The sequence below is a fragment of the Amphibalanus amphitrite genome, unplaced genomic scaffold (assembly GCF_019059575.1).
Source record: "Amphibalanus amphitrite isolate SeventyFive unplaced genomic scaffold, NRLGWU_Aamphi_draft 000619F_arrow, whole genome shotgun sequence".
NCBI classification, from domain to species: domain Eukaryota; kingdom Metazoa; phylum Arthropoda; class Thecostraca; order Balanomorpha; family Balanidae; genus Amphibalanus; species Amphibalanus amphitrite.
Window position 1 is genome coordinate 360946 of NW_024882113.1, and position 51665 is coordinate 412610.

General features: G+C 47.4%; 5 protein-coding genes and 1 non-coding gene across 6 annotated transcripts; 5 read left to right on the forward strand and 1 right to left on the reverse strand.

Moving 5' to 3' along the window:
• Positions 1-3535: 3535 nt before the first annotated feature.
• On the forward strand, positions 3536-4459 carry LOC122363399 (cuticle protein CP14.6-like). Its single transcript, XM_043332621.1, has 3 exons — positions 3536-3577; positions 3760-3933; positions 4142-4459. The coding sequence occupies exons 1-3, from the start codon at positions 3569-3571 to the stop codon at positions 4400-4402; spliced, it is 444 nt and encodes a 147-aa protein (XP_043188556.1). The 5' UTR covers positions 3536-3568; the 3' UTR covers positions 4403-4459.
• Positions 4460-11135: 6676 nt separating this feature from the next.
• On the forward strand, positions 11136-13045 carry LOC122363401 (cuticle protein CP14.6-like). Its single transcript, XM_043332623.1, has 3 exons — positions 11136-11177; positions 11350-11523; positions 12714-13045. The coding sequence occupies exons 1-3, from the start codon at positions 11169-11171 to the stop codon at positions 12972-12974; spliced, it is 444 nt and encodes a 147-aa protein (XP_043188558.1). The 5' UTR covers positions 11136-11168; the 3' UTR covers positions 12975-13045.
• Positions 13046-17554: 4509 nt separating this feature from the next.
• On the forward strand, positions 17555-18566 carry LOC122363402 (cuticle protein CP14.6-like). The gene is made up of 3 exons (XM_043332625.1): positions 17555-17658; positions 17776-17949; positions 18248-18566. Exons 1-3 carry the CDS (start codon positions 17650-17652, stop codon positions 18506-18508), a joined length of 444 nt encoding a protein of 147 aa, XP_043188560.1. The 5' UTR covers positions 17555-17649; the 3' UTR covers positions 18509-18566.
• A 4623-nt stretch (positions 18567-23189) lies between these two features.
• Positions 23190-24600, forward strand: LOC122363403 (cuticle protein CP14.6-like). Its single transcript, XM_043332626.1, has 3 exons — positions 23190-23234; positions 23889-24062; positions 24280-24600. The coding sequence occupies exons 1-3, from the start codon at positions 23226-23228 to the stop codon at positions 24538-24540; spliced, it is 444 nt and encodes a 147-aa protein (XP_043188561.1). The 5' UTR covers positions 23190-23225; the 3' UTR covers positions 24541-24600.
• Positions 24601-31270: 6670 nt separating this feature from the next.
• Positions 31271-32358, forward strand: LOC122363404 (larval cuticle protein 65Ag1-like). The gene is made up of 3 exons (XM_043332627.1): positions 31271-31446; positions 31564-31737; positions 32040-32358. The coding sequence occupies exons 1-3, from the start codon at positions 31438-31440 to the stop codon at positions 32298-32300; spliced, it is 444 nt and encodes a 147-aa protein (XP_043188562.1). The 5' UTR covers positions 31271-31437; the 3' UTR covers positions 32301-32358.
• Positions 32359-47234: 14876 nt separating this feature from the next.
• On the reverse strand, positions 47235-47306 carry Trnae-uuc. The gene has a single exon. It is a non-coding gene; the product is annotated as a tRNA-Glu (tRNA).
• Between the last annotated feature and the right edge of the window lie 4359 nt (positions 47307-51665).

Consider the following 51665-nt stretch of genomic DNA (forward strand, 5'->3'; position numbering starts at 1 on the left):
AAGATGTTGAGAATTGGCCATTTGGGTCATGACATGACCTGAAAAACAAGGTCATATCTCCGAAACCAAAAATCACAGAAACTTGAAATTTTCAGTGGACATCAAGAAAGGATAGAGGAGCAGCTATACGAAAAATCAGCCTTCTAGCTCTAAAAATGTTGAGTGCAGAGCAGAAAGACTGCCTGGGGGGGTGGCAACCCCCCCCCCCCCCATGTGCGGGCGAGGGTTAACCCGCGCCCCAGTGGCGGTCTCAGCTAACTTCGCCCTAGTGGGGGGGGGGGGCATATGTTACCACCCACCTCTAACTCAAAAACTAAGAGGGCTAGAAAGACGTGGTAAAAAGCAGTCGATAGCTCTTAATGCGTACGTTTGAAACTAGTTCAGTCATTTTTCATCTTAGAGCAATATTGGGGTCACCAGAGGTCATCAAAGGTCAAAATTTGCCAATTGTCATTATATTTTTCAGAAAACATACCGTCATCTCAGGAACTATGATAGCTAGAAAAACGCAAAGAAAAGCAATCGATAGCTTTTGAGCTCTTCTTTTGATAAGGTCATTATCAAAATTGACCTCAGGTCAACGGTTTAGCCTCCAGAGGGCAAAAACTCCAAAAATAGCTGTTTTTACGAAAAGTGTTTTTTGACAATAACTTTCGAATTAAAAAACGCCACGACATTTCCAATGCCAGAATCGTGTTCCTCATGCCAAGACGCGTCGAATTAACTGTAAATTGACCTTGAAAGGTCAACTTGAAAATTTGACCTCAGGTCAAGGTCATGACCTGACCGGAAAAGGTCATGTTACATATCAGTCAATGTATCTCAACAAGACAAACACTATGAGACCATCCCCAGCGTTCTATCTCTTTCCAATCGCGAGTTATTGGCAAAAAGCTGTTTGTAGCCTCAAATGACCTCGGATGACCTTTCTAGAGGCTATCAGCAAAAATGACACCTTGGTCATCACGGGTGGTCCAAATCATTGTGATTCTGAAATAGTTGGACTGTTCCTATGCGTAAGTACACACGGATCTAGAGACATTTTCATTTTCTCCATTGACTTGTAATGGAAAGGTCACGCCGCTGGCCTGACCTTAGGTCATGGATATAAAAAATCCGAGATATAAAAATTGTAGGCGCCAATAACATCATGAAATCCACCAGGTTTAAAACCTCTCTGACAAACACTGCAGGCTGGACATGATTGCAAACTTTTTTAGGCTTGGTCAGCTAACTTGACCTGGTCAGGTCATGACCTGACATGACCTGGGGTAAAAAATTTCACACATTGTCCAAAATTGATGAACAAAAAGCTACCCCAAGCGGCGCGGCGTTATTCACAAGCAAAAAACATGACAGGGTGGTAACATATGCCCCCCCCCCCACTGGGGCGAAGGTTAACATGCATTCCGGGTTTTCAATAAACTCAAAATGTTGCATTTTATTATTTCCTCCACCAAAAAAAAAAAAACAACAACATCAGTTCGTTGGATTACAAAATATGAGACAAAATCGCAAATTAAACGAGATAGCCATTTGCAAGAATATGAAGAAACACGCCCATGATTTTTGTTACGTCCTGTTTCTAAAAATCTCAACCAGAGCTCTGTTCGCACCCCGTTTATTTATCAGCAGGCTGCGAGCATGCTGCTACTTCTTGGCTCCTCATTGGTAGAAATTCAAGTGGTCTATTCGTTACACCAATGAGAGGCTAAGAAGCGCCAGCAATAACTTCCTTATATGGGGAAACCCGTCAGCACGCTGATATAAAAACAGCGACCGAACAGGGCCCTGGTACCTACAGGATTTTGAAATTTGCAGTTCTGAAAGCGAAAATGGCGTGACATGACGCCAATAAAACATCATTTTCTCATTTGTTTTAGCGATACCAGGGGCAACCAAGGGCACAACAGTTATGTGGGTTCAACGACCTCCATTATATGTTTGACGCTGTAAGAAGGATCATACGACCCGTATGGACCTCAATACCGACCTATGATACAGGCAAATAGGCAAGTGGGTTGAGGGAGCGATGTATAGTCGACTACAGAATGATGTTCCACTCCTCAGAAGCTGCAGTTGACCGGAGCGCTAAGTTGTGCCGTTTATCACGCAATTAACCCTCGCCGGCACGGCACAGTTGATGCAACCCCCCCCCCCCTAAGGTTTTTCGCGAATAACTCGCGTAAAAAGCGGCCGATCGCGACAAAACTTTCAGTACCCTCGCATTGATCAATTTTACACCTACCCTGAAAATTTCGTGACCCTGACACCAATGACCTTTGACCTGTGACCTCTTTTCTGTGACCATGTTTGGCCGAAATCGCGGTTCGACGCATGTCGGCTCGCATTGGCCGCGCGTTTGCAAGCTTTTCGTGGTTTCAAACGTTCAAACATGTGATTTAATGTTGCTCCCATGCATTAGGGTGGGTGTCAAGGTCACCTGAAGGTCAGGTCAGGTCATTGACCTTTGGTGACCTCGGGTGACCTCGGTTCACTTTTTCGAGTTTTACATGTTTCTAGGCTAGTTTTTGGAGCTGAATTCGAATTTAGCAACCATTTGAACATTTACGAAGTAGTTTTGGTGCCTTCGTAGCATTTTACGAAGCTGTCCGAGGCGGTTGACACGTATTACGAATACCCGTCACAACCCCTACCGGTTGACCTGACCTGACCTGACCCGAACTGGTCTAAATGCTTAAAGACATCATCTCTGATCAAAACTAACACGATATTCGTGATCAGCACCCCAGAAAACCACATAGCAGCCACACTTAACGACTTTCTAACAGGTCCCGATTTTCCCGGTTTTCGGGTCATTGACCTGACCTGGAAGGTCACCCGATGACCTAAGACCTTAAAATTGGGTATCATTGGCTTCCTCTCGTGACGGGCAACACGCTCGTTTTTTCCGCGAAGCTCTAGCTCGATCAGGGGCCAAACGCGAGGGGGGGGTCGTACCAACCCCCCCCCCCCCCCTTGTGCCGTCGAAGGACTCAAAATGGCCTGTGCCGGCGAGGGTTAAGCGTGTCGATTGTGGGCATGAGGACAAACCTATAATTTGCAGTGGCGGATCCGGGGGGGGGCAAAATGGGCATTTGCCCCTCCCAAACGGCATAATTTTAACATTTCGCCTATGGACGAGGCATGGAAAGAATCGATAAATTGCTATGGTTTGCCCCCCCCCAAAAAAAAACTCTGAGCTGGATCCGCCTCTGATAATTTGTGAACTCAGCTCGTGTGATGCGGTACAGCCTACAACTCCAGGCTAATAATTGCTGTGAAAAGTGGAACATCATTCTGTAGTCGTCTATACGTTGTCATAAATTATGTAAGCGCTGCTAAATTCACATAAGGACACGCAGCACATTACCGAATCTTGCGCTGCATGCCAATTTTCCCCCACGCAGGCGACATTGACAATGACTGAGACCGGTCGGACGTCCATTCAGCGAGTCTGTGACCCTGGTCGATAGATGGCACTGCTGCAGTCTCAGCCGTATAAAGCCGGTGTGGTGGTTCACTCGACACTCACAACACGGTCAGCCACCTCAAACAATCACCAGACATGAACACCGTGAGTAAAAACGAGAAGTAGTCTATTTTGTAGGAAATCATATTGGTCTTTGTTCTGACCACTCAAAACACCTCTTAAACTGACAGGTTTTTAAACTACTTCCGGTCATTACGAAAGGAGCGATATCCCAAAAGAATTCACAAAGTGTTACACACGCACTAACACGCTCTTTTCTTTTCCAGATCATCGTTGCCTGCCTTGTGGCTGTGGCCGCGGCCGCTCCCCAAATAAGCTACCAGCCCAACCAGTACTCGGGCAACCCCCAGCCGCTGATCAACATTCTTAGCCAGAGCCTCGAGCAGGACCCCAACACCGGCAACTACAAATACAGCTATCAGCAGGACAACGGACAGGCCGTAAGTAGCACAGCCAGTGTAGTGTACTTGCCATTTAGCAAAATACAAAGTGAATGATGCATGCTGTGAATTATATCATTTTCGAGCATACTTTCCATTTTGAGACATCAAGAAATGTGGAACATGCAGATATAGTAGCTAAAAAGGTTTCAACGGTGGAGAAAACTACTATCAAAGTCTTCTACTAACTTCGCATGTCTGTTTTCAGGTCGCCGAGGAGGGCAGCGTGTACCCGGGCCCGCAGCCGGAGACGGGCAGCATCACCCAGCAGGGCAACTTCCAGTTTGTCGGTGACGACGGCAACACCTACCAGATCTCGTACGTGGCCAGCGAGGGTGGTTTCCAGCCGCGAGGTGCCCACCTGCCCGTGGCGCCGGCTCAGATTCCCGAGTATGCCCAGCTGCGTCAGGAGCACCCGGAGCTCTTCTGGGCCGAGGGACAGCAGCCGCAGCAGCCCACCTACGTCTAGTGGCGCAAAATGTGTTTAAATAAATGTTTTTGACGTAAAATATATGGGGACGTAAAACATCTGTATTTACGCAATAAGGTTCTAGACTCACACGAGTCGTCGATGAAGTAAATGAACAGAACCACAACTAATCCAGAATCGCTGGAACACAATTCAAAAGAGTATCCTAAGCGGGAACTTTTCATCTTGATTTTATTTCTTTTATTTGTTTAATTGAAAAATGATTTATTTGTACATCCGGATGTCAAGACAGATTATGCCAGGCAAAACATCGGACGAGATTGGGATCCATCCTAGCTATTTTCATAGCCAATCGCCGGAATCCCTCACCGTTCCGATCCTAACTGGGCTGGAGTCTCAAGAAAAACGAATGCGTGTTTGGCTGCAGTGACTGGTATCCAATTTTAGCGTGGAGTCCAGCAGTAATTTGTCAGATGAGATATTACTTGATGAGCCAGGTCGAGTGACAAACTTTTGTTTGCAAAAAGTCAACATATGACGTTGACATCTGGTAAATGTTAAGTTCACAGTCCTTCAAGTCACGAAGTTGGTCACAGAAGTCATAGAATTTAAGCTGCAGGTCTTCCTGAGTACCTTGGAGACTTTTCTGAATCGTTAGAGTAGTTTGATCGGAATTTACTGACGACAAACTCCAAGGCACCTAGTGAAGTCATATATTGCGTCAAGCAAGGCCAGCAATGCAAAAGTAAGGCATCGGACCTTCCAAAGACTGTATAAAATCACTTTTCATTTGCTTCAGATAATCCAAAATAATATCCGGCGCTAAACATACAGCGTATATATTTCCGCCATTGACTTTTAATGGTAAGGTCATACACTGGTGGATCCAGAAAGGCAGTCATGGACGCTGCAGGGGGATGGGGGGGGGGGGGGTGCATAGCCCAAAACAAAGTTTCCCAAAATTCCCAGAACTCATCGGATTTCGATTTCTTATGCACTACTGTGCAGTTTAAAACAAACTTTGCACAATTACACTAGTTTGGTTTTCGTTTTGATCTCGAAATTTCGGGCGCTGCGTGGGGGGGGGGAGACGCCCGCATTTGCCGTAAATGATCCCCCCTGGATCCGCCAGGGAAGTCACATGACCGACCTGACCTCAGATAGCCCGAATCCGAACCAAAAGGCGAAATGTGCAATTAATTTTGTTTTTTTGTTTTGTTTTGTTGGGTTAGGCCCTTTCGGTCGACAAGACCATTGCAGAGCCGGAAGGATGATAGGAATTAGGGGGAGACATTGGTCTGGGCAGGCACCCTAGTGAGTCGCCGGGGCTGAGCCCATCCAGAGGACAGGCCACCCAGCCCTAAGGCACTCACTGCACCCGGCTACAGGGTGCGCTCCCTCAGGAGCAGCGGTGCCGCTCCAAGGGAGCAGCCCGCATGAGATAAAGTTGCCTGTCCAGCCCGGAGGGGGGTTGCGGCGTGGAGGAGAAGGATTTCAGTATCCTGAGGATAGAAGCATGGATAGGTGCAATTAATTAAGCCACAGGAGGTTACATTGTAGCCCTGTCAGTTTATCTTCCCCTTGAAAGATCACTGGCAGCGAGTGATATAAGAAACTGCAACCTTTATAGGGCGTTGCAGACTGCAGAGGCTTAGGTACTTATGTGTTAGGTGTGCCACGCCATCAAGATCCGTGACCTGACAATCGAAATATGTGGTCGGCGTCATACGATCTGGCTTCGATCAAAGGTCCGGTGTGTCATTTACATGAGCTCTCTTGGCCTGCGCATTGCAACGCAATCGTGAAAACCCCGTCAGGGGGCGGCACCCACCTCTCTCGGCCGGGGAAGATCAACCCGCGCCCCGCTGGGCTATTCAGCCATACGCGCCCTGCTGCAGCTGTGGAGATGGGAGGGCAGATTCTTCTCCCCCCCTTATCTGTTTAAAAAATCTGTTTAAGCGTGGGGTCTTACTTCCGAAGCGATAGTCGTAAAAAAAAACAAAAAAAAAACGGGGAAAACAACGGACGAAAGCTCTCTAACAACACAGATATACAGATATTTGGAGGCAACAAAAAATCCCTTAACAATTCAGAGGGCAGGTCAAGGTCAAGTCAAGGGTACAACATGCGATTTTCCACATAATCGGCTTTGGAGCGCCATTGGCAAAGAATGGACTGAGATTGATAACCCCGAAGGTGTTCTTAGGCTACCACGACAAAATACATTGCAAAGATGCCATGCAAAGGTCCAGGTCCAGGTCAGGTCAGGTCTACTAATACGAAATATAGAATAGGACATGTTCGACATATGCTTTACCTGCAGCAATTTTATTCACAGATTTCAATGGGCATACTCCATTCGTGATATGGACCATACGTGAATTAATTTTAGGTCGAGGGCAGGTTAGGGTCAGGTCAAGTGAGGTCAAGTTTTAAAGCTAAATGATAATGCCCAAAAGTGTCTATCTGATGCAGTTTTGACGAAACGCAAATCGTGCTTTTTTTGTTTCAGTACGATATCTAAAACAGAAAACTTTATAAAAAAAAATGCAATTTTGTGCGTATAGTGACGTCATAAGATTTCACTACTACATTTTTTAACCGATGCTTCTAAAAATTGGATTGTAGGTGCACAGAAACAACTTCTTTACCATGCATTCCGGGTTTTCAATAAACTCAAAATGTTGCATTTTATGATTTCCTCCACCAAAAAAAAAATCAATTCGTTGGATTACAAAATATGAGATAAAATGGCAAATTAAACGAGGTAGCCATTTGCAAGAATATGAAGAAACACGCCCATGATTTTTGTTACGTCTTGTTTCTTAAAATCTGAACCAGAGCTCTAATCGCACCCCGTTTATTTATCACCAAGCTGCGAGCATGCTGCTACTTCTTGGCTCCTCATTGGTCGAATTCAAATGGTCTATTCGTTAGACCAATGAGAGGCCAAGAAGCGCCAGCAATAACTTCCTTATATGAGGAAACCCGACAGCACGCTGATATAAAAACAGCGACCGAACAGGGCCCTGTTACATACAGGAATTTGAAGTTTGCAGTTCTTAAAGCGAAAATGGCGTGACATAACGTCACTAAAACATCATTTTCTCATTTGTTTTAGGGATACCAGGGGCAACCAAGGGCACAACAATTATGTGGGTTCAGCGACCTCCCTTATATGTTTGATGCTGTAAGAAGGATCATACGACCCGTATGGACCTCAATACCGACCTATGATACAGGCAAATAAGCAAGTGGGTTGAGGGAGCGATGTATAGTCGACTACAGAATGATGTTCCACACCTCAGAAGCTATCAGTTGACCGGAGCGCTAAGTTGTGCCGTTTATCACGCAATTAACCCGCGCCCCGTTGGGCTCTGCCGAGCAACGCGCCCGGTTGGGGGGGGGGGCCATTTTGCCCCCCCCCCCTAAGATCTCGAGAACCACGCAACATAGCGACAAGCGGTAAACGGCGTTGGATAGCCCCAACGGGGAACTACCTTGTGACCCAATTTTATTGACCTAGGTCAAACCGATGACGTCACAGGTCAGGTCAAAGGTCCAATTTTCACCGTTTACAGGCACTTCAAGAAATGCGTTGTAAAATCGAGTAAAATGCATTTCATTGAAAATCATCGATGGGGAAATGTTCTTCAAACACATATTTTGCTATTTGAGGTCACTGATACCAGGTCAGGTCACAGAGGTCAGGTCACGGGGGGTCACAATATGAAAGTGTCGTGTGATACATGTTTTATGGTCCATTTTACATGACAAATGCGATTATATGGGTCAGGCAGCCTTTGGGGTCAGCTTAGATCACGTTTTGGTCAAGGTCAGGTCAAGGTCAGGTCAAGGTCAGGTCAAATTAGGTCAAATTTCAAAGTTAATATTTTTGCATAAAATGGGTATCGAATCGATGCAGCTCGTCACGGAGAGTTCAATGGTGGTCTTTGTTTTGCCGTACGTGGTCTAGAATTGCTAAAAATTGAGTTCAAAAATTTGACGTCATCATTTTTGAACAGTTTTTTCGCTATAACTTGGCCAAAAAACAAGATATCGATCTGAAATTTGGTATGTATATAGAAGAGCGCTAGGACTATCACATATATTCCGGTTTTTTTCGAAATTCGGAAAATTTTTGGATTTTTTCAAAGTTTTTCTAAAAAAATCAATTTTTTGAATTTTTTCGGTCAAACACCAAAAATTTTGAAAATCCGAGATAGCAGTTTTGTAGCGCCGCTTTTTGTCTACTAGACCATATAAAGAACTTTGAAATTGCTTGATAACTGTAGATTTGGTGAGCGTTTCAAGATTGCATGTTTTTTGCTCATTTTTGCTCGAACATGACCTCAGTTTGACCTCAATAACTCCTGACCTAAGGTGACCTAAGACTTGAAATTTGGTGTGAAGGTGTCAAATTGATGCCCGGGAAGGTACTGAAAATTTGGCGGCGCTGCGCGCCGCTGTTTTCCTGCTATTCAGGAAAAACCACAGGGGGGGCCAAAATGGCCCCCCCCCAACGGGGCGAGGGTTAAAGGGACCCTCCCACCTTCAAAAAAGTCAATGAATTGGCATGAAAGTGATGTCGCTCGGTTCAGAAAGAGCGAAAACCAATATCTACCAAATTTCATCGAAAAATATTCACCGGTTTTCAAGATATTAGACTTTTACTTTTGTTTACTTTTTTGGGATCTCCGCTGTTTCTAGCGACTTTATTTTAGAAGTGCGGCGTTTGCGGCAGATGTTGCGCGCAAATAGCATATACCACCGCGTGCTACAAAACGTTTTAGTCAAACATTTAAAAATCGTTAGATATTTGCGCTGACGTCACACATTCAGAGGGGTATTCCTAAGCATTAGCCCCTCTGAATCAAAATGCTGCAATTTTGAAATTCAATATTTCCGATTTAAGGCATTTCTCGATGTTGTGAGTGCCGAAACCGGTAATTGTGAGCCAGGGACCCCATTTTGGCTATCTCAACTCAAATCTAATGTTAAGGTGGGAGGGTCCCTTTAAGCGTGTCGATTGTGAGCATTGGGACAAAGCTATAATTTGGTATTGAGTGCTCTCACGAGGAGCATATTGTTATAATAACTCAAAATGAATGACCTTTTCCTCGAATATAGAAAGTTTAAATGTCGAAAATGATGTATTTAGGTGAATTTTAGCCCACAGGGCATCATCAGACAAGCAGTTGGCACAAATTTGTGATATATTTAGGTGTGATATATTATGATGTATTTCGGTTAATTTTCGCCCACAGGGCATCATCAAACAAGCATTTGGCACAAATTTGTGCCAACTGCTTGTCTGATGATGCCCTGTGGGCGAAAATTCACCTTAATACATCATTTTCGACATTCAACCCTCGCCCTGGCAGGGGGTCGATGCACCCCCCCCCCCCTAAGGTTTTTCGAAGATAGCGTAACAACGGCGGAGTGCAGCGCCGACAAATTTGGCACAGCCTATAGGGCAACCTTTTTACATATGACCTGAAAATTTCAGGTCCGGGTGACCTTAGGTCAGGTCACCAGGTAAAAAAAAACGGTACAAGGTCATGGTCAAATTTCAATTTTCTTTTTACACCTGTCCAACTTACAGTTTTGGACTGATTTCCTTCAAACTTTCAGGATGTGCTTAGTTCACCGAGTTGTATAACATATAGTTCGGGTTTTTTAGGTCACTGACCTAAGGTCAGTTAGAGGTCATTACGTCGTTATGTTAAGCCTATGGGAAAATACTAAATTCGGAAAATACTGGAGATATCCGCCTTGTTCCATCACTTTTCTGCTTTGAAACCACAGTAATTAACAGCAGGTCACTTGGTGCTTCTTTGTTTGGTGTACTTATCCATGAGTCAGGTCAAATGAGGTCAACTGAGGTCAGATGACATTTTTGCCAATAACCTGGGACATAATCACGCTAGAGCTTAAAAATTGTGTCATTGTGTTTCTGGTGATCAGCCGAATCGAATGATATGGGATATGATGCAATTTGGTTAAATTGAACTTGATTAATTAATTAAAGTTTACTTAAAAATTATGAAAAATTTAAGTACACTTAGGCAAGCTAAAAAGTATATCAATCGACGCGCCTCGACGAGCTGAGTTCACTGGTACTTTTTTTGCCCTATCTTGATTAGACCAAAAGTTATAAGCGAAAAACTATTGACCTGTTTTAGCGAAATTTTTACATTTATAACCCCCCAAAACCCCCTAAATATTGACCTAGAGCACCCAAATTTGCACAGGGGCGAGAACTCCCGGGGGCCCACCAACCTACCAAATTTGGTGTTTCTAGGTGCCATAGGAGCCAATCGCGAGGGGGGTCGCATCGACCCCTCCCCCCACCCTGCCAGGCCGTGTTATGAAAAATGTCCTGCCAGGGCGAGAGATAAACTTTCTATATTCGAGGAAAAGGTCATTCATTTTGAGTTATTAAAGCTATAATTTGTAAACTCAGCCTGTGTGATGCGGTACAGCCTACCACTCCAGGCAAAAAAATTGCCTGTGAAAAATGGAACATCATTCTGTAGTCGTGTATACGTTGTCATAAATTATGTCAGCGCTGCTAAATTCACATAAGGACACGCAGCACATTACCGAATCTTACGTAATATACGAATTTTTCCCTCCATGCAGGCGGCATTGGCAATGACTGAGACCGGTCGGACGTCCATTCAGCGAGTCTATGACCCTGGCCGATAGATGGCACTGCTGCAGCCTCAGCCGTATAAAGCCGATGTGCGGTGATCCACTCGACACTCACAGCACAGTCTGCCACCTAAAACAATCACCAGACATGAACACCGTGAGTAAAAACGAGAAGTAGTCTATTTTGGTCTTTGTTCTGACCACTCAAAACGCCTCTTAAACTGACAGGTTTTTAAACTACTTCCGGTCATTTCGAAAGGAGCGATATCATATCCCAAAAGAATTCACAAAGTGTTACACACGCACTAACACGCTCTTTTCTTTTCCAGATCATCGTTGCTTGCCTTGTGGCTGTGGCCGCGGCCGCTCCCCAAATAAGCTACCAGCCCAACCAGTACTCGGGCAACCCCCAGCCGCTGATCAACATTCTTAGCCAGAGCTTCGAGCAGGACCCCAACACCGGCAACTACAAGCACAGCTATCAGCAGGACAACGGACAGGCCGTAAGTAAAAGTGCCAGTGCTCTGGATATGCATTGTAGCAATATGCAAAAAAAAAAGGGAATGCAGCAGAACCATGTCCTTTCTCGAGCAGAGCTTTACATTAGCTTTAAGTGTTGAGAAAGCAGTGCCCTTGCATATGGAAATTCCACAAATAATTAACTAAAAAAGGAATGTCATGATTAACATAAGACCGAACAGAACAAAAGATAATTCTAAATGAACAAAGCGCAACCTGCTGCAGATAAAATGGTTACGAGCGAGCGAGCGCAGCGAGCGAAGTGAGTCTTTTCAATATAACGGAAAAATCTCAGTATGAGCGGCCCGGCCCGGCCCGGCCCGGCCTGTAACGCTTTTGAGAGGCTTATATCTCAGCAGCCGCTGGACCGATTGGCCTGCGGTCTTTTTTGTTGGGTAGCCCCATCCCTTGTACCTCGTAATTGACTACTTTTGATACATCTCAGTGACGGTCGTGGCACGTGCCACGTGAAAAGTCAAGGGTGTTCAAGCTGTTTTGCAAAAGTAGTGATTTTGAGAGGCTCATATCTCAGCAGCCGCTTGGGCGATTGACTTGCGGTAATTTTTGTAGGGTAGCAGCATCCCTTCTACCCAAAATAGGATACTCTCGATGCATGTGGGTCACCCCCAGTGCACGTGCAAAATACAACAATAAGAGGTGCCAAATTTGTTCCCATTTCAGTAACTCGGTAATTACTGGGGCGATTTCGCTGAAACTTGGCATACAGGTAGGCACCCACCAGGCAATGCATTCCCATGTGTTGCGGTTAGGGTGCTACTGCACGTGCGCACGTGCAGGGGGCGTTTCCAGATCTCGAGAACGGCTGGGCCGATTGCGCTCAAATTTGGTACACGGTTGGGGACCAGTTAGTAGGGTGCCGTGCAAAAGTCATTTTGGACCCCGTTTGCACGTGCGCACGTGCAGAATGCCGCTTCTAGATCTCAGGAACGGCTGGGCCGATTGCGTTCAAATTTGGCACACCGCTAGCGACCGGTTAGAAGGGTGTTTTGCGGAAGCCCGTTGGAAGCACCCTCTCGCCCTTCCGCACGTGCAGGGCTCACTATCTCGCTCGCTCGTTCTTCGCCCAAAAGGCGTTTTACTGGTAAGTAAAGAGTGGAGGAGCCCATGTACCTATTAGCGAACTCTTTTACTAACTTCGCATGTCTGTTTTCAGGTCGCCGAGGAGGGCAGCGTGTACCCGGGCTCGCAGCCGGAGACGGGCAGCATCACCCAGCAGGGCAACTTCCAGTTTGTCGGTGACGACGGCAACACCTACCAGATCTCGTACGTGGCCAGCGAGGGTGGTTTCCAGCCGCGAGGTGCCCACCTGCCCGTGGCGCCGGCTCAGATTCCCGAGTATGCCCAGCTGCGTCAGGAGCACCCGGAGCTCTTCTGGGCCGAGGGACAGCAGCCGCAGCAGCAAACCTATGTCTAATGGCGCACAATGTGCTTAAACAATGTGCTTAAATAATTGTTTTGTGATGCGAAATATATGAAGGAGTAAAATATTTGTTTTATGCATTCAGGTTGTTAAAGACTCACACGAGTCAGAAAAAAATGATATATGTATTGTTAACTAATGAATAACGCCGAAGATAACTAAATAGCTTAATTCTTAAAGCTTAATTCATTCATAGATAGCTAAATTCATGCCCAGGTACCGCCTTCTACAGTTTTTAACTTATAAAAGGGGCCAACTAGACTCCCTAGCAGCAAAGTATACGGGCATGCTAGTTAAGATAAGACAAAGCCGTTTGTACATACGAGTAGGTACGAATATTTAGCCCTATTGCCATTAGTCGACCTGAGGTCAGGTCAATGAACAGAATAGCATATAATCAAGAACTACTGCTGGATTTCTTCAATGCGAGAGTATTCTGCGCGATAACATGTATTCTTTATTTCACAGCTCTTTTGTTTAATTGACAAATGATTCATTTGTGCATCCGGACTTACTTGACTTAGAACAGGGCCGAAGTAAAGCATCCTACCTTTCAATGAGTGTATCAAATCATTTTTTCCTATTCCTCGAGATAATCCAGAATCATTTGAGATGAGATGATTTCCCATGCAAAATAACAGTTTCCACATTTCCACCATAACTTTTAAGGTGACATCACATGGCAGACCTGACCTCAGGTGGCCCTAAGGAAAAATCCGAGATATGCATGTAATAAACCCGTGGAAGATTACAGAATCTTGTAAGTTTATTCTCCCCTTGAAACACCTGGGAGATATGCGAAGATACTGAGAGATATTCAAAACTGCGACATTTATATGGCGGAGCAGAGATTCACTCATGTATTAGGTGTAACGTCATATATCCGTGACCTGACTTACCCGGAAATTCGGTCGGCGTCATACGATATGGCTTGAATCAAAGGTCTGGCGTGTCAGCTTACAGAGCTCCCTTTCGGCCGGGAGGGTTACCCGCTCCCCTCCCGCCCCCCCCCCCCCCTGGGCTATTGAGTTCAGTAATATGCGCCCTACTAGGGGGCAGATTCTGCCCTCCCCCCCCCTCTAACTCCCGAACCGATGGTCAGGGGCGGAGAATTGTCATAATCCCAGGGAATGCTTTTTCAGCACCTGGCGAATGGAAGCGTCAAATTCTTGCGTAGAAAACCACATATACATAGGTACGCTTTCCCAACAGCACCACTCTCCTCGCGGCTACGCAAAACAGTTTGTGTATCAGACATAATTTAAGCAGCCACTGGAGCACTATTATATTGCGACCATCCAATTTCAGGGGGTGCTCGAGCACCCCAAAACCCCTGATTCTCCACCCCTGCCGATGGTTGTAGTAAGACTGGAAAAATGGCACTCGAAAGTTCAACAAGACGGACCTTCGGAGCCAAAACGATTTTCCCTAAGTAGGTCAGAAGTCATATCAAGGTCAGGTCAAGGAAACATAATGTAAGTTTCTACATCATCGGCTTTGAAGCGCAGTTGGCGAAGAATAGTTTACCGAAAACGTGTTTTAAGGCTACCAGGACAAGATAAGCTGCATGCAATGTAATGCACAGGTCAATGTCAAGGTCAGGTCAGGTAACCAAAAACCAAATATTATAGAATAGAGCATACGAGCATGTTCACATGTTTTATGGCCTGGGTTATGTTATCCACAGAATTCAATTGACATACCAAATTAGTGATAAAGACCATACCTGGATGCATTTTAGATCGAGGTCAAGTCAAGTGAGGTCAAATTCTAAAAATGACTGTTAAGACCTCAAAACTGTCTATAGACAGTTGAGACAAAACTGTCTATAGACAGTTTTAGGTCTTAACTTTATTTTTCGTATTGCATAAGATCTATAGATCTTATGCAATATGATGCAATATGCAATCTTATGCAATCTTATGCAATCGTATTGCACAAGATCTATAGATCTTATGCAATACGAAAAATTGAAGGGTGCAATTTTTGTTCCCGTGCGATGTCTAAAACTTCTGTATGTCGTGACGTGATAGATTTTTGAATAACTTCTAAAAAAAAAGTTGGAATGAAGGTGCACAGACACTACTTCTATAACATGTATTTCGGATTTTTCCATTAGCTCTAATTTTGGATTTATAATGATTTTCAACCAAAAACAGTTCTTTGGAACAAAAACGAACAAAAATCCAACAATTTCAAACATTCGTGGTAACCATTTGAAAGACATTGTTAAATCATGTACTTGATTTTTGGTACAACTTCTTTCTAAAATTGAAGCTATTAAAGGCGTTTGAAATTTTGCATTTTTGTAGCGAAAATGGCGGGACATGATGTCACTAAAACGTCATTGTCTCAAAAGTTTGCTAGAGGATTTCTCTCAAATTTTCAGGGAACATGTCACATCAATGTATAACAATATACCAAAAGGTTGATGTCGCTGGCTTAACATGTTTAGAAGCTACTGGCGAAAAAGGAGAAGCAACAGATATCGCCCCCCCCCCCCCAACGGGGCGTGGGTTGACCCTGCACCAAGAAGGGGCTCGACGAAACTCTGCCGGTTATCATTGGCGAACTTGGAACTTAAAGGTAGTGTGCCACCTTTGAAAGATTTCCCATTTTATTTTTCCTAGGATAAGAAGCTTCTGTTTTTACCTAATATCGCAAAAAAAAATCAAAAATGGGCCTGAAATAGTGCCTTTTTCGCCTAAAAGTTTATCGGTTTTTCGATATGTATAACAATTGTAGTGGGCTGACCTGTAAACAGGCGTCGGCAACAATCGCGAATGCGGCGCACATGTGACAATAAGCAAAGGTCATTGTAGAGTTACGACGTACGGGAATGAGTTATCAGCTGTCTAATCGTAGACAACACAATGTCGAGCCTTAAACTGTAAGCCTGTATTGGTATTGTTTCTTTTATTTGGCTGTCGAACATTATTTATGGTTTGAAATATGATTTTATGTAAAAAAATTGATATGAAAAAGCCGTCTCTTAAGTTATGACCCCATTTCACCACACGCAAGTGGCAGAAATGACAATGATCAGCTGACGCATTTTTCTTGGCCGAAGTCAGAGCGCGCGGCCCGACGCACCACCACCGCACCACGAAGTATGAGCAGAAGCCGCGCCCAAAGCCAGGGCCCTGGTAACGTGAGGTAGCCGAGTCGGGGCAGCGTGCGCTGACCCAAGCCGGGGCCGCAGCTTTGGGCGCGGTCTACCGCATCCCCGCGGGCAGCCCCGGGCTATCACATGACACCGGGAGGACGCGCGGCCCCGGCTTGGGTCAGCGCACGCTGTCCCGACTCGGCTACCTCACATTACCGGGGCCCTGGCTTTGGGCGCGGTATACCGCACCATCTAACAGGCGTGTTCGAAACCGCAGGAGATGATGATGAACGGGTTTATCGAAACTTGATTGGATGAGCATATCGGTAATAGCGATTTCAGTGTGTGCATTTATTGTTCATAGTGGTGTGAAATGTGTTTGGGGTACGACCGACAACCCGTCGGGGCGAATTTCGCACTGGGGTACTCAAAATTTGAAGAATTTAAGACGTTTCCATGAGTTTTGAGGGTATGGATAAGTTCTAAAAATCCGGTTCTCCTTATCTGGGCCATTAACTCCATACGGTCCAGGAAAGCTGGTACACTACCTTTAAAATTGGATATCATCAGATTCCTCTTGTAACGGGCTTTGTTTGCAAAGCTCTAGCCAAACTAGGGGCAAAACAGCTGTGTGGGTTCTACGACCTCCCCTATACGCTAGACGCTGTGATAGGGATCATACGGCCGATACGAACCTCGAACCCGCCCTATGATACAGGCAAGTAGGCAAATGGGTGGAGGGAGCGATAGGCCCTCTCATAGATTATTGAAGCCAACCAGTCTGTAGCCAACGGTCTGGCGTCAAAATGGCCATCAAAAAGGTCAAAATGTTTAGAAGTTGATAAGCTGGCTTTTCAGGATGAATTATCAGCTGTCTAAGAATATTTTTGGCGTACATAACCCAAGGTGACTTAAGCTTAAGACTTACCGGAGGACTCAAAATAGTCGAAAATTTCGAGAAAAAAAATGGTCATGCATGTGTTTCGTTATGCCTGACGCTAAAAAATCTGGAGGGCCAATGATATCAATGTGGTCATCTGGACTACCTGATTTGAACTGGAATGTTAGTCATTGGCCCAGGACCTTAAAATTGGGTATCACCAGATTCTTTTTATCACGGGTAACTTTTTCTGCAAAACTCTAGCTCAATCAGCGGCCAAAGGGCTGGGAGAAGGATCCTACGACCTGACATCTTGCGTTGTACGTTGTAAAAAGCCCATACAAATTTGAGGCCAGCATGGAGCAAGTAGGTATGTATGGTACGGGCAAATTGGTGAATGGGGGCGAGCGCGATAGGCACAAGTGGCACAAATTATGTCAGAACCACCATATTCACATAGAAGGCAAAGAGCATTACCGAATCTTGCGTAATATACGAATTTTCCCCTCCACGCAGGCGACACTGACAATGACTGAGACCGGTCGGACGTCCATTCAGCGAGTCTGTGACCCTGGCCGATAGATGGCACTGCTGCAGCCTCAGCCGTATAAAGCCGGCGTGTGGTGATCCACTCTGCACTCACTGAACACTGCACAGTCAGCCACTTCAAACAATCACCAGACATGAACACTGTAAGTCGAAACGAGAAGTGGACTTTTCTAAACGAATTCACATCGTTCTTTGTTCTGACCAATCAAAAGCCGCAAACTGACAGGTTCTTTAACTACTGCTGCTCTTGTCTTTTCCAGATCATCGTTGCCTGCCTTGTGGCTGTGGCCGCGGCCGCTCCCCAAACAAACTACCAGCCCAACCAGTACTCGGGCAACCCCCAGCCGCTGATCAACATTCTTAGCCAGAGCTTCGAGCAGGACCCCAACACCGGCAACTACAAGCACAGCTATCAGCAGGACAACGGACAGGCCGTAAGTAGCACAGCCAGTGCGTAGCACAGCCAGTGCTCTGGATATGCATTGTAGCAACTAGCAATGCGCAAAATAAGGAAAAGGTATTTGCTGCAACTTTTATCCTTTTTCGAGCAGATCTTTGTACGTTGAGAGAAGTTTATTACTAAATTCGACATTTATGTTCTCAACAAAATATCATTACAAGACCATCATGTCAATGAAAAATTTTAAAATGTGGGTAGCTGAAAAGGTTTAAACGGTGGAAAGGCATATGAACAAACTCTTTTACTAACTTTTTACCTACCTCTGTTTTCAGGCTGCCGAGGAGGGTAGCGTGTACCCGGGCCCGCAGCCGGAGACGGGCAGCATCACCCAGCAGGGCAACTTCCAGTTTGTCGGTGACGACGGCAACACCTACCAGATCTCGTACGTGGCCAGCGAGGGTGGTTTCCAGCCGCGAGGTGCCCACCTGCCCGTGGCGCCGGCTCAGATTCCCGAGTATGCCCAGCTGCGTCAGGAGCACCCGGAGCTCTTCTGGGCCGAGGGACAGCAGCCGCAGCAGCCCACCTACGTCTAATGACGCAAAATGTGCTTAAATTATTGCTTTGTGATGTGAAATATATGGAGAAGTAAAATATCTGTATTCATGCAATAAGGCCTATCTACAGACTCACACGAGTCGTCGATGAAGTCAAGGAACGGAACAACAACTATTCCAGAATTGCTGGATCACTTCAAAATAAGAGCATCCCGCATAGGAACTCGTCATCTTGATTTTATTCCTCTTTTGTTTAACTTAAAAATGATTTATTTGTACATCCGGAGGTCAAGACAGATTATGCCAGATAAAACATCGGACGAGATTAGGATCCATCCTAGCTATTTTCATAGCTAATCGCCGGAATCCCTCACCGTTTCGACCCTAACTGGGCTGGAGTCTCAAGAGAAACGAACGTGTGTTTGCCCTTATACAAGCTGCAGTGATTGGTATCCCATTTAAGCGTGGGGTCCAACAGTAATTCGTCAGATGAGAAATTAGGTACTTGATGAGGCATGTCGAATTGTATACTTTTGTTTGTAAAAAGTCAACATACAACGTTGACATGGTCAATGTCAGGTTCACAGAGTAGGTCAATGTCCTTGAAAGATTCCTGGCACTGAGAGCTATGCACAACTGCAACATTTATAGGGCGATGCAGAGGCTCACTTATGTCACACACTGATGGATCCAGAAAAACAGTCATGGACGCTGCACGGGGATGGGGGGCATACCCCAAAGCAATGTTTCTCAAAATTCCAAAAACTCATCGGATTTCGATTCCTTATGCACTACTGTGCAGTTTAAAGCAAGGTTTGAATCATCAAACTTGTTTGGTTTTCGTTTTAACCTCGAACAACCGCATTGAACTTTTCGTCGATTTCGGGCGCTGCGGGGGGGTTGCATTTGCCGCAAATGATCCCCCCTGGATCCGTCAGGGAGGTCACATGACCGACCTGACCTTAGGTAGCCCAAATTCGAAATGTGCACTTAATTAAGCCACAGGAGGTTACATTTTAGTACTGTTAGTTTATTCATCCCCTGAAAGATCACTGGCAGTGAGAGATATGCGAAACTGCAACATTTATAGGGCGGTGCAGAGGCTTACTAATGTGTTAGGTATGCCACGCCATCAAGATCCGTGACCTGACGATCGAAATATGTGGTCGGCGTCATACGATCTGGCTTCAATCAAAGGTCCGGTGTGTCATTTACATGAGCTCTCTTGGCCTGCACATTGCAATCGTGAAAACCCCGTCAGGGCGCGGCACCCACCTCTCTCGGCCGGTGAAGATCAACCCGCGCCCCGCTGGGCTACTCAGCCATACGCGTCCTGCTGCAGCTGTGGAGATGGGAGGGCAGATTCTTCCCCCCCCCCCCCCTCTTACTTCCGAACAGATAGAATGTCGTAAAAAAAAACGGGGAAAACAACAGACGAAAGCTCTCTAACAACACAGATATTTGGAAGCAAAAAAAAAAACTTAAATAATTTAGAGGTCAGGTCAGGGTCAAGTCAAGGGTACAACATGCGATTTTCCACATAATCGGCTTTGGAGCGCCATTGGCAAAGAATGGACTGAGATTGGTAACCCCGAAGGTGTTCTTAGGCTACCGCGACAAAATACATTGCAAAGATGCCATGAAAAGGTCCAGGTCAAGGTCAGGTCAGGTCTACTAATTCGAACTATAGAATAGGACATGTTCGACATATGCTTTACCAGCAATTTTATTCACAGATTTCAATGGGCATACTCCATTCGTGATATGGACCATACGTGAATTAATTTTAGGTCGAGGGCAGGTCAGGGTCAGGTCAAGTGAAGTCAAGTTTTAAAGCTGATTAATAATGCCCTGAAGTGTCTATCTGATGCAGTTTTGACGAAAATCAAATCGTGCTATTTTTGTTTCCGTACGATATCTAAAACAGAAAACTTTTATAAAAAAAATGCAATTTTGTGCGTAGTGACGTCATACGATTTCACTAATACATTTTTAACCGATGCTTCTAAAAATTGGATTGTAGGTGCACAGAAACAACTTCTTTGACATGCATTCCGGGTTTTCAATAAACTCAAAATGTTGCATTTTATGACTTCCTCTACCAAAAAAAAATCAGTTCGTTGGATTACAAAATATGAGACAAAATCACAAATTAAACGAGACAGCCATTTGCAAGAATATGAAGAAACACGCCCATGCTTTTGTTACGTCTTGTTCCTTAAAATCTGAACCTGGTACCTACAGGAGTTTGAAGTTTGCAGTTCTTAAAGAGAAAATGGCGTGGCATGACGCCACTGAAACATCATTTTCTCATTTGTTTTAGGGATACCAGGGGCAACAAAGGGCACAACAGTTATCAGGGTTCTGCTCGACTCAAAAAAATTTGCCGACTCGACTCATCATTCAACTTCAGAAAGCCCTGACTCAACTCTGACTCAAACAAGGAGCTGATATTTTCCCTTGACTCGACTCATGACTCAAGCGGCTCAATGAAAATACAAGTCGATTCAAACTTGACTCAAATTTTTTTTGGAGTCAAGTGAGTTGACTCAACATTGACTCAGATAAAAAAAGTTGTTGAGCGGGGGGGGGAAATCCGGCAGCATGGCCAGGGCTAAGTTGTTAAGCGGGGGGGGGGGGAGAATGAAAAGGTCTGGAGGAATAGGTATATACCTATATTGTTTCTAGAAAGTTGAGTCAGCTGACTCATGTTCCTAAATGTGTTTGACTCAACTCAATGACAAGTTATTTTATGTACTGACTCAAATCTGACTCAACTCAACGCCTTAATATTTTTGTCCGACTCAACTCTGACTCAACTCAACAGCTCAACATTTTATCCGACTCGACTCAAATCTGACTCATTTGAGTCAGAGTTGAGTCAAATTTCTGACTCGACTCAATGTCAGAAAAGTCAAGCACAACCCTGACAGTTATGTGGGTTCAACGACCTCCATTATATGTTTGATGCTGTAAGAAGGATCATACGACCCGTATGGGCCTCAATACCGACCTATGATACAGGCAAATAGGCGATGTATAGTCGACTAAAGAATGATGTTCCACTCCTCAGACGCTATCAGTTGACCGGAGCGCTAAGTTGTGCCGTTTATCACGCAATTAAGCTTGTCGATTGTGAGCATTGGGACAAAGCTATAATTTGGTATTGAGTGCTCTCGCAAGGAGCATATTTTTATAATAACTCAAAATGAATGACCTTTTCCTCGAATATAGATGATTTAAATGTCGAAAATGATGTATTTAGGTGAATTTTCGCCTACACGGCATCATCAGACAAGCATTTGGCACAAATTTGTGCCAATTGCTTGTGTGATGATGCCCTGTGGGCGAAAATTCACCTAAATACATCATTTTCGACATTTAACCCTCGCCTTGGCAGGGGGTCGATGCACCCCCCCCCCCCTAAGGTTTTTCAAAGATAGCGTAAAAACGGCGGCGCGCAGCGCCGACAAATTTGGCACAGCCTATAAGGCAACCTTTTTACATATGACCTGAAAATTTCAGGTCCGGGTGACCTTGGGTCAGGTCACCAGGTAAAAAAACGGTATAAGGTCATGGTCAAATTTCAATTTTCTTTTTACACCTGTCCAACTCACAGTTTTGGACTGATTTCCTTCAAACTTTCAGGATGTGCTTAGTTCACCGAGTTGTATAACATATAGTTCGGGTTTTTTAGGTCACTGACCTAAGGTCAGTTAGAGGTCATTACGTCGTAATGTCTATGGGAAAATACTAAATTCGGAAAATACTGGAGATATCCGCTTTGTTCCATCACTTTTGTGCTTTGAAACCACAGTAATTAACAGCAGGTCACTTGGTGATTCTTTGTTTGGTGTACTTATCCATGGGTCAGGTGAAATGAGGTCAACTGAGGTCAGATGACGTTTTTGCCGATAACCTGGGACATAATGACGCTAGAGCTTAAGAAATTGTCATGTTTCTGGTGATCAGCCGAATCGAATGATATGGGATATGATGCAATTTGGTTAAATTGAACTTGATTAATTAAATAAAGGTTACTTAAAAATTATGAAAACTTTAAGTACACTTAGGCAAGCTAAAAAGTATATCAATCGACGCGCCTTGACGTGCTGAGTTCACTGGTACTTTTTTGCCCTATCTTGATTAGATAAAAAAAACCCTAAATATTGACCTAGAGCACCCAAATTTGCACAGGGGCGAGAACTCCCGGGGGCCCACCTACCTACCAAATTTGGTGTTTCTAGGTGCCATATAGGAGCCAATCGCGATGGGGGTCGCATCGACCACCCCCCCCCCCCCCTGCCAGGCCGTGTTATGAAAAATGCCCTGCCAGGGCGAGAGTTAAACTTTCTATATTCGAGGAAAAGGTCATTTTATTTTGAGTTATTAAAGCTATAATTTGTAAACTCAGCCTGTGTGATGCGGTACAGCCTACCACTCAAGGCAAAAAATTGCCTGTGAAAAGTGGAACATCATTCTGTAGTCGTGTAGGTATACGTTGTCATAAATTATGTCAGCGCTGCTAAATTCACATAAGGACACGCAGCACATTACCGAATCTTGCGCTGTATGCCAATTTTCCCCTCCACGCAGGCGGCATTGGCAATGACTGAGACCGGTCGGACGTCCATTCAGCGAGTCTGTGACCCTGGCCGATAGATGGCACTGCTGCAGCCTCAGCCGTATAAAGCCGATGTGCGGTGATCCACTCGACACTCACAGCACAGTCAGCCACCTAAAACAATCACCAGACATGAACACTGTGAGTAAAATCACCTTTCCATGCTTCTATCCTCGCTATCCTAAAAATAAGAGCACGGACAGCATAGTCCATTGTGTGATTGATAACTTAATAATTCCGTCCGAAAGGAGCCAAGCTTGTAGCGTCGAGGAGTTGACCACGCTATGCATTGTTATCACCGTTCCGTGCTTCTATCCTCAGGATACTGAAATCCTTCTCCTCCACGCCGCAACCCCCCCTCCGGGCTGGACAGGCAACTTTATCTCATGCGGGCTGCTCCCTTGGAGCGGCACCGCTGCTCCTGAGGGAGCGCACCCCGTAGCCGGGTGCAGTGAGTGCCTTGGGGCTGGGTGGCCTGTCCTCTGGACGGGCTCAGCCCCGGCGACTCACTAGGGTGCCTGCCCAGACCAATGTCTCCCCCTAATTCCTATTATCCTTCCGGCTCTGCAATGGTCTTGTCGACCGAAAGGGCCTAACCCAAAAGAAAAAAAAAGTGAGTAAAAACGAGAAGTAGTCTATTTTGGAGGAAATCATATTGGTCTTTGTTCTGACCACTCAAAACGCCTCTTAAACTGACAGGTTTTTAAACTACTTCCCGTCATTTCGAAAGGAGCGATATCCCAAAAGAATTCACAAAGTGTTACACACGCACTAACACGCTCTTTTCTTTTCCAGATTATCGTTGCTTGCCTTGTGGCTGTGGCCGCGGCCGCTCCCCAAATAAGCTACCAGCCCAACCAGTACTCGGGCAACCCCCAGCCGCTGATCAACATTCTTAGCCAGAGCTTCGAGCAGGACCCCAACACCGGCAACTACAAGCACAGCTATCAGCAGGACAACGGACAGGCCGTAAGTAAAACTGCCAGTGTAGTGCACTTGCCATTTAGCAAAATGCAAAGTGAATGATGCATGCTGTGAATTATATCATTTTCGAGCATAGCTTTCCATTTTGAGACATCTTAATAAGAAATGTGGAACATGCAGATATAGTAGCTAAAAAGGTTTCAACGGTGGAGAAAACTACTATCAATTAAGTCTTCTACTAACTTCGCATGTCTGTTTTCAGGTCGCCGAGGAGGGCAGCGTGTACCCGGGCCCGCAGCCGGAGACGGGCAGCATCACCCAGCAGGGCAACTTCCAGTTTGTCGGTGACGACGGCAACACCTACCAGATCTCGTACGTGGCCAGCGAGGGTGGTTTCCAGCCGCGAGGTGCCCACCTGCCCGTGGCGCCGGCTCAGATTCCCGAGTATGCCCAGCTGCGTCAGGAGCACCCGGAGCTCTTCTGGGCCGAGGGACAGCAGCCGCAGCAGCCCACCTACGTCTAGTGGCGCAAAATGTGTTTAAACAATTGTTTTTTGATGTAAAATATATGGAAGAGTAAAATATCGGAATTTTTCAATAAGGTTCTAAAGACATACACGAGTCAGCGAAATGATCGGTTCATTAACCCGCGCTTGACTGGGGGGGGGATCTACAGAGCCCCCCTCCGGTTTTTCGGCAATATCTTCTAAACCGTTTCACGGATCAACACGAAAGTTGTAGTAGCCTAAGCAGCATAAATTTGACACCTTGTGTTACACTTTAAACTTTCTAGCTACCATAGTTTAGCCGGAAATGACGTCAGAGTGACGTTTGCCGTAAGAGCCGACATGCCGTAAGAGCCGACATCAAAATCGGCCGACATGACGTCAGTGTGACGTCATGTCGGCCGATTTTGATGCAAAATATTGAATTACGGCAAACGCTCTCAAGGGCTTAGTTTTCACACTAGATCCAATTTCGTTGCATCAGTGGACTAACTACAAATACACGTAGCTATCAAACTACTATCTCGAAGTTTCAAAATTGTGAAAATTTTAAAAATATGTTTTTACAATTACAAAAAATATATTTTCCTGATTTTTTCAAAAAGTTTTTGATTTTTCGCAAAAACCGGAATATATGTGATAGAGCAAACACAGATGACTACCCTAGCAAATTTTAGCCCAATATCTTCAAAAATAGCCAAGTTATTTGCATTATTGTCAAAATTTTACAATTATATACTTTTTAAAACCATTTTCAGTACGTTTTTGACATCGTACAACAATATAAATGGCACCATCGTGTTCTTGACCTCAAACTGCATCTGATAGGCACCTTTTTTGTTGAAAACTTTCATTTTCAAAATTTGACCTTTTCTAACCTGAAATTGACCTGACCTCCGGTAAATTCAGCTGAAAATGACCTCAAATGACACAGTCGACATTATTTTCGAAATCTACGTGTAAAATGGACCATAAAACATGCGTCACGTGACCGATACATGATATACAATTTTCGTGACCTAGGATGACCTGGCCTTGACCTGAAAAAAAATCAAAGGAAAGGTTCGGTACCCTCAGAGTATCTCAGGCATATTTCAAGGAGTGCGTAAACCAAAAATAAGCCTGATCGGACTTGTCAGCCGGCGGCCAGAGCCTAAATTGTAAACAAGCAAAAATGCCGATTTTTTTTTCATTTATGTGACGTCATCGGTGACCTCGAGATCAATGAAAATAGGTTTCGCTCGACAGCAGTTTTTCAAGGGCTATCAGACGCCGTTTGAATTTTGACGATCGGCCCAGAAGTTTCGGAGACAGGAGGGGGGGGGGGGGCTCTGGAGAACTTCCCCCCTCCCCCTCAGTCACTTGCGTTATGAAAAATACCTCAGTCATGCGCGGGTTAAATACCTTGTCATGAATAATGGCTAATGCCTAACAGAACTGAATAGAATGATAATTATAGTGATTACTCCCGCTCAAATGTGGCCTCCTAAAGCTTCTAATTTATGTAAAGGCCAAGTGGTCAGGTCGAATTGCATGTGGTAAAAAGAGCATGCTAGTCGATATTAAGCAAAGTCGAAGGTAGGAAATATTTAGGCCGTAGTTGGCCAACCTTTGATAAGATCAAAAAAGAATAACAAATTAACCCTCGCCCTGGCAGGGGGGTTGATGCAAACCCCCCCCCCCCAAGGTTTTTCGAAGATAGCGTAAAAACGGCGGCGCGAAGGGCCGCCAAATTTGGCACAGCCTATGGGGCAACCTTTTTACATTTGGCCTGAAAATTGCATGTCCGATTGACCTTGGGTCAGGTCACCAGGTCAGAAAAACCGGTACAAGGTCATGGTCAAATTTCAATTTTCTTTTTGCACCTGTCCAACTCACAGTTTTGGACTGATTTCCTTCAAACTTTGAGGATGTGCTAAGTTCACCGAGTTGTATAACATATAGTTCGGGTTTTTTATGTCACTGACCTGAGGTCAGTCAGAGGTCATAACGTCGTAATGTTAAGCCTATGGGAAAATACTAAATTCGGAAAATACTGGAGATATCCGCTTTGTTCCATCACTTTTGTGCTTTGAAAGTATACAGTAATTAACAGCAGGTCACTTGGTGCTTCTTTGTTTGGTGTACTTATCCATGGGTCCGGTCAAATGAGGTCAACTGAGGTCAAATGACGTTTTTGCCAATAACTTGGCACATAATGACGCTAGAGCTTAAAAATGGTGTCATTGTGTTCCTGGTGATCAGTCGAATCGAATGATATGCAATATGATGCAATTTGGTTAACCCGCGCCCCGTAGGGCTACCGGCGGACCCTACCACCCGTAGGGGGGGGGGGGCGTTTCGGTCCCCCCTAAGACCTCAGAAATTTACCGGCCGATTTTCAAACGGCGTTCGATAGCCCCACCAGGGAACTACCTTGTGACCAAATTTCATTGACCTAGGTCAAACCGATGACGTCACAGGTCAGCTCAAAGGTCAGATTTTCAACGTTCACAGGCATTTCAAGAAAAGTGTTGTGAAATCAAGCAAATTGGTAAGTTATTGAAAACCATCGATGGTACATTGTTCGTCAAACACACACTTCGCTATCTGAGGTCACTGATACCAGGTCAGGTCACAGAAGTTAGGTCACTGGGGGTCACAATATGAAAGTGTCGTGTGATACATGTTTTATGGTCCATTTCACATGACAAATGCGATTATGTTGGTTAGGCAGCCTTTGGGGCCAGCTTAGGTCACGTTTTGGTGAAGGTCAGGTCAAGGTCAGGTCAAATTAGGTCAAATTTCAAAGTTGATATTTTGCATAAAATGGGTATCCATTCAATGCAGCTCGTCACGGGGAGTCCAATGGTGGTCTTTGTTTTGCCCTACGTGGTCTAGAATTGCCAAAAATTGAGTTTGAAAATGTGACGTCATCATTTTTGAACAGTTTTTTTCGCTATAATTTGGCCAAAAAAAAACAGATATCGATCTGAAATTTGGTATGTAGATAGAAGACGGTAGGTACTATTACATATATTCCGGTTTTTTTCATAACTAAAAAAACTGTTTGGATTTTTCGGCTAATATATAAAAAAAAATGCATTTCTGATTTTTGGGGGTCAAAACTCAAAAATTTCAAAAATCCGAGAGAGCAGTTTTGTAGCCCTATTAATTCTACACTTTTTATGTCTGATAATTTTTCTGTATCTTCAAAGCTGTAGGCCTGAGAGCTGTTCTTGCGAAGGTCTTTTTTCGGTCGAAAATGGCAGAACATGACGTCATTCTGACGTCATTTTTGGCCAACCTATCATGACCTCTGGAAAAAATTGTCACAATATGTAAAATTGATGCCCGGAGGGGTCCTAAAAGTTTGGTAGCGATATCTCCAGCCCTTTAGGAGATATCGACGGAAAAGGACCGGGGGGCCGTTTCGGCCCCTCCCCCCCCCCTACGAGGCGCGGGTTAACTTGAACAACTTAATTAATTAATTAAAGTTTTAACCCTCGCATGTGTGCGGCGTTTTCCAGCTTCTAATGTGTAGGGGGGGGGGTCGGTTGGACCCCCCCCCCTTGCCGTTTGGCCCCTGATCGAGCTAGAGCTTCGCGGAAAAAACGAGCGTGTTGCCCGTGACGAGAGGAAGCCGATGATACCCAATTTTAAGGTCCTAGGTCATTGGTTGACCTTCCAGGTCAGGTCAATGACCCCAAAGTCGGGAAAATCGGGACCTATTAGAAAGTCGTAAAGTGTGGCTGCTAAGGGGTTTTCCGGGGTGCTGATCACGAATATCGTGTTAGTTTTGATCACAGATGATGTCTTTGAGCATTTAGACCAGGTCGGGTCAGGTCAGGTCAGGTCAACCAGTAGGCGTCGTGACGGGTATTCGTAGTACGTGACAACCGCCTCTGACAGCTTCGTAACATGTTACGAAGGCACCAAAACTACTTCGTAAATGTTCAAATGGTTGCTAAATTCGAATTCAGCTCCAAAAACTAGCCTAGAAACATGTAAAACTCGAAAAAGTGAACCGAGGTCACCCGAGGTCACCAAAGGTCAATGACCTGACCTGACCTTCAGGTGACCTTGGCACCCACCCTAATGCATGGGAGCAACATCATATCACATGTTTGAACGTTTGAAACCACGAAAAGCTTGCAAACGCGCGGCTAATGCGAGCCGACGTACGCCGAATCGCGATTCCGGCCAAACATGGTCTCGGAAAAGAGGTCACAGGTCAAAGGTCATTTGGGTCAGGGTCATGAAATTTTCAGGGTAGGTGTAAAATTGATCAATGTGAGGGTACTGAAAGTTTCGTCGCGATCGGCCGCTTTTTACGCGAGTTATTCGCGAAAAACCATGGGGGGGGGTCCATCCGACCCCCCCCCCCCTACACATGCGAGGGTTAAAGTTTTTCAATCGCGGAACCAACCTTTGATAAGGTTGGAAAATAGAGCGAGTTGAAGAAGGAGTAAGCCGAAAGCTCCTCGAGATTATCTGGCCTTTTTTAAGATTTTTGATTTTAATTATGAGAGTACGGTTACTTTTTTATTATATTTTCAAGTATCTTCCTTGTTTTATCGAAAAAATGTGTTATGTTCTGTACATCCGCGGTAACGGCTCACGTTAGGTAAAGGTCAGCTCACGTTAAATAAAACATTGGGCGCGATTGCAATCCATTTTAGCTCACGGAAGACTCACGGAAAAACGAGTGTGTGCGACCTTAAAAGCTGCAGCGATTGATGTCCGATTTCATGCATCAGGTCCACCAGTAATTTCTCAGGTTTTTTTTTTATAAATTTAGTCCGAACCTTTTGATGGGAAGGATTCACAAGGACAGAGCCACCGCTAAGCGAAGCTTGTTGCGATGACCCTGCCCTCTACCCTCCGATCGCGCAATTCCGATTCTATGGCAGAATTTAGAGTCCAAAGTTTAACGTGCGCACAAAGCCGCGCACGGCCGGTCGCCTCCCTGACTTCGCCTGGCTACGGCCTGCCACCAACCGCAACCATACCTGTCAGGAGGCCCATTAATGTCGAGCGCCCGTCGCGTTTCGAACCCGGACTGTCATAACCGGGAACGCGTGCTCTCACCACGCGGAGTCCAACGCTCTAACCAACTGAGCTACGGGACCGGCACACCGAATGTCTTCAGGAAGGGGTTCAGATTTTGGTGAAAAGCTTCGCCACCAACGATCGCAGAAGCGCAATTTTGGCACCGTCACTCAGACAACCATCAGGCACGTCGAATAATATGCTTTTGTCAACTAACGGTGCTGACTTCAGGTCAAGGTCAGGGCAGCTGGTCTCTAGATTCACGAAGCTGATTAAAAAATATGATATCGACAATCATTCGCTTTGCTGGTCTTCCTTAGTCCCTTGGTGGCTTTCCCGTTTCGCTACCTTAATTTTATCGGAAATTACTGACGAAAAACTCCGATGAACTAAGTAACGTGATATATTCCGTCACGAAAGGATAACAATGCAAAAAAACATCTCATGTTGGAAAACAGTGTAAAAATAACTTTTTCATATGCTTCAGGTAGTTTACATCATTCGCAGCGCTAAAATAACAGTTTCAACAATTCCGCTATTGACTTTTAATCGTAAGGTCACTTGACGGACCTGACCTCAAGTGACCCTTTATAGGGAAAATTCGAAGTTATTAGGTCTTTAGAGGTTACTCAGCCTTCTTAGCATAATCTCCATGTTAAAGGCTCCCTAGCACTGCGGAAGATGCAAAATTGCGACATTTAGGGCGTCGCAGAGTAGACATGAGGTAGATACCCGTACTTGTGAGGGGGCGAACGGACCCCCATCGGTTTTCACGTGTGACTTGCTTATGTAAAGAGCGTTGAATCGCGACGGAAATTTTAGTACTCTAATCAGTTCTGCACCTTCCATGAAGTTCAATAACCCCTAGGAATTGTGACCTCTTTCTCTAGATCATGTCAGGTCAGTAAGGTGAATCGAAGTAGGTATGTCATCACACATTGTCTATGCTTTCCAGACCTTTTGTGATGAGACACGAACAGATATCTGATATGTTTGTCCAACGCATTATCGTAAAGGTAACGTGAAGGTCAGGTCAACGTCATTGATCTTTGATGCACTGAGGTGATTTTTATGACTACATGCACAAAGTATTTTTTGGAATGATTTTCTTGAGCGTTTAAAAGCCAAATTAGTGCTCGTGCAACATGTTACGAGGCTGGCGATGGTGGAAACCACCTATTACGGATAGCCGGTGGGACGCATGCTGGTTGAACTGACCTGACGTGACCCGATTTACCTCAAATGCATAAAGTCATCATGTTTAAACAAAACAAATGCGACATCGAAATCAGGAGCTCGTAAAAGATATCGTCCGCCCCATTTTAGAAAATGCAAGCAGACCCTGATTTCCTGGACGCTTGGATCGTTGATTTGAACTGGAATATTAGTCAATCGCCCACGGCCCAGGACCTTAAAATTGGGTACCACCAGATTATTTCCATCACGGAAAACTCTTTTCTGCAAAACTCTAGCACAATCAGCGGCCAAAGGGCTGGGAGAAGGATCCTACGACCTGACATCTTGCGTTATACGTTGTAAAAAGCCCAATACAAATTTGAGGCCAGCATGGAGCAAGTATGGTACGGGCAAATTGGCAAATGGGGGCGAGCGCGATAGGCACAAGTGGCATAAATTATGTCAGAACCACCATATTCACATAGAAGGCAAAGAGCATTACCGAATCTTGCGTAATATACGAATTGTTCCCTCCACGCAGGCGACGTTGGCAACGACTGAGACCGGTCGGACGTCCATTCAGCGAGTCTGTGACCCTGGCCGATAGATGGCACTGCTGCAGCCTCAGCCGTATAAAGCCGGCGTGTGGTGATCCACTCTGCACTCACTGAACACTGCACAGTCAGCCACTTCAAACAATCACCAGACATGAACACTGTAAGTCGAAACGAGAAGTGGACTTTTCTAGACGAATTCACATCGTTCTTTGTTCTGACCATTCAAAAGCCGCAAACTGACAGGTTCTTTAACTACTGCTGCTCTTGTCTTTTCCAGATCATCGTTGCCTGCCTTGTGGCTGTGGCCGCGGCCGCTCCCCAAACAAACTACCAGCCCAACCAGTACTCGGGCAACCCCCAGCCGCTGATCAACATTCTTAGCCAGAGCTTCGAGCAGGACCCCAACACCGGCAACTACAAGCACAGCTATCAGCAGGACAACGGACAGGCCGTAAGTAGCACAGCCAGTGCGTAGCGCAGCCAGTGCTCTGGATATGCATTGTAGCAACTAGCAATGCGCAAAATAAGGAATAGGTATTTGCTGCAACTTTTATCCTTTTTCGAGCAGATCTTTGTAGGTACGTTGAGAGAAGTTTATTACTAAATTCGACATTTATGTTCTCAACAAAATATCATTACAAGACCATCATGTCAATGAAAATTTTTAAAATACGGGTAGCTGAAAAGGTTTAAACAGTGGAAAGGCCTATTAACAAACTCTTTTACTAACTTTGTACCTACCTCTGTTTTCAGGCTGCCGAGGAGGGTAGCGTGTACCCGGACTCGCAGCCGGAGACGGGCAGCATCACCCAGCAGGGCAACTTCCAGTTTGTCGGTGACGACGGCAACACCTACCAGATCTCGTACGTGGCCAGCGAGGGTGGTTTCCAGCCGCGAGGTGCCCACCTGCCCGTGGCGCCGGCTCAGATTCCCGAGTATGCCCAGCTGCGTCAGGAGCACCCGGAGCTCTTCTGGGCCGAGGGACAGCAGCCGCAGCAGCCCACCTACGTCTAATGACGCAAAATGTGTCTAGATAATTGTTTTGTGATGTGAAATATATGAAGGGGTAAGGTATCTGCATTTGTTCTTCACAAAGACTCACACGAGCCAGAAAAAATAAATGATAGGTGTGTTGGATAATGAATAATGCCGAACAAAACTAAATAGAGTGCCTATCTCATACTCAAAGGCGCCATAGTGTCCAGCCCGGAGTGGGGGTTGCGGCGTGGAGGAGAATTCGACCTCAGTATCCTGAGGATGGAAACGACGAAACGGAGGACTTTATCCATTACCTACTATTCGGGTGTCGTATATAAAACATGGTTAAAAGATCGTAGCTGAAAATAACTTAAATGCATAAATAGATACCTAAAGATTATGCATATTGCAAGACTAATAGCATGCAATATAATTGACTTCCCCGTTCACTGGAGCCGTGGTCAGTCCCAGATTTTTATACTAGTGAGGGATAGCGGTGCCGACATCAGCTCTGTCTCCACTATTCGTGGCACCCACGAAGTTACGTGATACGTCAATGTGTAGGTGTGCATGCACTGAGCACTGCGTAACTTCTAGATGCGTGGCACGTATGGTACCTAAGTAGGTAGTATATACCAAGCGCGGATCGGCCCAATCTTACCAATGCCGTAAATAGGATTTGGGAGCACTGGGCGGACTTTACGGCACCGATATCAAAGACATCCTTTTTATTTACATCCAGCTAATCTTGTCTAGTGATTTTGTTAGTTTGAATGATTATAAATGTTACCTGAACGAATAAATAAGTGAATGTGGAATAGTTCTGAATGTTACCAAATGCCGTGAATGCGCATTCACGGCATTTGGTAAGATTGGGCCCAGGGGACCTCTGGGGGCCGAAGCCTAGCCTAGCCAATCAAAAAATGCCGCCCTCATGCCGCCGGCGGCTGAGGGCGGCATTTTTTCGATATGCGGTGGAGGGCTTTTCACGGAAATGACTGAAATGATCATTTCTTCAATGTTCATTCATTGTCATAATAATATCTGGCTGGTAGTAACACTGAATTTATATTTAACCCTCCGATTATGTCGGTTCTCTCCCTGAAGCATAGGCACGGGAGCCAGGGGGCAGTGGGGGCAGCTTGTCCGCCCCCCCCCCCCCCCCCCAACTCTGGGGCCGTGGGGGTGGTGCCCCCACAACTTTGAGACGGAATACCGCATTTTTTGCAAATGTTTTCTTTTTTGTTGAAAAAGTCAAGGTATTAAAAATAAGTGGCCTAAAACCGGTGAGAAAATTAGATTAGAGGTTGCCTTAGGTTGATCTCTATTATGGTGTGCCCCCCCCCCCCCCTCCCGTCTGAAAGTAGTTCCCGCGCCCCTGCTTTGGAGTCGTCGAAGTGCCACCCCCGTAGTGAAGTGAATGCCGCCCCCGTAGGCGGAAAATGTGCCGCCCCGCCCCTGTGCAGACCGCCCCCCACCCATGGAAATTTTAATTTTTTATTGGGTTAGGCCCTTTCGGTCTGACAAGATCATTTCAGAGCCGGAAGGATGATAGGAATTAGGGGGATACATTGGTCTGGGCAGGCACGCTAGAGAGTCGCCGGGACTGAGCCTGTCCGAATGGACAGACCGACCAGCCCCTCCCCCCCCCCCCCCAGCACTCTGCACCCGGCTACGGGGTTCGCTCCCTCGGGAGCAGCGGTGCCGCTCCAAGGGAGCAGCCCGATAAGATAAAGGTGTCTGTCCAGCCCGGAGTGGGGGTTGCGGCGTGGAGGAGAAGCCGACTTCAGTATCCTGAGGATGGAACCGACCGAACGGAGGACCATGGAAATCCTGGATCCGCCCCTGGTAGGAACTGGTATACGGTAGTCGTCTGGTACTCACCGTCTATGCCGTCACCATCGCCTCTGGCCTCTGGGTATCACGCCGTGTCCTCTGTCGGCAGTGTGTCACTGCCAGTCAGGCCTCAAAATCCAGAAGAAGAAAAAGTTATCTTGAGTACCTACAACGTGCCCCGCGGCAAGCGTGATTGACCACAACACTGGTGGGCAAACTCGTGGTCCCTGGGCGCGCCTTTTCGCTAGCAGCTTCTGCCATCTAGTGAGCGTTGCGGACACTTGAATATTGCCGTCCTGCTATGAGACTGGGGACTCTCCTCGCTCCTCGGCTTAGTTTCCATCAGTGTCTTATAGATGGCGTTAGTAGTCGAGAACTCAAATCGATCCTCTGGCGGCGTACTGCTGCATGAATCTGTAGTCATGTAGGATTTCTCAAGCATCTGATGCAGTGAGGACTAAGTCGGACTTATGGTGTTGGTGCGGAGTGAGTGTGATGTGAGCTTGAAGCTGTTGTGGAAAACGCGTCGCAAGTTGTCACTGGGATGCCGGAGCCGACCGTGACGCGATGCCCAGCACGATCCGAGGTGAGTGCCCCCGTGGCCGGCGCGGGGTCGTTGAACCCTGAATCAGCTGTTCTCGGAGAGGCGCGGAGCCCGCCGGCTGGGCCTGAGGGAGGGGGCGGGGAGCGCTTGGGTCCCGCGGGCTCCGTAATTCCTCAGGGTCACAAGGGTTGGACGATGATTTGCTTTGTGAAAGTGGACTGATGAGATCATCTGCGAGTCACATATTTGGAAACGGGGCATGTGCGGCAATTGAACGGATTGACGATCAAGATAAACAGCTCCGAAACGGGCAACCAAACCAATGCGTCGACTTCCGACCATGCCGTTAGTCATTTTTAAATTCTCGATAGAAATATATTCCTAAATTAAAATATTTTTTAGTGGCTCATATTTCATGCCGTGGAATGAAACGTTATTCTCACTGCCCTGGGTTAGTGGAGTTGGGGAATGGCCTGGCCTGTGGGAGGGGACTGGGAAGAGACTCTTGTCGCCCAAATTACGTCGTCTGTTGTGGGAGCCGGTTAGTGTCATGTTTTGCTTATTGTTTTGTCATCTGCTTCATACACTGATGGAAACGACCTATCCGAAAACCTACCCCAACTTTTGTGATTATTTCGCCTTGAATTTAGCTACAGCTCCGCGAAATATGAAGCATGTGCTTGTACACGAAATATAATTATCTTGTCAAAAATTTCGGTCGAATAAGTAGGTAACTTCCAAGTTCCATAGACACTAGCATCAAGTTACATCTTACTTTACTTGTTGGCAATAACCTGTTAGGGTAAAACAGTTAATTAGTTGATTTAACTCCTCATGTAATATAATATACATGTAATATGATATGATATGTAATATGATAAAATATAATATGATAGAGATCGTCGGATGATCATCATTTCTTATCAAACCAGCACATTTACTTTGCCTAACCGGGCCCCTATCTTGATCTCCCAAGATTCCTTCACACAGTTTGGCATTCCATCTTGGGCATTCCGTTCATCTCAGACTGCACTGAGTTGCGGCATTATGTGCGATGAGTCCGGTCCAGTGGCGGATCCAGGGGGGGGGGGGGGCTGCGGGGGCTGGCAGCCCCCACCCAAGGAAAACTGGCGCCACTGCGCCGAAGGCGCAGTGGCGCCAATTTTCAATTCGCAACTCATCGGAGTGCCGCATACTAGGACTAGGATGCAAAAATCAGTCGAATAACGTCGTTTCAGTACGCTCCGCACCGATATTTCCAATCGTGTGGTGTCACTGTACATACTGATCCTGGGCGCCTCTTGTCAGGGCCACTGGGCGCCAATATTTCAGCGCCAATACGATGCGACTATGGCGCCCATCCGGGGCGTGGCGCCCAATTATGACCTGCAGCCCCTCCCCAGTGAAAATCCTGGATCCGCCACTGGTCCGGTCGTTGTGCCGATTTTTTTTTCGGCCTCGTGTCTGAGTCGTGAGTCGGACTCGACTCGTGAGCTGGGCATTGACAGGCTCCCGACATGGCTCTTCTGTTGCGACTCTTCGGAGCGACTGAATTACCGGGAACCACAACGGACAGTCGGGAAGGGGAGCGGGACAGTCTGGAAGGGGAGTGGGAGCCACCGTGGCGCTGCGGGCCTCCTCTGGCCTCTGGGTAGTGGTATAGGGGAGAGGAATGATGCGTCACTGTCCAGTAGAGCACTTCACGGATAGGCTTTTTAGGATCCGGCCCGGCCCATATCCGGCAAGTCATATCCAGATCCGCCCATTATCCGCCTTTCTTTGAATATCAGAATCCGGCCCACCCATGGCCCGTATTGCAGCCAAACTTCCAAAAAATATCCGTAATAATCCGTTTCACCAATAACTGGTTTCACCCAAAACTGGACTAACAAATTCAATCTAAGGGACCAGACAGCCATACATCTCATAGACCATCATGGTTCCAAAAACCATGCATACATTGCATACATTATCCACTTGAAGACAAGTCTTGTGACAAGTGAGTGTCATAAAATGATGCCTATTACTTTAATCAAACCTCTGCTGCCGCTTAACACATTAGGTTAATTTTTAACTTCAATGTTGAATGTTAAAATTTTGATCCGTTTTGACCCGGGTTCAACCTTCAATTCCCAAATCCGGCCCGCCCATATCCGTTCTTTTTTAACAAATTTAGAATCCAATCCTATCCGGTCCGCGGATTTATCCGTGGATAACGGATTTATCCGGCCCATGAAGTGCTCTACTGTCCAGTGACTATCCCGAGCAAGGCTATATATCCCGAGGTCCTTCCTTCCTCGCCCGCGGGTCCGGGATGGCACCGTACATACATACCATTTACGTGTAGCCGACGGAATTTAGAGGCGGGGGCAGGAGCGGGGCGGCGATGGGGCGGGGGCGGCAATCGTCGCTGACACGTGCCCATGACCGTGACCGTCGCGTCGGTCACATAGCTCGGTAGGGTGAAGTCGTATAAGAGTACGCACTTAGTGAATTTTTTGCTCTCATTTGTTAAATATTTGAAAGAAAGAAATCGCAAATATAGAATATCAAAGTTCATTGAATTCACCATCAACCCATGAGGCAACGATCCTTCAGCGTAAATGGAAGTGGTCTAAAACTGACGTTTTCTGAACCGCTGCTGTTGCGTACTCTTACCACATGGGGTGTGTAAGAGTACGCACACCATGCGGGTGGAGTACGCAAGCATATAAACACACACCTATAGGCAGCTTTTACTGTCCAAATGCCTAAAATCAAACTCAGAAGACAGTTAATGTAATTCTAGTATCAAAAAAGAAAACAAAAACAAAATAAATCTTGCATATTTATAAATCAAGAAATAATGAAGTCATGTGACTCTAAAAATGTACAATCAAAAGGGAAAATAAATCGTATTTAGAAGAATTTCGAGTACGCATCTGCCTCACAGTGCTCCATTGATGATATACCTACAAAACAAACGTCATTGAGCGATATATCAATAATTTGATATTTCTGTATATTCGATGTAATGTATAATTCTGCGTACTCTTACCCTCATGAACAGTGCGTACTCCTACCCTCCATGCAATTCGCGCACAAAACAACCCCGAAACATTGTGCAAAACTTCACAAACAGAATATTGCACTGCACAGTATTTCCCCAGAAAACCTCTCAAGTTTCCCACAGTAATCACAAAAATGTACCCTATCTCAACTGCCAAATATCAAAATTATTGTACCATACCATAATAATATCATAACGCTCCAAAATAATATTCATCGCCTTAAACTCAACAGCGTCGCCGCACAACGCCCACGTTCCGTTGGTGACAAACACGCACTGGCGGCTTCATGTCACTTCATGAACTCGACAAACCCGCGTTGCTAGGCAACCGAAACAGCTGATGCGTACTCTTATCGCCCGCGTCCTCTTACCCGCCCTTACCCTAATTGACGGCGGACCTCACTTTAGCCGCAGTTGGCGGCCAGCCGACGGTCGTGCAGCACAACGCGTAGTCATCAATTTATAGCGTCATTGCTGATGGTGGACGAGCAGACTCGATCGCCGTTATCAGAGGCCGGAGGCGATGGTTCGAAGCGCACACACTCGTCACGAGGCCGGTCATTGACCCCCCGTGACGTCATTGCTAGCTGCCGGCTGTAGTGTGTGGAGTACCCGCTAGGGGCAGCACCTGCACCTGGAGATTACCTGCCGGCGTCTATTGGAACTGTAATTGGGGTGTTCTGACGCCAGATGTCAGGAGCATACACCTGGTATCTCCCGTGGGTGCCGACTGCGGCACTGCCGCTTTTCAAGTAAAGAAAAAAATAAGAGCATGGACAGCATTAGCCCATTGTATGATAATTGATAACTTAACCCGCGCCGCGCCGGTGCTCAGAGATTCCGTGCCGGGCCGGGGGGGGGGGTGTCTGAACACCCCCCTTCTAACTCGGCTCCTGGGCCACGTAGCGACACGCAGTAAGCGGCAATCGAAAGAACGTCCAAAAAAAAACACCGTTCCGTGCTTCTATCCTCAGGATACTGAAATCCTTCTCCTCCACCCCCTTCCGGGCTGGACAGGCAACTTTATCTCATGCGGGCTGCTCCCTTGGAGCGGCACCGCTGCTCCCGAGGGAGCGCACCCCGTAGCCGGGTGCAGTGAGTACCTTGGGGCTGGGTGGCCTGTCCTTTGGACGGGCTTAGCCCCGGTGACTCACTAGGGTGCCTGCCCAGACCAATGGCTCTCCCTATATCCTATCATCCTCCCGGCTCTGAAATGGTCCCATTGGACCGAAAGGGCCTAACCCAACAAAGCAAAACAAACAAACGTCCAAAATAAGGACGGAAATACTTGGTCATTTTTTGGGTCAGGTTAAAGGTCAGGTCACCAGAGGTCACCAAAGGTAAAATGTTGACTATTTCAACATTTTGGAAACTGCCGACGGCTATCTCGGGAACCGATAGAGCTACAGCGCCGCGGAAAAGCGCATTCGATAGCCCTTTTACAGACCTTTCTGGGTAATGTTCTCAGATTTGACCTCAGGTCAACGGTTTAGTCTCCAGAGGGCAAAAACTCCAAAAATAACCGTTTTTACGAAAAGCGTTTTTTTCAGCAATAACTTGACTCAAAAGAGCCATGACATTACTTTTGCCAGAATCGTGTTCCTCTCGTCGAGACGCGTCGATTGAACTATAATTTGACCTTCAAAGGTCAACTTGAAAATTTGACCTCAGGCTTGCAATGCGAATGCCCCCTTTCAACATGCTCTGGCTACTTAGCGACAGGCGGCTTTGAAAAGTCTTTAAAAATATTAAAAGAACATCTATAACTAATGGAATTCTTAGCTCAAGTCAAGGGTCAGGTCACTCGAGGTCACAAAAGGTCGATTTCCCGCTTTTGTCGCTTCTTGGCTCAATCTTATAAACGCCGTGGAATGGATATGGCAGCACCGGTGCTGGAGTGCTGCAGAAAACGGCTATGAAATCCAAGATGTTTTTTACGAATTTCAGTCCATCGTATATTGACGGTCCAAAGAATCATTTCGTTGACTCGGATAACCGTTTGTCGGCACTGGTATCACTGTAAATGTTATCAAATGCCGTGAATAGAATAGCACGGCATTTTATAAGATTGGACTCTGGGGAAGTTCTCGACCTGTTACTCGAGATTTTTTAAGTTGAATGTCGCGGAAAATCGGTAGCTAGAGCTTTGAAAGCTGTTTCGCTAATCTGTTTCAGGTCTGACCTTAGCGCGATGATTTTCACTCATCATCGGAACAAATCGTTCAAAGTTCAAACTGTTTTTTTTAGAAAAAATGCAGTAACTTATAACACTAAATTTTTGATGCATTTGGTTTACCAGCATGTTGTTTTTCTCGTCGAGACGTGTCCAATAACCTATGATTTGACCTGAAAAGCTCAACATGAAAATCTGACATAAGATTGCTGTAATGATTCGACACAAAAGGTCATAATGTTTTTCAGCAGATCTCCTTTGCTGAGCTTAACATATTTAAAGGTGTCTGCGTCGCTAAAGCATGACTTAAACTTGCTGTTGAAAAAAAAACTTGGTTTTGTCGAAAAAAAAAACTGCTGGCAACATTTATGCTTTTAGATGACTTCAAAAGAGAGTGATGAGTCTAAGTTCCAAACTCATTATTAAATAGTTAACGTTAACGAGTTTCGAGTGTCTGGTTTGGCATGACTTGTGCAAAAGATGCGCAATTCATTTTCCTTCTAAGTCCTATTGGCTGAAAAATGAAAATGGAATGGCCACATAATTGGAATGGCCCTGGGCACGGAGATAAAAACAGAAACACGATGTGAATTTCTCATGCATCCTGTCAGTCTTATCAATCGCTGAATATTGACAAAGCAATCGTATAGTTCGTGTAGCTAGGGCAAGCATTTACTTTTTCCTAGGGTGAGCTCACTTGACGTCACCTAGTGACATGATTTTGACTGACCCGGGTCCGAGATGTTATTTACATGTTTGTAAATATGTAGTTATAGGTATATTTATAACAACGGTGGCGTTTGAGATACACGCAAAAAAAAATAAGATGGCGTAACTGCTGACGATAAAGTAATTGTTACCTACTTACTAATGAGTTTCTTAATAAGCACATATGTTTTACATGCCAAGCTTAATTTTAAATTAAACCGGAGGGAGGGCAGCTCCAAAGGAGCTTGTTTCTACGAGTAGTCGTTTGAGTGGCTGGGTGACCCGTCACGGCAGGGACAAAATATAGACGAAACGGGTGTGAAAGACGTCTCTAAATATTCGTTAAGTGCTTATCCCAACTCAGCCTTTTTCATAAAATTTAACAGATTCTGGTGGAATGATTCGGGATCGAAATCAACCCACTCCTTTTTATCGATAATTAGAATCACTTTTAATTGAGCTCGAACCGTTTTCAACCGAGCCGAGCGGAAGCGGGCCCAAATTTAGCGCCTGGACGGCGGTGCAGCAGCGATGCGGTGCGTTCTGAGCCGGGATCAGCGTCTGCCGGTGTTCCGATCCCGGCGGATCATGGTATCACCCCTCTGCCGATCCCGGAGCGGCGGCTGCCGCCCGGCTCATCAGCGAGCCGCGCCTGATGCGGCCACATTCCGGGCAGCTGAAGTGTGATGACTCGGCCGGCAGACGGTCGGCTCTGAGCAGGCCCCGATGCCGCCCCACCCGCGCCTCCCACGCGACCCACACGACTTGGGGCGGTGACCCCGGGCCGGGTCGACGACCTCTGACCGGTGCGGCGACATGCCGCCGGCTGATGACGCCCCGCTGACGGTATGTCTCCTGCATGTTGCAGGTGAGACAACTGCGTACCTATACCGGCCGTCACCACTGCCGGGCGCGGTCACTGCAGGGGTGAGTGACCCCACCGCCACTGCCGCTGCCGCTCAGAAACTACCACAGCTAACCGCTCTCCTTCGCTGACTTTTGCTTGTTTCATTGCCGCCGCACTGCAACACTTTCCTGGAACAGTGAGATTGTGATTGTGAGACAGCTGTATCCATGTAAGCCGGCTGTTACCACCTCACTTCGCAGAACTATCGTCCACTAATATTTCCGCTTCAACGACATTGCCCAAAACAACATGCCGTTTTAGAAGGTGCCGATATGTGTCTAGATAGTATACTATGTAAGATATGGTCCATTATCCACTTGGATTAGCTTTTCGGGTGCCTTATTTTGTCTGAGATTGTGAGTTCACCTGATAGGTACGCATGGCTGGCGACATCTCAGCAAATATCACTTGGGAACGGGTTCGGATGGTTGATAATCTCACCCGCCGTGGTATCCCACTGGAAGGACCGGATATTTGTACGCGGTTTGAACCGTGGAACAGGTCGTTGACCACGCTAATCCAACGGCAAAAATGAACATTTCAAACGTTACTGGCCGTTGAGTGGAACAATCCTGCTCTCCAACGCGAGAATATTATCTGAGCCCTGCCAATCCACCGAGTGGTATTAGCTTCATGTAGGTATTATTGCGCTCTCTAGTGCTTTACAGCTTTGCAGGCTTACGTCATAGCTCATAATAATATACCTTGTGCTTTTCTGCACACATTGATTTTACGGTAAGGCATACCTCCCAGTTTAATTGCGTTATGCCTGGGCGCCTGGTCTTGCATGCATCGATCGCGCCGGTACAATGCGTCATATGTTGGAGCATTGCCTGGCGCTGTACTCGGCTCGCTACATGTTTGGGCGCCGGGGTGACTGAGCTGCCAGCACCGGTCAGTGACCCGACGAGCTGCCACATCGCCTCCAAAGGTGTGACGCCTTGTCGGAACCTGCACCGCCGAGCGAGGCCGCGCCTGGCATTCCTGGTGTGTGTGGGGGGGGGGGGCGGAGGGGGAGGGCGCCGTCACATTCTGAGAACCACTTGTGGGTGTCATCCGCTGCGTCAGCCTCGAGTTTGATTATCTATTCATGACATCTTTGTGGGGTATATGGAGTGACCTATCCTTAGCCTACATCAATGCGCTGCTCAACGGCACAACCCAAACAGAAGTGCAGCTAACTGATCAATATATCAGCTCATGACCTGGGCTATATCGGCTGAATCGTCCCCCGTGGTGGTCTACGGCCGGCCGCTGCGCCATTGAGTCATTCGCTGCTGTTCGGCCAATGTCAGACCCTGACCGATTGTGGATGCAGTTCTGGCGGCCGTCAGAACAGGGTCACAGACTCCTGTCCGTCTTATCCGTCCGTCTGTCCGTCTGTCACCATTCTCTGATAAACAGAACTGGGACTGGCATCACTCGCGGCACTCGGTACATGTGAGTGGCGTCTCGCGGCACTCAGTGCATGTGACTGGCGTCTCTCGCAGCGCTCACTCCCTGTGGCTGGCCTCTCTCTGTGTGTCCCGGAGCTTTGTCCGGACAGTTGAGAAGCAGAAGGCGTCGACGCAAACACTGTCTCCGGATGTTAGGACAGCGCGCTGACAAAGCGTCGCTGGGTACCGTTATGACCTACATTACACTGGCTGGATGAGGCTTAACCGGATGTGTTCCTGGCTCATGTCGTGTACGGTTACATGCGTTTGGCAGAATGTACTCTCGTTTTCGTTGTTGCCGGGGTGCTGGGTGAAAATACGAGAAGATGGCGGCGTGGAAGCATAGCAACAATAATTAGGAATGTTTGGTCCATGTGGATGTCCCTCGTCGTCAGGACACTTTTAATTAAGTATTTCAACGGTGAACGTACCGGAATTGTTACGGCGATGCTACGCCCCCAATCTTTTTTTCCCTATTTCTTCTTCTTCTTCTTTTTTGTTGGTCGTGCATCGTGAAAAGTAACTTTTATGGCATCTTCATTTTTGCTTTCTGTTTCGTGAATCGTGGGGCCCCGCATCTATTTTGCCCGGTGAGCTTATGCTTATTTAGAAGTGCTAAAGACGAGATAACTTACTTTCTGGCTACAAGCTACAACCGGACGCGTCCTGTACGCTACTGGTTTTGTGGAGACGCATCAATGCACTGTTTTTGCGGCTCGCTTTTCCAAGCGCCCCTGAGCGGAACTGCAGTTTTTCACCTGCCCGTCAGATGTCTCTGCCATAGGTGTAACTATACCACGGCGGTGCTGACACCTGACAGTGTTCGTTGTTGAATTCATTTGGCCTGCACGGACTCGTGCCGCAGGACAAGGGTCAAGGACCCTTTCAATGTTTGACGCATTTTTGCCACTTGCTGGTGTAAAATGTTTGGTCCTTTGTATCCACTCTGGATTCTTATGGAGTGTTCCCGCTTGCTCGATGGGTATCAGATTTCAGATCTGCAATCGGCTTAGTTGAGTCGTCGGTGAGGTAGATAAAGTTGCGGTAAATGTTGATAGATATCAATCAATGAATGGTATCAGGGACCTCCTCAGTAACGATCTAGCCTCATGGATGACCGCCACCCTAGTGACCACCTAACCTACCTGAGGGCTTACTGACCAGCTGACCTCAGAAGCGGTATGACCTCGGTGACCTTAGTGACCGTGACCTCAGTATTGGTGACCTCAGCAACTGTGACATCCGCGGTCGTGCCTCAATGACTGCAACTTCAGTGATTTTTATATTGGTGCTTTTTTATCTCGATGACTGATTTCAATGGCTGTGGTTTCTATAAGAATCTGACCTCAGCGCGCGAGAGACGTCAAAGGTCAACTGCCTAGCCGGAGGTTCTGGCGCTACCTCGCAGTGAGGCGACTTCTGAGGGTAACGGCCGCGTAGTCGGTGGTGCCTCGGGTCGTCGACCTCGCTGGGCTGCACGCTGCAACATATCGAAAAATTAAATATACCTACTGCAATGAAACTGTGCTCTCTGCGCAGTAAATATTACAGATGATATGTGGTGGCAGTTTACTCCAAATACTCTCCTGAACATGTGCTGAAAAGTGAGAACCGAGCATTCCTTTAATGGCTTACTGAAAACGTCACTTTAGCATTGCGAGCTACATACTTGAGCTACCTACATAATACAACACATGTGGTTCTTGTTCCATATGTCTTAGATGGTATTAAACCAAGTATTTTACACATGTTCAAACATACCTTACATGCCGGTCCGCCGGTGCGACCTGTGCCTGTGTGTGTTTGTGTGTGTGTCTGTGTGTGTGTCCAGTGGTCGTTACCGGTCGGCACGATGACGTGTTGCCGCTGGCGTGTCACCGTCCAGAGGTCAGTGACCTCGACCGGCGCGGCGATTGGTAACACTGGAGCGGCATGACACACCGGTCCGACGCCTACACTGTTTACCATTACCGTATCTAAAGACAGCTTGGAGGGAGGGAGGGGGAGAGAGAGAGAGATGGAGAGAGAGAGAGAGAGGGAGAGAGAGAGAGAGAGAGAGAGAGAGAGAGAGAGAGAGAGAGAGAGAGAGAGAGAGAGAGAGAGAGAGAGAGAGAGAGAGAGAGAGAGAGAGAGAGAGAGAGAGAGAGAGAGAGAGAGAGAGAGAGAGAGAGAGAGAGAGAGAGAGAGAGATCTACAATTGAAGAAAGCTGCACTATCGGGGATTACTGCGGTCTGCCGTCTGTTTGCACAGTGCACACCTCAGATTAGGGATTGGTGACATGCAGCAATGTCTATTACGAGATTGATGAGATTGTGGCATTTTTGCTCACGACTATCTTGCGAGGGATAGTCAAAGGCAAACGCCAGGCGTCTTGATCGCAGTGCTACAAAAATGTCAAATGACGCCCAAATAACTCGCGAATTGCATGGAACCGCGCTCGGGGCTGATAGAGATATAAATTCTGCTCATAGATGGCGTCAGTAGCGAGCGCCTGAAGATATGCTGTGCCGCAGGGCTTGAACCGGGAACAATTACATCTTTTTTTCAGAAGATGGCGGTGGTAATAAATCAGAATGCATGCTGTGCTGTGTGGCAGGAATCTATCATCAAGGAAGGTTCGTGCTAGTAGGTGTCCCTTGATGCTGGTGGAATTAACTGGTTGATGAGCCGTACCGTATGAACTAAGATTTGTAGGTAATCACATGTCGCGGAACGACTGTCCGGGTGAATGGGCCCACCCGGCAGTCAACATGTGTTGTACCTACTGACTAGAACAGCCAAGTGTATTTTGCTTACTGTAATTAGACCGATTGAGTCTAAAAAGAAATGTTTGAACCTTTTAACTGGTTTGATAAGATTTGATAAGGTACCGTCTTATTGATTCTGACCATATTCTTGTAAGTCATAATGGATGCAATAATTAATGAGAATCTAGTCTTATTGACTCAGCTGCTTCTTGTAAGTGATCTGTAAACTCCAAATATTAGCATTCGTCTGTTACCTGATGGTCATAATGTTGTAATCCATGCATGCCGCAAAATTACTTATACTCCATCCAATGACAACTGGCTCTACATAGTCATTCTAGTGTTATTTCCAGTGAGTTCTGCGAATCCCCGATAGGTCACCTACATAATACACGTGTGAAACAGGAAATGCGTGTAGGGACACGTGAGCTGCCCATTTTGTTGTGCTCTGTTTGGTGTGGTATCAGCTTTTGCCAACAATGCTGGAGCACCTAACTGCAAATCATCGCGCACACATGCGTATGCGCACTTGAAACGCTCAGTCCTTGCGCTCAGTATGGTTCCGTGATATGTAAGTAGTACCTCTCAGAGCTCAGCATCCGCTTTTCGCATCAAGGTGGAGGGTCTACGATTTACGAACTCCACGGTTCCGCTACTCATCGGAGATGGGCTCGAAGTCATGAACTGGTACAGGGTTCGTACCTACTTGTAACTCATGGTAACAATAGGCCAGCATTTACCAGCATAATATGCAACAAACTACAAGTACCTAAATATTTGTTGGTGCTGAGTCTCGATGTAACGCAATGCTTTTTCAGTTTTCATCCTATCCAGGACAAACTGCCTCTCTGGTAAGGCAATTTGTCGGTTTATGCACAAAAACCGGCTTATTTGAACAGCAGGAGGGCGATCAACTCAACAGTCGAGGACTGTTTCCATTATCAGTGTAAGCCGGACGTTCCCCATCAAGTGTTGCAATCAAAGCCGATTTCTGCGGTGGGGGAGGAATGTGCGTGCGGGTGCGTGAGGGTTAACGCGTTTGTGACCCCTGACGCACGTGTGAAACGGTGGGTGTTGGCTGTGACTGTCCGGCTCAACGTAAAAAAAGCATGTTTGAAATGGGGTTTAACCCTTGCAGCATTTGATTTACCCTCTCCTATGCGTGGAGGCGATGGGAGTCACTGCCAGCGCCCCTGGCCTGGACAGAGAGCCGACTCCTGTCCGTCCAGTCGATCGGAGGCGAACTGCGGCGGCTCATCGCCCTGTACCGTGGCTCTCGAGTCTCCGTCGGCTCATAGCTACTGTGGCGTTCACGCGGTGCGACGTACCGCCGTACGCGAGACTCGTTTACATGGTCTCAGGCACCGCTTCACGACGGCTGCCGCCTTCTCGGAGCCAAGAGCCGCCACGTCTCAGGCTCCTTCGAGTCGTACTGCGATTGGCGCCCGAAGTGAGACGCTCTTGACTGTCAAGAATACAGTCTGTTGCGAACATCTATTTATCGACCGTCTTCAGGATCAGCCGCCATTCCATTCCCCAATTTTTCCTGTTCTGCTAAAATGAAAAGGACTCCCGCGCCGGGAATCGAACCCGGGCCTTCTGGGTGAAAGCCAGATATCCTAGCCACTAGACCACGCGGGAAGCTGTGCATGGGGCCTCCAAAACACTGTATGTATCGTGATAAAACTACAGGCTTACCTTGTGACGTCACTGTAACTTTCACTTTTGCTGCGCAGGTTGCAGTCCGATAGGGCGCGCAATACAGCGTAAATCTCCCGCATCGCCGCCCAGTGAACGAGACAGCCCGCTGCCCGTCTGTCCCTGTCCTAAAAAAGAGTCGATGACTGCGGGTGCGCCGCACCGGGCTATTACAGCGGCTGCAAGGGCGGCGCCCGCCGCCGACTGTTGGCTGTGCTGCGTCACTCGCCATCATGTACGACCGGGTCCCAGAACTGCGGAAACTTATCTTGAAACTTATCTTGCTGCTAAATTTGTTCCCCGGTATTGAATCCGCAGAGCCTTTTGAATTCCGACATGAAAAATATATCTGGAGACTGCATGACGAAGTGTTAGACGGTTCTCGTTGACATGCTGTTCCGCAATGCATGCAGTGCGTGCGGTACAGTCTACCTTATGTCGGAAACAGTTTGGCCGGATCTGACCGAACCCATAGTAGCGAGTGTGGTAGTTATCAGAATGTAACCGCTTCTAATGGCTAAATGAAGCCGTGGGGTGAGTAAAATGAACTTTTGTTTAAAACGGTTTGAAATATTGTTTACCTGTTTTGTGCCGTTCATTATCTTTCCTCGATAAATTTAATGTTTTATGTAGCACTTCTTATTTTGCATACTTCCCCTTCAATGCATAGCCTATTCTAAGCGCCGTACTCAGTATACCTATATTTTGGGCTGCTTTATTTTATTTTCAGCAATTTGAAACATATTTGACAGTTCGCATTTGCGTCTTTATGCATATACCGGGGTCACTCTGTATCATGCGCTGCGCCTTTGTCCTTTTTCAGTTTCCAAGGGTCGTGTCTGCCCTTAATGCGATGCTGAAGCGACTCTATCTCTTACATCTCTGTGCTACAGCCTGCACTTTTTGTGCGTGTTCTACATTATTCATTCCAGTGGCTGATTATATTTGGGTCAGTGGCGGCTCTGGGCTGGTAATGTCCGTACCTCATGCGAGTGTCGTGCCCGGTCGGGCTGCCCCCAGCTGCGCCGCCCGCGGCTCTGTTTACTGAGACACCTGACCTCTGTGACCCCTGACCTGCCCCCGGGCCTCAGGGCACGCTCCCCGCACCCGTCCGCCCTCCGCCGGCACGGGCCGCCGCGTGCAGCTACCGTGAACTTCTGCAAACCGCTCCGCCGTTTCTGGGAAATGTTTGACGGTTGTTTGTAGTAAAGCTGGACAACCTACAAAGCTTGTCCGTGTATGTCAATGTGCTGAGTGGATGATATTCAGGACGTTGACCGGGCAGCTTTCATGTGCCGTTCATGGTATCGCGCTATGGCCTATGGGTGCGTGCAGGCCGTTGCGCCTAGGCTACTTCTGTGTTTGCTGCTTTTTACCTCCGTATAGTATGTAGAGACGGGCAGGGGAGTGGGGAGGCCAAAAGTCGCGCACGTGGGTGTGTCATGCGGGCCGTGTCGAGCTTTTGGATCACACCATCAGAGGCAGATTACTGACAAACCGCCGAGTTCATTGATCCATCCCTGAATGACACTGACAGCGACACCAACAATGATAACAAAACATCGAACAATGCGCTTGGCCCGGTGTATTGTTGACGCTGTACAGGAAATGTTCCGACTAATGTCCATAATGGAACTGAACAAACGTTCCGGTCGGCAGGTCCTCGTGACCTGCGTCGAAGCTGCGCTCCTGTCTCAACAGATAGTGGATCCAACTCACAAGTGACCTGCCTGCTCTCCTCCAGTGCGTGCGGCCAGAGACCTGCGCCCCTCGCTCGGGTGCGTCGCTGTGCGTCCGGTCGGCCGCGCAGGAAGGGTGCCGGTGCCGCCAGTGGGGTTATGACCGTCGCCTGGCTCGTTAGCACGCCGCTGGCGACTAATAAGCTCTTTTTTACGGTCGGATCGCGCCGCGCGGCCGGCGCTCGGTCGATGCCGGCAGCGGTGGCGGCGGCGGTGACGGCAGCGGCGGCGGTGGCGGCGGTGACGATGGCGGCGGTGGCGGCTGGCACCGGCACAGAGCGCCATCGACCCGCCGCCGCCGCCGCCGCCGCGACCCACGCCGACAGAGAAAGTGTTGCCCGCCTGACGTCAGCGGCCCGACCCGGGAGCCCCGCGCGGGCGGGCGGCGCATGCGCGGTGACCGTGGCGCTCACTGCGCTGATGACGCCTTGTTCAGAACGGCCAGCGCTGCGTTTACCGCGAGTATTGACGCACGGAAAGTGGGCCATGCCGTTTTTGCGGTAGTTTTATTGCAGCGGTTTTTGCAGAGCAATCGCATGTGCGGTGCTTTTTACGGCACGTCCGCCGGGCTCGCCGGCCGAAAGCCGGAGATGGATGATGCATGAACGGGACAGCGGCGATGGCCGTGGGCGGCCCGGCTGCGTCGAATGGAGAGGCCGTTTTTCGGCGATCGCACCATCTCGCCTCAGCGGCGGTGGTGACGGCGGTGCGGACCGTCTCGGTCTTCCCAGCATATCGTGTGGTAACTTCTTGGGGTGAATCAGTAGCTCGTTCCGCTGTAGACGGTTACCAGGTAGATATGCTTCTATAAGAATTCCAAGGATTGAGTGAAACTTTGTCACCTTGGGAGCCCCCCCAGAGCCGAGTCGAGCGTCGTGAACACTGAACAGTGAGCAAGTTTCATTGAGTCAACCAGTTTCGGGCAACCTATAGTTGCATGAATGTTTGAGGCGATATTGTCCAACTCATGGGTTATGCGAAAATGCGTGACGACGCCGACCATACCCTTGCATCTGGCGCGACGTAAATTATGTGGGCTAGCTACGCATCGGCCTTGCTGCTATGTTCATACTTGATCCGGATATGGTTCCCGTCCCGCGTATTTTTACAGACCTGTGATTACGAGCTTATCTCAAGGCACGCATCGCTGAGCGATTATGTAAAACCCATCAGAAAAATGCAACACCATTTATTCTTGCATCATAACATTGAATCTCTAATAATACCATTCCCGCGACATTAAAACGACAGGCGCCGCTCCGGTCTCCGTACGGGCTACGTGAGCCGTCGGGCTGTCGCACGGTCAGTCCGTATCTCCCGGCCTTATACGGACGGTCTGCGGGGCCCGTCCCCGGCCTCCTGTTATCGCGAGCGGCCGGGAGCGGGTGAGCGGGCCTCCCAGCCCCACTGCTGTATGTGCTCGGGGCAGTTTTTGGGCGGCGCCCGGCGGCCGGCCGCGGCCCGTGTTGCCGCCGGCTATGATTGCGTCATTGATCGGCCGGCGGTGCAGAGGCCGGCGGCGGCGCCCGATGCCCCGGACTGAGGTCATCGGCACCTGGCCGGCGGCGGTGGCGTGCCGGGCGACCCAGCGAGCCCCGCGGCGTCGGCAGGGCCGGCTGAGTGCCGCCGCCCCCGCCCCCGCCCGCCGCCCGCCGACACTGCTCTATCCCTGAACCATCTCCGGTGGACGTCATGACTGGGCTATGGAGAACTACTGCACCGCCGCTGCAGGGAAGTAGGTCGGCGCCTGTTTTGCGTGGCTTTTTACGGAAACGGAGTGGCAAAAACGCCTCCAACGCGGCGGCCGGAGGCGTGACAAAAACGGCGCAGCTCGGGCGGACGCGGCGCACCGCCGTCGAGCGGTCGGTATCCGGAGAAGCTGCGGCACCGCGCCGGCCTGACCTGTGCCGTGGTCTGTGCAGTGGTCTGAGCCCGTCTGCTGGGGTGGAGCGAACACACCTCCACTCCTCAACCCTACGAGCACAGGACCCTGCGCGCCCCTCCCTTCCTCAGGCCGTGTTGCTATGTCACCTCCATTAGAGAGCGACTGAGAGCTGCAGACGTCGAGAGTCGGGCTGATGCAAGGACACGCGGCCGCCCTGTACTCGGTCGGCCAGTAACGGTACCGCTAGGCAGCTAATGGCCAGTCCAGTGCAGACTCCCGGCCTCTGGATGATATGCCAAACTGTGCAGAGCGCTCACGTCTGATGCTGAGAGAGCCGTTTATCACTCGACCGCTCCCCTATAGAAACGGCCGCAGGGCTTTCACAAGTTTGATTTTCGACTAGGGCAAACATAACGCCTAACTCAGGACAGGCGCGATAGTGTTCGGCGTCTTTTGTCTGTGCGGGAGGCCGGACTGCTAGTGGCTCTCTCCCTCTCTATTCCACCATCATTAGCTTCTCCTCCCTCTCTCTCTATTTCTATAATATCTTTGTCCTCTTTCTCCCTCTCTCTCTCTCTCTCTCTCTCTCTCCTCTCTCTCCTCTCCTCTCGCTCTCTCCTATCTCCTCTCCCCTCTCCTCTCCTCCTCTCTCTTCTCTCTCTCTCTCTCTCTCTCTCT

Excerpts from the sequence above, each read along its gene's own strand:
- LOC122363399 (XM_043332621.1), top strand. Across the intron at positions 3,934-4,141 it reads AGCAGGACAACGGACAGGCC|GTCGCCGAGGAGGGCAGCGT; the intron begins GTAAGTAGCACA and ends GTCTGTTTTCAG.
- LOC122363401 (XM_043332623.1), top strand. Across the intron at positions 11,524-12,713 it reads AGCAGGACAACGGACAGGCC|GTCGCCGAGGAGGGCAGCGT; the intron begins GTAAGTAAAAGT and ends GTCTGTTTTCAG.
- LOC122363402 (XM_043332625.1), top strand. Across the intron at positions 17,950-18,247 it reads AGCAGGACAACGGACAGGCC|GCTGCCGAGGAGGGTAGCGT; the intron begins GTAAGTAGCACA and ends CTCTGTTTTCAG.
- LOC122363403 (XM_043332626.1), top strand. Across the intron at positions 24,063-24,279 it reads AGCAGGACAACGGACAGGCC|GTCGCCGAGGAGGGCAGCGT; the intron begins GTAAGTAAAACT and ends GTCTGTTTTCAG.
- LOC122363404 (XM_043332627.1), top strand. Across the intron at positions 31,738-32,039 it reads AGCAGGACAACGGACAGGCC|GCTGCCGAGGAGGGTAGCGT; the intron begins GTAAGTAGCACA and ends CTCTGTTTTCAG.